Source organism: Eucalyptus grandis, chromosome 1, assembly GCF_016545825.1.
Source record: "Eucalyptus grandis isolate ANBG69807.140 chromosome 1, ASM1654582v1, whole genome shotgun sequence".
Classification (NCBI taxonomy): domain Eukaryota; kingdom Viridiplantae; phylum Streptophyta; class Magnoliopsida; order Myrtales; family Myrtaceae; genus Eucalyptus; species Eucalyptus grandis.
Genome location: NC_052612.1, coordinates 10,148,290 through 10,203,535, shown reverse-complemented (window position 1 = coordinate 10,203,535; position 55,246 = coordinate 10,148,290). Strand labels below are relative to the sequence as shown.

The window sequence follows — 55,246 nt, the reverse complement described above, 5'->3', positions numbered from 1 at the left end:
TGGTCGAAATTTCAGGAAGTAGCAGCATGGGAAAACATGCAATAGCAAAACAAATTTAATGATATGCCAACATAAAGGTTCACTTTATTCATCCTACAAACAAAATGCACATACATTTACAAACAACTAAAACTCATGAACAACCCAACCAACATCTTTAGGTTTGCCAAATCTCACAATATGTCTAAAATTACCATAAACAACAGCACAACCAACATTTTCAATCTAGAATTTTCTTTCTTCTATTTTGCCAAATCTTGCTTTAATTTTGCATTGATATTGGATTCATTGTCCAGTGCTTTCACGCGATCAGCAACTCCAGTAAAACAATTCCCATTTGTAGACATCGACTTCTCTGTGAGAGGCGAAAAGTGCGGGCATATTCTGGGTCTATGTAGCCAATGGTCCCCATTATGTATGTAGATGTATGGGACTTCATTGTGCACAAGCTCTTTGCAATCCCAAAATCATGAGATGCGCCTCAAATTCCTTATCGAGTAGAATGCTTGACGATTTCACGTCCCTGTGGATGATACGCAGACTACAATCATGGTGAAGACACGAAAGCCCCTCAGCGGCACCAAGTGCTATCTTGAGACGAGTATCCCAGTCAAGCTTCTTTTTCTTCGCAAGGCCTATAGAAATCATTAATTTGTAAAGATCTTTGGTCGGAAGAATCCTGACATAATTAAAAACTAGGACCATTTTATTTTAGATGATTTCAATATACATGAACATAAGAAAATTTAGCAGGAGTGAAATGAGTACTAATAAAAGCCACTCCAGATTTTCACTCGCTCGCTCAATCTAGTTCTCATGTATGATGGGAAAAAGTTTTGACAAGCATATTCACCTAAGAGGCTCTTGAGCAGGACATTCAAGTCATTAAAAAGAAACTTCACTCACCATGGAGAAGATCCCAGAGGCTGCCATTTTCCAAAGAAAATATAGTACCATTATAATCTATGTAGCATTGGGGACAACAATGGGACAACAATAAACTTACAGAATAGTCAGGCTAGGGGTGAGAAGATGTTCTAAGTGGCCTGAAACATGCAGAACGTATTTTAAGAAGAGTATTTTAATGAGATACTTCGAACACTCGAAAGGGTATGTGTTCATAGATGAGCAGGAAAGTGGGAGTATAACTGAATTTGAATTACGGGATGTCACATTCTTAGAGGATGAATTTCCTAAGAATGGTGAAATAATGGAAGATTACTCCCTATTTGAAACCTTGGATCAAGATAATGATATTAGTGGAATTCGTCCAAGTGGGAGTAATATGAGAAGTGATGAATTGAATTCAACTCATTCTCAATTACAACCACATGATAAGACGACATCATCATTATTTAATCCAAGTGGGAGCATAATGGGGAATGATGTGCAAAGTGTACAATCTCCCATACGGCGAACAAGTCGCCAAAGTATTCCCCGTTGACGTTTTGACATTGAAAGGGAAGCTTTTATGGTTGCTCCACAAGATGAGGATAAGCCAAGAAATATTAATGAGGCTTTGAATTGTCCTAGTAAGGAAAAATTGATTCATGTAATGGAAGAAGAAATGGAGTCAATGAAATCAAACCAAGTTTAGGAACTGGTTGATCTTCAAGAAGGACGCAAAACTATTGGGAACAAGTGGGTTCTCAAAATAAAGCGAAAAGCTTATGGCTCGATAGAAAGGCATAAGGCTCGCCTTGTGGCGAAGGAGTATAATCAACAGGAAGGAATTGATTATGTAGAAACATTTTCTCCTGTAGTGAGATTTACCTCGATTCGCATTATTCTGGCAATAGTGACTAGTATGGATATTGAGTTTCATTAAATGAATATAAAGACTGCTTTCCTCAATGGAGAATTAGAGGAAGAAATATATATGGAACAACATGCTGGTTTCATAATAAAAGGCCAAGAAGAAAAGGTGTGTCGACTTTTAAAATCGATATATGGCCTTAAGCAGTCATCGAGACAATGGTATATACGTTTTCATAATGCCATAATGACATATGATTTTACAATGATTGATGAGGATCATTATGTATATATCAAAAGATCCAAGGATCAATTTGTGATCATATCATTATATGTTGATGATATACTAATTGCCGGAAGCAATATGGAGTTTGTTAATATTGTCAAGAGTTAGTTGTCTTCCAACTTTGAGATGAAAGATATGGGTGGGGCTGCATACATTCTTGGAGTTAAGATTTCAAGAGATCGTTCGAAGAGATCGTTATCTCTTTCGCAAGAAACATATATAAATAAGGTTCTTGAACGATTTCGTATGCAAGATTGTAAACCTATAGACACTCCTATTGTAAAAGGTGAAGGATTGAGCCATAGACTGTGTCCAAGGACTTCACAAGAGAATGAACAAATGAAACATGTTCCTTAAGCTAGTGCTGTTGGAAGCTTTATGTACGCCATGATGTGTATAAGACCTGACATATGTTTTGCAGTTGGAATGGTGAGTAGATACCAATCCAATCCAGGTCAAGCACGTTGGAAAGCCGTTAAAAGAATACTAAGGTATCTAAAGGGAACTGTTGATTATACGTTAAGTTATCAAGGAAATGATCTACGACTCTAAGGCTATTCTGATTCTGATTGGAGAGGAGATTTAGATAAAAGAAAATATATATCTGGATTTGTTTTTTTACCGAATAATGGTATCATATGTTGGAGCAATAAGAAACAAAAGTGTATAGCCTTGTCCACGATGGAAACTGAGTTCGTGGCATTATCAGCAGCAATATAAGAAAATGTTTGGCTTAAGAGATTATTGGATCATTTAGGTGTTATTGGAAGTGCTGCAGATTCATTGTTGATTAACTGTGATAGCCAAGCAGCAAAAGTGTACACCAAAGATCCAACATATCATGGCAAGACCAAACATATAGATACCAAGTATAATTTTGTCAAAGATATGATTGCACGAAAAGATGTGAACTTACAGTACATATTACGCATAGAATGGTAGCAAATCCTATGACAAAACCAATACCTAGAGATGTGTTTTGTGGCCATATGAAATCTCTAGGATTGCGTAGAGTCTGATGTACTGGATTGTAATTTCCCTTAAGTGTTCACATTTGATGAATTTGTGTTTTTCATCATTAATGCCTATGAATCTTTGTTTTGATCTTTATGCATCTTAATGCTCAGTGCATTACTTTAAGTTGAGAAAGTATGTCGGACAGATAAAAGATTAGCATACTCGCACGGGTAATCGCCTCTATTTACTGTGTGATAATCGAGGGCTCAAGCTTAAAATACGTATGTCGCCTTAACTAGGTGTTAAGATGATGATATAATATTTACTGTGTCCAAAAGTAAAATAACCCACATATTTTACTTTATTTGTCTATGATGCCAGATGTGAGTTCTGATGAATTTTGTGAGTGAGTAGATACGTGAACTCAAGTTAGAGATTGGGTATGTCTGAACTATCATTTGTACGGTATTGAAAGGTGTAGACATACGCTCCATAGGAAAGGAGTTAATACCATAATACGTATTTCATACTACGTATGCATGAGACGACCATTAAGAGTGGCAAAAGTTTGATCTCAACTTTTATGTCGTGTGAGACTCTTGAGGAAAAGAGTTCCTCAATTTTTAGTCCTCTCATGACTCTTACTTATTTTCAAGATTTCTATTTAGTGTTTGCTATCTTAGGATGTTGCCAATGGTCATGAGTTGATTCGATCTAATGGGATATTTCTAGAAAAGCAAGCTAAACTGAAATTGAGATTTTGAAGGAAAGAGGAAGATCGAATTTGGAAAATCACATTATAGTTTTGTATTCACTAGTTAACCAATTATGACTGTCTTTGGGATAATCATAATTGTGAATACAATATATATATATATATATATATATATATATATATATATATCATTGTTTAAAAGAGATCAAGATAGATATAAATGTGATCGATTGATCTAGGGTACTGCATACTAAATCTACTCAGAGTGTGATGCCTATTATGAGCTGCTATATATTCCTAACAGATGTATGGCAACGAGCTCTCAAAGTATGCTGGTCGCACGGATTATTCACCGGTATGAATGTTGAAGAGAGGTCAAGAGAATCCTGTTCGGCCCACCATGTGCGAGTGAGAGATGATGGTTTTATGTGATGGGCTTAAGTTGGCCCGTCCGCCCATGTTGGGCCTAAAAGCCCGGCCCACAAAATTAGGGCCCATGGATGAAGGGGTACGTTTCTTTGTTTTTTGGAGGGACGTATATAAGGGAGGAAAGAGAGGGAGAACGTACCTTTTGGTATATTACGTACGTTCCTCCTCACTCTCTCCCTTGAAACGCTCCAAAAGAAACCGGTAAGTAAAAGGCGAATACATCTTCCCTTCAAGGCCAATCAACGTCATTGGATCGAACGAGATCGGTTTTCTCTTCCTCTTATCGACGTTGGTGTTTAATTTGTGGCTAACAAGGTACGCTCAATTCCGTGGTGTGCTTTAGGATCGGTGATACATGTTTTCCCGGGCTTGTCTTCCGCATTCGTTTTAGGGGTCGATTTAGTGTTGAATCTGTTTTTGGGAATCCGACATACCCAACAGGCTCATTGAATTTTCTCCCTGTAATGTCGATTACTTTGTGGTGTGGTATTGTTTTTTTATTTTTATGACCGAGGATCTGTCGGAGCATGCCTTTGTTGGCTTACGCCGTTTCGGGGTCTCATAGGCCTCCACAATCATTTAAAAAAATATTTTTTAAATAATTTATTTTTCGTAAAATAAAGAGAGCTGATAAAATGTTCATCTACGGTCAACCAATCACACTTGGGGTCTATATAGGAAGCTCAACACAACTGAAAGAGCAGTAGATGCATTGCTAATTTGGGGCATTACTTCATCTACAACAATGCCCATGTGTGTTTGAGCTCTTTTGGGGCACGCATGATAAAATTTCTACTTCTCTATTTATCTATTTCCTAGAATAGGGTTGGAACATAAATTTGTTTGGTAATGCAATTTGATTTTTTTATTTTTGGAACAGATTTTTGTTCTAGAAATAGATTTGAAGAAGAAATTAGAAATTAAAATTTTTAACTTTTCAATTTCTAAAATAGAAATTAAGAAATCAATTTTTGAACAAATCAGTTTCTGTTCCAGAAATTTTATCATGCACACCATTAGTTTTAACATTAGTGGCCGACATCAAATGAAGCACACACACAAGCGAAATTTCGGAGAAACTTCCTGTGACCCACAACCACTATTCATATGTTGACCTATTGTCCTCCACTATTGTGAATCTCCTGGACAGCAACATGGCAATTCACATTCAAATTTATTCGATGTTTAATTTCACTTCAAGTGAGTTTCACCATTTTTATGGTTTTGGTCAAATTTGCGTCGCACCGTTATTGAAAGGAAAAGTCCTACGTCATGTCATGGCACGTATTTTGAGAACGAATGAAAATAAAATTATTTTGAGCAATGCCATTTCATAAAATAGGATTTGGATGGATTTTCAAATTGGTTGTTATTTTGATTAGGGATTGAAAATGATCACATGGGTGAATTATTTCAAGTAATTTATTAGTATGTTTGATGATGCTCATGGTCAACCAATGTATTGGCATATGATATATACTCACACACCGAATATGTTCTAAATTTAAGACTCCATTCGTTTCGCGGAAAAAATAGTGTTTTCAATTTGAGAAGCCATTTTTCAAAAAAATAACCATATTTTTTGGAATTTGACTAAAATATATAAATGAATTAGAAAATATTTTCCTGCATGTACTCATTTTCAATAATTTTTAATTATTTTATTTTTAAAAATCTAATTTTAATTTTTAATTTTTTTCCTTACCTTTTTTTCTTCCTTGGATAGGCTGGTGAGGCTTGAGCCTAATAGCCTTACCCAAGGTCACTAGAGCCTCACCAACCTTTGGCGACCTCGGGCCAGCCCAAGCTATGCCCAACTTGCTTGATTAGGCAAGGCTCGAGCTTGGCATCATCGCTTGTACCGTTTGAAAGTGACATGTGACATTATTATTGATGGATCATTTCAATAAAGTTTAATCAGAATAATTTATGAAATGATGATGAGATCAACACTTGGGGATTATAATGAATGAAGTCATGTATCAGGCAGCCAAATGTCATATTTTCAGTATTTGCTTTTAATTTGCACGAGAAATTAATTTCACTTGGCCATGGAGTCAATGCAAAAACATGACCAAAGTTTAACACTTAATTGAATTATCAAACCGGCCCTACCTTTGAAAAATCTCTACGAGTTCAATCATCAGCCGGGATACGTCATCTAAGAATTCGTAGTCAACTTGATCCAATCGAAAAGGCCAATAAACCATTGCCATTTCTCAGTTTGATCAGACCGATGTCTAAGTAAAACTGACCGAACGTGCTGGTTTTTTTCTTGTTGCACGTGTAATGAGGTGTGAAATCATATGAAAGCCGAAAATTCCAAAAATTGGAAGCATGAAAAATTTTCTAAGAAAATTAACAGGGCTTGATTTTCGTGGAAAATTAGCTATGTCAGTCACACCATTGTACGTTATGTACCTTCCTATGATTCACAACGTCGATTCTCATATATTGACTAAATGTCTTCCACTATTTACTTCAAGTAAATCTCCTATACAATATTGTCACAATTCACATTGAAATATGTTATTATATTTTCTCGGAGAAAGGTTTGGTTAAATTATTTTTTTGGGTAAAATCACTATTTTTAATTAAAGACTTCATGGTTTATTTTTGTAAAGGATTACCAACCGTTCGCTAGGTTCTGGATATGAATTTGGGATGTGACAGTGCTGGCAGGTATCAAATGGACAAACGAACCTCGAAAAGTCAACCCAAGAAAAAAAGAAAAGAGGACTTACAAAAAAATTAAAGAAATAATGATCCGTAATAGCCTCAACCTTAGATTTTATTTAGCTTTAATTGTGGCTTTATTTGGTTACGTGGGTGGAGAGTATAGCAACAAACTTATGATTATTGAAAAGGGAAACTTTCCGTAATGTTCTCCTCTAGAAGTAACAAAAGAAAAAGAAAAAGTTATTACAGTACCGTGAAAGATTATATAAGGTATTCCTCCGGACGAAAATGGGAACAATGCCTTCATATTTGGGTAAAAATCCATTTTTGGGTGAAACAAGAGAACAACTGGGTGTTCTTCTGGGAGACTCAGTTTTTTAATGGTAGATGAAGGCAAAATATAGACACATGCAACCGAGCAAAGTGGAGGGGCTAACTTTTAAAGGAGATGCACATGAAAATAAAGTCACTTTTCTCGGGTATGGGCCGTCGATGCAAAATAGAACACGCTCCAATGATTACAGGCTCATTACGCTGAGTTCGAGCTCGTTTGATAAACTTTTGTTGTCTCTGTAAGAATTACATTTAGGATATCATATGATTTATATATTATTCTATATATTCTCATTGATTGATCGTGATTTATAATTTTAGATACCTGTTATGAAAATGCTATAAATAGGCATATGTATTGTTCATTAACAGCGAATAGAATATAATTTCTCTGTATTTATTATTCTCAACTCTTTCTCTACTACATTTTCTGTCAGCGTCGTAATTTATGAGGACGGCCTTACAATAATTTAAATTCATGTTCTTATTTATTGTAGGAGTAATTTCAGTAATTCCTCTCTCTCCCCCCATTTCTCTCTCATATGGCAAACCTTCAACGGGTCCGCATCGTCCCCCACGTTATTGCCGCCTTATCAAATACTATTCTAGTCTTGATTGTAGTCAACTTATGCGGGCGATAAAAAATTTCCTTCGCCAACTTCCAGTGTAATCCTTGCTCAAAAAAAAAAAAAAAACTTCCAGTGTAATCATTACTATTATCAAAAGAAGACGAGATAAGTTGCCAATCTTGCAAGGTGGCGTATTTACCGAAATACCCACCCACGTTTGAGCCTCTCAGGCCCTAGTGGACCAGTGGTCAACCTAATTCCTCCGACTACAATGAAGCGATGAAGCACGCAAGCGACATTTCCCGGAACCTTCCTATGATCCACCACCACCACCACCACTTCACATAAACTATTCAACTCAAGCAAATCAACTAGGACAACATCGTCGCAGTTCACATCCAAATTCGTTCGAGGAGAAATTGCAGTATTCCCTCTATCTTTCTCTAATGAGAACTCATATGTCAATTATATTTCATATGTTGATGATTACCATTGGAGCAGAACAAAGTAGAAAAAGCATGATTCGAATTTAAAGATAAAATGAAACTTTAAATTGGGAATTAATATATAGAAACTCAATTGCGACAAATCCTGCAATTATAAGTGACAGCAAACATTTAACATATGCTTGATTGAATTATCAAATCATCAATCGCCTAATCCCTTTTATCCCTATGACCTGGTTGGCCACCTGATCACTTTTGCTTAAAACTTGATGAAAATAATAGAAGGACAAAAAGAAAAAGGAAAGAATCATGGAGGGAGAGAGGGAGGGGGGGGGGGAGAGAGAGAGAGAGAGAGAGAAAGATTTTGCAATGCTTTAATGCTTTCAGTATTTGCTTTAATTGACTTAAATTTAATTGATTAATTGCTGATCTCTTTGTTCTTTATATCGGTGTATTCCTATCATATTTGGTACTGTGGATTTTATAGGAACCATTTTTGTGAACAATAATCCATAATTATCTGTTGCAGTAATTGTAAGATTATCTAAGGTTGAGAGTTCTTATGAAAATGATACATTAAGAATCACTTAATCATTCCTTTACAAAGAAACCTTGTGCAAAGCAAGGGTAAGAAAACTAGAGTTTTCATAATGCAAATACTTTTAACAGTGTGTAACAAATATGACATTAAAGGCAGCAAATTTATAAAAATGAAAAAGAAATGTCTAGGCAACCGAGTTCCAATAAATGATAGAGTTAATGTCACGAAAAATCTCAAACTAATATATATATATATATATATATATAACAAATTTACTCCAAATTAGTTTTTAACCACAAAAAAACCTCCAAATTGATATATTTGTGATAAATTTATTTAAGAATAATTTTTGACCACCAAAAACCCAAAATGTATATACTTGTTATAAATTTACCTTTAATTAGTTTCTCTTAAATTAGATTAATACAAACACTTGTGACAAACAAATAGTAAAATCATTAACTGATACATTCCACATGTTATCCAATTTAACAATTTAATGATAAATTTAATGGAAACTAATGACGGTAAATTTGTCACAATTGTATTGGTTTGGGATTTTGGTGGTTAAGAAAGTTAGTTCGAAGTAAATTTATCATGTGTATTAATTTAAATTTTTTTGTGATATTAATCCTAAATAATATGATGTGTGCCAATATGTTGGTCCATCTTTCATCTGTAAATCCATTCAACTAAAAGCATGGCACCCCACCCTATTTAGCTTCTCTTCCATGGTTGGTCATAGCATTTTCTTTTTCGTTTGACTTTTTTTTTTCCTTTTCTTATTAATGAGAATACACCATTGCTTAATAAATATTCCTTGATCAACGGCCACGTAACATGATGTTAGACGATCAACAAAATCGTCAAACAGAAGAACTGATTCTTTTAAATGAACGGTGGAGATTTAATCAACAACTCGAAGTGTGGCATTACTAATTTGGACAAATTATATTATGTGAGACATTTAAGAGGGCGGGTTTTAAGCTAGGTGATGTGGACATGCAAGATAGATTGGTTGCTTCAACATTTTATGGATTCACGACGCCTAAAAATTAGAGCGTAGTCAACTTCCTCATGCGATAAAAAATTTATTTTACAACTTCCATTCAATTTACTAATTGCGAATGTTTCGTCCCACCATCGGGGCCACAGCTCCTTGATCGAGGTCTGCAACATCCTCCTTGTCGATCCATTATTGGGGCCATTATTGGGGCCACGGAGATCCTCCTCGTTGTTCCACTATTGGGGTCACGCTCCTCGATCGAGGTCCGCAAAATAATAATAAAAAAATTTGGATCATTTCCATGCAATGCACGCGCACTGCAATTTTAATCATTAGTAGCATGAAAGGTTTTGGGAGGTAGCTTATTTTTAAACAAGATCCACGCGCTTTTCAGCTTGGTCAACATAAGTCCTCAAACAACAATGAAGCATGCATGCAAGTGACATTTCAGAGAAACTTCCTTGATCCACAACCACCACTTCCCATACATTGACCAAGTGTCCTCCATTATTAGAGTGACATGAAAGATTATTGATGGAATTCCTCCGAAGTTACTATCCCACGACTGACTTCTAGTGAAACGTTGGAAGTAAAGAAAAAAAAACATGACCAAAGTTTAGAGACAAAATGAAACGTTAAATTGGACATGAAGATATTGACACTTGTTTATGACAAAATCCCGCAATTATCAGTGGTAACAAACACGTAACATATGCTTGATTTAATTTTTAATTCTCAATCACCTAATCCCTTTTACTTAAACTTGATGAAAAAGACTTTAATAGAAGTACAAAAAGAAAGAAGAGGCGGGGGGGGGGAGAGAGAGAGAGAGAGAGAGAGAGAGCAGCGATCACATGAATTACTAATTTCTTCGTCAAGTAGAATGTGAAAGAGCCAATGGAAGAATCAACATACAGTGCGCCGAAGGCAATTTTCCATCACCACTTGTACCGTTTGAAAGTGACATTATTGATGATGGATCATTTTAATAGAGTTTAGTCAGAATAATTTATGAAATGATGATGAGATCAACACTTGGGGATTATAATGAATAAAGTCATGTATCAGGCAGCCAAATGTCATATTTTCAGTATTTTCTTTCAATTTGCACGAGAAATTAATTTCACTTGGCCATGGAATGAATGCAAAAATTATAATAATAACAATAAAATTTATAGTTTGCATTAAAGATTTTTGTTCAAGTAGTCTAAAAATATTATATAAGATTGAGAGTTCCTATGAAAATGATACATCAAGAATCACTCATCTCTTTGCAAAGAAACGTTGTGCAAAACACAGGTAAGAAAACTAGCGAGTTCTCATAATCAATATGATTTTAACCGCATAAGATACATGTGGCATTCTAAACCTTGGGAAAACAACAACCTTATGACGAAATCAAGAAACAATAAATCATTTTGACATCATCAATTTGATGAAGAGGCATACTAATTAGCCTCTAACGTTCCTTGAACCAATTTGTAGTACATACATTTTCTTAACAAATAACCACAAAACACATTCTTTCATCGTTATAATTTATGAGTTATAGCTACGCTGGATTAGAAGTGATTATTCGAAATATTATGTCGCTCGGCACCTAGATGATAATCGATATTTGAGCATGTGACCGTTGAAGATTTACCGTGAACATTGAAGGGAAAAGTAGCTCAATTGTTTAATAGGCAAATGTAGGAAAAAAAGAAAAAAGAAAAAGTACACGTAGCTTCATAATTGATAAGGAACCTCGCATGGCCAACAGCCAGAGGTAAACCACTTGAGGCGACACGTGCTAGCCACCACATACGTGTCATCGGGTAAGTCGCTAAGAGTCTCAAAGCGTTGCGGGAGCTTCGAACACTAGACCTCATCGATGGAAGTCTAGCGCCTACTTAGCTGAGCCACCGCGGTGGGTGGTGGCAAATTAGTAAAGTTAGAGAGAAGAAAAAACAAAAATTCAACTGACATAAATCTTATTTTGGGAGGAAACTTATTTCCAAGCGCTTTTGAGCTTTTAAACATAGTGGCCGACATAAATCCTCCAACAACAATGAAGCATGCATGCAGGTAACGTTTCCCAGAACCTTCCTATGATCCTCAACCACCATTTCTCATATATTGACCAAATGTCCTCCACTATTGGAGTAACTTGAAAGATTATGGACGGAATTCCTCCGAACGAAAATGAGACCTCATATGGCAATTACATTTCTAATTTTTTCCAATACGGCTTACTTATAGTGAAACAATAGAAGTAGGAAAAAAAAAGACCAAAGTTATGGCGATTATTTTAGGAAAAACTGTAAAACAAATGAAGCATCAATTTCTTCATCAAATGGAATGGGAACGAGCCAAGAGAAGAATTATATATGGTGTGGTATCCGTAAAAAGTCAACTGAAGGCATTTTTCCAGGCCCGTTTGCGCCGTTTAGAAGCTGCGCGATTAACTGGAATTTTATGGTGCTTGCACAAAAGCTACACCTAGATGATAATCGATATTCGAGCATGTGACCCATTGATTAAAGATTAGGTTGAGAAGATTTACCTTGGTATGTTGTTTGCAAAAATAGCTCAGTTATTTAATAGGCAAAAGCAGAGACAATAAAAAAGAAAAAGAAGTACATACAGCTTCATAGCTCATAAGGTTAAGGGGACAATCTAGCAAAATTAAAGACAAGAAAAAGGAAAAATTCTCAAGCCGGCAATCAAACCCAATGTTCATCAATAAATCATTTTGGCATCATCAATCGGAAGAAGAGCCATATTAATTTGCCTCCATCATTCCTCGAATGCATACTATAACACACATTCGATAGTTGTTACCATTTATGCATAATAGTCACGTGTAATTAGCAATAATCAATTAAAGGGACAATGTATTGGAAGTGATAAAATTTGTCACAAAAAGTGCAATTGAATTCTCAAATTTTCAAAAAATTTAATCAAATCCTAAAAATTGTTAATATTTTTGGTTTATTAAGTTGAATGGAGTTAATGAAAGAATTTGATAGCATAAATTTGACAAATTTTAAGATTTGATCAATTATTTTTTAAGTTTTAAGACTTAATTATACTTTTATGATAATTTTAAAAATTTTCAGTATATTTATCCTTTAATTGATTTTTGTTTTCACTTGCTCAAGATATTGGAGCATATACCGATTGAATCAAAGATCGGGTCAAAAAGGAATTGCATGGGCAGCTTCATAAGGTTGAGGGGGCAAATTGCCGGAATCTTAGGAAAAAAGAGGGTAATTAAAAAACCCGCACCCTTTCCCGGAAATGTACTGCACTTTTCTCGGAAAAGATGTGCCTACTCCCGGAGAGGACATTATAAAGCACACCCCGATGACTACAAACTCATTACTTTGAATTTGAGCTTGAGTTCTTACATAAACTGTTCATCGTCTCCTTCATTTCTGTGCTACATTTATTCCCGTTTGTTCAGCAGCCAAATCCTTCCAAGTTCTTGATAAGCTCCACAAAAGTAAAGAAAATCATGTCGACGCAAAAGAGAGCTTTGGCTTCCACCCTTTCAGGTCAAGCAAGTCTACTCAAGAGGCCACGCAGCGCTCGAATGAAGTAAGTTCACTCTTCCTCTCAACATTTCGATGCTTGATCGATTATTTTACGATCGTGTTCGTTTTAGCTTTATTTGAGGGATTTTTTTTAATAATATTTTTGAATTATTTTATTAATTTTTATCCTTTTATACTTTTTTTTTCTTCTCACTCTTTTCTCCCTCTCCCTCCTTCCTCCTTCTTCCTTTGGCTCCGGCGACGGGCCAGAGGAGGCTTGACCGGTCGCCGGACTGAGGCGGCCGGGCGAGCCCCGCCGGATCCGGCAAGGGGGCTCGCCGTCGCGTCTGGCAAGGCCCTCCTCGCCGGATCTGGTGAGGGCTCGCCTCGCGGTCGCCGGGCGAGGCGAGCTCGCCCGGCCGCCTCAGTCCGGCGACCGGCCAGCTTGGCCAGTCGCTGGAGTCAAAGGAAGAAGGAGGGAGGAGGGAAGAAGGAGGAGAGGGAGAAAAAAAGAAAAATTAATAAGATATTTCAAAAAATAAAATATTCTTAAAAAAGGTCGCCGAGACACCGGCCGAAGGTCGCACCGTGACCGCCGATAAGCCAATTTTGACCGGATGAACTCATGTAAAATATTGAGGACTTAATTGATAAAATAAATAAATTTATGACTAAATTAGTATAATATATTTTATGACTTTTTTTGGTGATTTTCCCGAACGAGGATATATGGCAAAGGAAGCATAACATTGATTAGCTTTTGCCTCGTGACGGTGCTAAATCGCTTTCATTCTGCTTTTTGTTCGTGGGATTGTGCTGTGGATTAGATACGAAGCATAAAGACCCCCAATGTTGCCATCTCGACTCTGTTTTGCGATTTCGGCCTGGGCCAATCGCGTTATTTCCTCCTGATTCGAATTAAACTTTCTTGGAAACTTTTACATAGCCAGTGAGCTGTTATTGTTACTGGGTTACTTTGCTGTCCCGTTTGCCAAATCGTACCATCTTGATTGTACTTTTGTGCTGACCTGATCTTCACGCAGTCAAACATGGCGTTGGTCTGGGAGAAATCTTGTGGCGAGGAGCTCGTTGACAGTGGACGATGTCCGGAGAGTGGTAAGATGAGTAAAGTAGCCAACTTGGACATACTAAAGTACAGTCTTTATTGTGCTTCGATTGCTGATCTCTTCAATTAGGAGCGGTTGGATTCATTTCTGACCTTCCAGTCAGTTTCGGATAGAAATCCACATGAGAAATTGCTGCAAGATGCATAGAGAATTATTGTTTGAGTGGTTAAAATGACCAGCTGACTGTTCTCCGGTTTTCCTGTGAAGCAATTCCACTAAGAACATGACTTAGGCTTTAGGTGTTTTTTTCGGACAGTATGGATCACAAAATGACCCAGATTTTCAATGTAGTGGCTTGGACATAATTTTTTCCTTGAATCTTGGAAAATGTGGTCAATGACAACTTGCATGTCGAAGGACAACAATGAAGATACCTGTGATGTAAAACTTGTATGAGATGAAGACGTGGCAGATTGCAATGTAATTCTTTGACATTGCTCCTTGCTGAACAGATCAGGGAAGAGCTGGAGCATGCTAACTCTGACTTGGCCGAATACCGTCGAAGGTGAATAAATTTTATTTGGTTTGTTAGCTGTAGCTCATCTGCATCAACTGATTCTTCTAGGAGAATTTCCATGTGTATTGTCTTGACAAGTAGAAATATCATGGAGTATCATAAGCCATCGGTCTATGATTCTGTTGAGCAAAGTGTAATACCAGCACATACATTATTTTTTCAATCACTGAAAGGACGTTGCATTTGGAGATGGCTGCTAATTAACTTTAATTGCTTCTGTTATCAATGTACTGGATAAATATGTATTCCAGATTTGTGTTGACTTTTCTATGTTGCGTTACATTAAAGGAATGCATTTGATGAGTCTGGTAGACTGGTATCCATCTTTTTATACTGTAATCAGGTCTGACATTCGTATGAAGTGATAACTAAAATGTTTCATATGGATATTTGTCTATTTGTTACAAATAAGTCCACAAGACAGCCGTTGTTCAAGGTGTCAGTTTTTTATGGTGTAGTTGCATTGGGGATGCTCTCAAAGATGTAGTACGACAGGTATGCTCAACAGAGAATGCTGTTCAAAAACCGGTAAGATAAACAAAGTTCATTGAATTTACACTTTTCTCAGACATATCCCTTCTGATTCACTTTCTTTTGAAAGGTCTCCAACTTTGGCAATTCTGCTGTTGGCGTTATTTGCCACACAGAAGCAGTGGGGCTTGCAAACATTCACTCTCCCCACCTTGCAAGGTACAAATGCACATACCTTGTTGGTAGTTTGTCTCTCTTTGTAGCTACTTTTCCAATTTCCTGCTTCTGTACCCGTTCCTAGTTCTAATGGTTGGTTTCTCGAGAGAATGCAGGGCTATTGGTAAATCTACCGCGAACAATGATGTAAGAAACTTACAGCTTCAACTTCGAAACAAACTGTCACGTCCTCTATTTACCGGAAAGAAACTAGAAGGAGAGGGCGGTGCTCGCATTTCCGTTGGCTTGATCGATGCGGATACAGGGGATGTCATTACATCAGGGCCAGAAGCCTCCATCAAGTTGGACGTCGTTGTGCTTGAAGGTGACTTCAACAGAGACGATGAGGAAAATTGGGCTCCAGAAGAGTTTGATAGCTACGTGGTTAAAGAACGAGAAGGAAAGAGGCCGCTTTTGACAGGAAATCTCCAAGTAAAGCTCAAGGCAGGTGTTGGGGAGCTGGGAGATATGATATTTACGGACAATTCCAGCTGGAATAGGAGCAAAAGTTTTAGGATAGGGCTTAAAGTGGCATCGAGTTATGGTGGGAATACACAAATCCGAGAAGCCAAAACAGATGCCTTCTCCGTCAAGGAGCATAGGGGACAAGGTATGATTTTTACAGTATTGAATAAAATAGTTTGGACTTGCAAGATATAATTTTTACAGTATTGCATAAAATGGTTTTGACTCTCGCACTTTTAAAAAGTGTAATCAAATCATAAAACTTGTTAAATTGGTGTAGTCGAGTCCTTATATTAGCTCCGTTCAATTTGTCTAATTAAAAATCTGAAATAGTTTTATTTATTTATTTATTACAATCTTAATAACAAGCGTCACATCAGAACTAAATTTCAGGTTTAAAATGAGAAAAGAAAAAAATTAAAAATTAAAAATTAAAAAAAAGAGAAAAAAAAAGGATAAGAATAAAACAGTGTTAAAAATATAAAACTACTGGTTCAACTGCATCGCCGCTGCCGCTTCCGCAATGGGGCCACCACCCCCGCCGATTCGTAGGGCTCGTGGACATGGCCACTCGAGCTTCCTTTCATGGAATTGTAATAGTCGAGATGCTCGACATCGGTGAAAGATTTTTCTATTACTAGCGATTCTGTATTTGTTAGAATTTAAATGTGTGCGGAAGCATGGTTTTGGTATTGATGATAGTTTTTTATTAGTGATGTTGTGCAAGTGTATGGTATATTTTGTAGAGGATGGACAAGGGATAAGATAGGATAATTGAAGGATAAATAACATGTGATATGGGAAATAGTTTCATTAATTGGATAAAATAATTTTACAATAGTTGAAGGAAGTGTTGGTGGAGGAGTATATTCTCATGCTCCTCTCACTTTTTTACATTTGTTGTTCTAGTATGCTCTCCCCTCTTTCCTATTTATAGAGTGCTCTACCAACATTCTAGATTTGTGTAGAATGTTGTCCACTTTGGCTTAATCTAGAGAGTTCTAGATTGTAGTTTATCCTCTCTTCTTCTAGAGAGATCTACACATGTGTTTCTACATTTTTCTCTTTCTTCCAAAAACTTCATCTAGGGAATTCTAGAAGTTTAGCAACTCTAGGAAATTCTAGAAAATGGATCACCATTTCCAATAGTATTCAACCCAAAAAAAAAAAAAAAAAAAAGAGGATCGGCTTTTTTCTAACAGACCAAAAACAAGATAAAGGGTCTGCTCTGTAATAGTGGTAAAGTGTCCTGCTTTGGAAGAGCTTATCTATTACTAGAGAATGTTGACACTTATGGATCCTTTCCAGAAGGGGTTTGAATGCCTATCAGATGTTTGCTGCTACTCATTAATCTAATAGCGACTGAGACCTTACTGACTTTGTTATCTTCACCTTGCAGGATTAATGTGAATGCTTTTGTGGATTTTTGGCTCGTCATAGCCATGAACTCGAAACTGTTTTCCCCGGAGCCCCCCTGGGTTTGAACGTGTTCTAGTTAGGAGAGCATTTTTAGTTGCACTATCTTAGCGTTACTGCAATTTTCATCTTCTATTCGCTTTTCAGCAAACAAGAAACACTATCCACCAGCATCTGATGATGAGGTCTGGAGATTGAAAAATATCGCAAAGGAGGGACCATTTTACAAGCGGCTGACTGCAGAAGGAATACGTAACGTGGAACAGTTTTTACAACAACTCTACTTGGACTCTGAGAAACTGAGAAATGTGAGATTTTGCACATGGTTCTCAATTTGGATTGAACTCCCTGAACCAAGAAGATTATTATTATGTTTGTTGCAGATTCTTGGAAAGGGCATGAGAGAGGAGAAGTGGAAAGCCCTCGTAGATCATGCAAAAACTTGCACTTCGAATGGGAAACTCTTACACGATAATGAAAATGATCGTGGTGTTATATTCAACAGCATTGGTCAAGTCAGTGGCCTAACTGCCGGCAGGGCGCATTATGCTGCTGACATAATTTCTCCCCATCAGAAGGTAACTGGGAAATTCTACCTTTTCTGGTATTTGCCATGCAATCTGCAAGGGACAACCCCTGACCTCAGATTAGCAGTTAAAATTTTATCTACATTGTCAATATAGCATGGGCATGATAGTTAATCAGATAGCTGTTTATCTACATTGTCAATATAGCGTAGGCATGATAGTTAATCAGATAGCTGTTTCTAAGAATTCGGTGCATTCAATTATGTTGAATTAGTGATTATTTTCTATTGATGATTGCAATTTCGAGTTCCTAAGGGGGTGTCTCTGATGCTAAGCTGTTTTAATCAGCTTTGCAAATGCCAGGGGAAAAGCAAAAACAAACACAAAATAGAGTGATGATAATTTTCTACTTTTTTTTTAGGTCAAAGAAAATGGGCACAAAATGGGGGCAAAGCCATGTAGAGAAAAGCTTAGCACCAAAAGAGCTCATTTACAATACAAATCATCTACAATGTCGTTTAAAGCATTTACATGCACATATAACTTTCCATTATACCGAAGTCTCAGAATAGAGTTTTCCTGGCAACATCCAGCTGACAATCTTCCATTTTAGTCTCCTGATGACACTATGTCCCGTCTCCACTAAAAAAATTTATCACCATTCTCTTGTCTCCATCATTCAGCCCCCTGACAATCCAAGACCAAATATTGACCTTCATATAAACGATGAAGAGTCCTTTCCACTGCTACCACTCACAACCTCCTTTTTCCGTCGGGAGTTTTATCATTATTGGTGGAACACTGAAGGCATTTCAATTCGTTGATTTTTTTCAAGGACTTAAAATGCTCAGGGCCATCATTTCCTTTCTCAAGCTCCTCGAAAAGACTCATGGCTGTATCTTGGAATGCTCGCAAGGAGACTCCAAGGACCTGGCCAACAGCCTTGATATTGTTGAGTACCCAAAAGGAGACATCCTCCTCACTGTTTACCTCAAAACGATTCAACAATGGAACTGATAAAAAGAGAATCTTGCCTCATCAACCCCCATCAACACCAAGACCAATGAATCTCCATCCACATCCTATTCAAACTCCTCCAAAGGTTGCCCCCTTCTTTCGCTCTCACCCCTTGAGAAGACATCGCCAGAAGCGCCCTCTGGGACCACAACCACCACCCGCAACATGAGGAGTGCAGTTAGCATCTTAGGAGCACTGTATGCTCATACAGCGTTCTAAGTTTTTGACTCATTCACCATGTTATGGTACTTTCAAGTCGAGATGCTATTTGTTGCTTTCATCAAATTCTGTGAACTTGATGTCCATGCTTTCCTTATTTGTATTTTGACCACCAACTTTGCATCTTCCTACCTTGTTTGGTCTGTCTGAGAAAAAAGGGAACATATAGACACATCTTCTTAGTGCCTTTGGTATCCATACGAGTCCAGCCTTATTTGAGTCACCTAGGGTGTAAGATAACCCTGATAAAGCGACTGGTTGAGGAAGTAGTAATTTTCAAGTCTTCCAGGTCTGTGCAGATAAATTGGAGAAAAAGGCCTATGAGAATTGGAATGATGTCACACCATACGAAGCTGAGGCTTCTTCAAGTTCCATGTCAGAGAAGAACTCGTGTCCTTTTCTGTGTGAAGTTCTAGGAGATCAACAATGCCGCCATCCAGCTCACAACAATACGCCTCCAGCGAGATTGGGCAGTGATGTTGGTTTGAAAGTACCTCCGAGAACTCCAGCATCCACAGTGGAAGGTATGTGCTCTAATTGACTACGAGGAAAAGAAAAAGTTGCCTATAATTAAACACTAGCTGAGATGTAGCTTTTTTTTTTTTTTTTGTGATTTTAGATCATCAAAGTGATATGTTGCAACTAAAACGTTTCACAGTAGCGTACATCTTTGGGAGGGAAATATATTGGCTTCCTATGATATGGGTTTGGAGGTGGTTAAAATCAACTGTTCCATAAGTAGCATACAGTTAGTCAAGAATATGATGAAATATTTACGGGGGAGGAGCATTGTTGTCTATTCTAGTTTCTCATGAAGTATGTGATTGCAATGCCCTAATTATTGGTTCTTCAGATGGGTTTTGGGACCAAAATCTATTTAGATGAACTGTCTGTATAAATCACAACATTAGGAACTTATGGACTCCATGTTGATCCCACACCTAGGAGACTTGCCTTTCCTGGCTTGCCACATATCTATTATGGGCTTCATCAATGGGATACTAATTTATTTTTAATCTCTTTCTCTCTCCAGGAAATCGGGGCATTACTGCTGCTCAATTGCTAATACAATCCCAAAGTCTCAATCCCCAAAATGCCACGTTGAACCAAATGGAGCCTTCAGCAGATACAAATGTGCAGCCATCAGGACAACCGTACGGGTCAACATCAGGCTTCCCAGCTTTAAGTACGTTGAAATTTCTCCATCCAATGTCAGTTTCTTCGCGGCATAATATATTTTATCCTGTCTTGTGGAAAAATTGAGAACAAAGATTGGGACTTCCACACTAAAAATATGCAGAATGAATTTTCTCTGTGATGATATATGTGGTGTGAATATAACTTGCTGGAACAAAAGTAGATTGTTATCACCTCTTCGGCTTTGGTCTAGGGTTATCATCCTATTTCATCGACAGATTCATGCTTGTGTAAGGAAGAGTAGGAATTGCCTCAGCTCAATTCTTCTCCTTAAGGAAAGCAGTTTTGTCATTTTTCTTTCTTTCTTCTGCCAAGAAATGCACAAAGAGCAACCATAGAGAGAGTGCCAAAAAAACACTCAACATCTGACCACATTAGGAACCCATTTAATGAGTTTAAAAACACTCAACACTCAACTCGAACGAGGGTACACCCTTAGTGAGTATTACAAGAATGCCGATGATGATGATAATGATGATGATGATATAGCTTCGGAGGTGATTGAAATCAACGGTTCCATTAGTGGCATGGAGTCAAACAAGAATATGCCGAAATATTTTACAAGGGAGGAACATCAGTGACTATTATCATTACTCATGAAGCACATAATCGCAATATCCTGATTATTTGGCTTTCTTGAGGTGTATTTCAGAGCCTCAATCAATTTAATCGAAATTGACGGATGATGCATCTTAGAGAAGGGAATTTAGTTGTAATGTCATAATTATTGGTTCTTCATACGTATTTCAGGACCTATTTTTGAATTCTTTGATAGCTCAGATCGTCTATATGCATAAAAATGCTGACCGTTTAAATCTCTCTCTCCCTCCCTTCTTTCTCTCCACAGGAAACAGTGGTAGTACTGCTGCTCGATTGCCAATGCAACCACAAAGTCTCCATTCCCAACATGCCACGTGGAACCCGATTATTGGTGGTTTGAACCAAATGGAGCCTTCACCATATACTTACGTACAGCCATCCGGAAGTTTCCCAGGTTTCAATAAGTTGAATTTTCACCCTGTAATGTTGATTGCTTTGCGGCATCGTATTGTTTTATCCAGTCTTGTGGAAAATTGGGACTTCTATAAGAAAATATGCAGAACTAGTATTCGCCATGATGATAAATGGGGTGAGAGTATGACTTGCTGGCACGAAAGCAGAAAACACTATCGCCTCTAAGGCTTTGTTACCACGTCATAGAAGTAGAAAATACCAAGAAAATTTTTTATTACTTAAATAGCTCATATCCATGTCTATATGCGACAAAATTCTGATAGTTCAAACTCTCTCTCTCTCCAGGAAACGGTGGTATTACTTCTGCTGGATTGCCAATACACGTACAGAGTCTCAATTCCCAAAATGCCCCGCAGAACCAAATTTACGGGCCATCATCAAGCTTCCTAGCTCCCAGTAAGTTGAATTTTCTCCCTGTATTGTAGTCGATTGTGTTGTGTTATGGTATTGTCTATACTGTCTTGTGAAAAAATTGAGAAGAAAGTTTGGGACTTCTATACTGGAAATAGGCAGAATTACTATTGGCTGCGATAATGAATGTGGTGAGAGCATAATTTGCTGGAGTGAAAGGAGAACGTTATCAACTCTACGGCTTTGGTTTCTGTCGCAATCCTTTTTCAGCGGACAGATTCGTGCCTGTGTATGGAAGAGTAGGAATTGCATTAGCTCATTTCTTCTCCTTATGGAAAGCAGTTTTGTCCTTTTTCTTTCTTTTTTCTGCCAAGAAATGCACAAAGAGCAACCATAGAGAGAGTGCCAAAAAAAAAAAACTCAACACCTGACCACATTAGGAAAACCATTTAATGAGTTTAAAAGAGGGATATCTTTGTGATATCTGCTATTATCAATCCCATTTGGGAACTAAACAAGTAAATGTGAAGCTGGCTCATTTGAAGGCTAAATCATTTGGCATCTCAAGTATGATACTTGACTCAATTTTGTCACACTGGTAAGCTCTTTTTAGGGGTTTGATTGGGTCTAGTCAACTTAGCAAATGTTGTAACTACATACAAAGAGAGTTATACAGGTGTTTTCTAAGATATTACTTCTGATTATTTCTCTGCAGCAATTAAATTATCTCACTTATCTGATGGTAAGGACTGATCAAAGTGTAATTTCCATGGCCAATGCATACTCATCTCGCAAAAGCAGTAGTGGACGTAGTGATGGCCTCATTAGTAGTGTAACATTCATTGAATATTCATACATGGTTCATGAGAAATTAGCAATCATGGTGTGTGAAGTTTGGTCTCATTCTAATATTATTTGTATTGCTCTTCAGATAATGAAGACGACGAGTATGGTTGTGAACAGTTCTTTGAGGACCCGAATCTTGTGGATGCTGATCAAGCACTACTTGCTCCCGGACAACCTTTTGGGATTTGACGTTCAGCGCATTGGCCATGGAGACTACCTATTTACCTCAATTGTTTAAATTGAGTCATATTTATTATGAGTTTTTAAATCAAAGTATGAACACTATGTTTGTTGGTGTAATGCACACATCCATGTACAACTGGTTCTATATCTGTTTGTCATTTTAGTTCTACCATGCCAAGGGCTAAGAAAGGGATTGAATTTGCGGACCAAATTACTGGCGATCACTGGTTTTTACTAGATAACTGTCCTCATAGATGGGTCGGGTTCCATGCATCTGTTGAAAGGGAGGGATCCCACGTTTGTGGCTTGGGTTGAAAGTAACGAGATTTTAAACCCTTGATACGGTTTTCTCGAAAGACTCTTTAAAGACATTAGGCTAGACAAAAGTTAGTGAAGGGAGCTGCTAAATTACGGTTAACTTCTTTCAGGAAAAAAGTAAGAAACAATGCCCGTTATAGCGTATTGTATTTAGTCTGGAAATACCGTAGAGTTGCCTCTAGAAAATTTTGCAGACTAGGCAAATTGAATACTATTATGAGAATTTAGAATAAGATAGTTGGTAATGCCCCACTAGCACAACAAAATTACGGTTCATGGAAGTGAATTCATGATTCTTCGTTTGTTTCGTCAGCCAAATTTTCCGCTGTTTGGCTCAACGAGAATGAATGGATCAAGAAAAATAATTTCCGTCAACCGGGAAAAATCCTTCAAAAAATATGAGAAAATGGATGGAAATCATTTTCTTTTTCCCCGCGTTCTGAGACGAAGCCTCCTCCCTCTTCTCTGCCTTCTCGCTCATCTCTCTCCGCCTCGAGCGCTCCTCCTCCTTGTCGCCCCGGACTTCTCTTCAGCGATCTCCTCAGCTCGAGAGGAGTACACGTGGACAAGGCGTAGCCCCGGCTTGGCAGCGAGGGCGGAGTGCGCGGTCGGCAGAGGACGAGCTGGTAGGGGCGGAGGCGGCGCGGGGGAGGAAGGCAAGGGAGTGGAGGAGGATGGCGGAGGCGGAGTCCATGGTGTTGTGGCTGGGGGGATGTGCTCGACCGATGCTGTTGAGGGTGACGACGAGTTTTGCGTTCGGGCGCAGAGAGGGTTGGGTGTGGAGCTGCTTTTGACGTGAAAGCTTTCGCGGAAATATAATAATAGTAAAAATAACATTTAATCTTTCAATTATTATGTACACTTCAATACATGGGATGACCTCTCAACCGGACAATACAATCTGTTTTTTTTGCAAAGAATAAAAATAAAAATAAAAATAAAAATCTTTTTCCAAATTGGTACAATCACATTTACTCTCGTGTCACAAAAAAGTCCAAATTTTATTGTCATTACATTTATCTAAAATGAATTTTCATATCACAAAAAATTTCAAATTGGTACGTCCATACCAAATTTATCCTAAATTACCAATCTTTGAAATTTTTTGTTATATAAAAGTCAATTTGGGATAAATATGATATGAATATATGATAAAAATTTTTGTAACACTAAAATTAATTTAGCGTAAATCCGGCACAAATGTATTGTTTTGGGATTTTTTGTGACACGAAATAATTTTTAGATAAATATAGCATTGGTGTATTAGTTTGAGTTTTTTTTATATTAATATTTAGATGAAAGCAAAAGTGCTTAGAAATTATTTTTATGGATGACAAGAGAAGGTTATTACATGCCGCTACCAAAAGCAGTAATCTATTAAGGAATGGTGGAGGACATTTGGTTAATATACGACAATGGTGGTCGTACATCACAGGAAGGTTCTATGAAATGCCACTAGCATGCATGCTTCACTGCAAAAAATTTAGACTAGTGGTGACCGTTGTTGGCCCTTCCGCCGGCGGTGCGGAGCTATGTTTTCCCCCCATTTTTTTGGTATTTTTTAAAGTTAGCTTATTTTAATATAATTTAAATAAAATTTGTATTAAAAATCAAATTTGGACCACATTAATCCTCGACTGTGTTTTCCTTCTTCTTCTTTTTTTCCCTTTTCTGTATTTATTTGAAGTTACCTTATTTTCTAATACAATATAAATAAAATGTATTAAAAATTTAGATTTGGACCAAAATGATATTATTTTAGCCTTATGTTTCGTGCAAGTGTCACATCATTGCTATTTAGCAGAGAGAAATAACAATAAAAAGTCACCTCTTTGTTTTTTAAACAAATTGACTTGATTGGATCAATTCGACAAATTTAGAATTTAATTACATTTTTTTATGATTCAATTATATTTTCATGATGAATTTTAGTATTTTAAGCACACCTATTTAAAAAAAATATTGCAAATGCTACTTCAAAAGGTTGAGGGGGCCAATTTCCTAAATCGGATAAAAGAAACTACAAAGAAATCTCTAGAACGGTAAGGTTTCCTGGAAAATGTTCCATAAAAGTCACTTTTCTTGAAAAATCATGCGCCGTGAGCCCACTCCTGAGAACATTACAAAAGGCGGCACACTCCAAAAAGTTATATACTTTAATTTTGGTGGATGAACAGATTGTCGTCTCGTTCCCTAAATTCTAGGATAATTATAAAAAAAGATTAAAAAAATCTGTTGTGATGATATCAATTAAATTTTTAATTTTTTAATTTGACCAATTTGATTATGAATTTTTAATTTTTTTTTTTTTTTTTTTATGATTTGTCAATGTAGTTCTTCTGGCCAATTTTCGGTTGGAAATCATTAATATAACGGTTCGATTAGTGTTAACTATCTTATGCGGCATGACCAACGATGACATAGACTATCTCTACACTTTGTTCTTATATATAAATAAATTTTCTCTATTTTTGTTTTCCTTTTTCCCTTTCTTCCTCCATCAACCACAAGAGAGGGTTATTAGCACCTGGATCTTGACTAACCTATCATATTCATAGTCTCGACCCTAATCCTCGTGAAAAGGGCCCAAAGCATATTTATAAAATAGAAAAAGCAGGTCTTAATGGAATAAACATTTGGAACCGAAAGCCCTCTATTAGCAGCCACTCTTGAAGTTGCAAACCCATTGCGGGCTAGCGAGCTGAACCTAATTCAATTGTCTAATGTTTATCACAAACAAATGGCTTTCAGTAAAGATTTTGTTGTTAGTATTTCATTAGTACTTCAATTTAACTGATTGATTTATTGATTTTGGTTCATTATATCCGTAGAATTCGTATTCAAATTCCTAGACAATTGCATCTTTATCTACGTTTTCCAGGAATTTGAGAATCACTCCTTGGGCTTCCTCATGTTCTCTTTCCCTAATTACAATTATCTACATTGTTCACGATAAATGATTTGGAATCAATCTCGGTAACATTTTTGAGGTCTAAGCTATACCACGGTGCAATTCAATACTCAATTTAGTCTTATCTACAATCTGTATCTTCTTTCTTGCTCACTCGATGACTGTGGCAGGCATGAGTTGAGTGAAGGTTAATAATTTTTTTTTTTTTGGGTCTAATAGTGAAGGTTAATAATTGAAAGCCCACGATGGCGGTGGGGCAAGCCGTCCCTCCTGCTCGAATTTATATGTGAGTATGCTCGTCTGCGTGTGATAATGGAACGATGTTGTTCCTTGTGGGATGAGGAGGGAGAAATGAGATTGTTAAGTATAAAAAGGTTGTACACATAAATCTATGATGTTGCGACAATTAGTTCGTTATCAAATTTAAATTATCCAATTATATGGTCGGGGAAAGAGCCAGAAAGCTAGCTTATAGGGAGCGAGATTGACAGCACATTTGAATTTTAACTATAATTCCCGAGTTTTTGGTAACGGTGGTATTAAGTAATAGCAACTTAATTTATTAATTGATAATACAAAAAAAGCCCAAGACATTCATGAAAGTGTAATGTTCAATCGCAACGTAATAAAATAGCAAGATTGCATATCTATGAAAAATGAAAAATTTCAACTCGGGATTTAATAAAAGGAAGCATAGATTTCTAAAAAAAGGGGTTAATTCTACGAAAAACAAAAAATCGATATATCTATAACAAATTTATCTAAAATTAATTTTGAACACCAAAAATTCATAAGTGGTACACTTGTGATGAATTTATTTCAAGCTTATTTTTTCACCATAAAAAATCACAAACTAATATGTATGTGATAAATTTACTTTTCTTTAATTTTCGTTAAATTAGATCAATACAACAAAAAAAAAAAACTGATAAATTTGTGACAAATGGAAGGTAAAAAGCTAAATTGATATACTTGTCAATTATCGCGTGTTATCCAATTTGGAATTTTGATGGTAAAATTGAATAGAAATTAATAGATGATAAATCTATTATAAATTTATTAATTTGGAGTTTTTTCTAGTATTAATAGAAAAAAAAATGTAGAAGAATGACTTAAGAGTTAAGCATGGGACCACTCACATAAATTGTCGGCGACTGGATTGACCTGACTTTCTAAAAATATTCAATGTCGGTACACCATCGTACCTCAGATATTTGGAATGACCTACCATTTTCACGTGTGCACGGTAAGGATCAGGTAAGCATTTGGCACTCTCTCTCTCTCTCTCTCTCTCTCATTTTCAATTGATTGGAAATTGACTTCACATCACCCATTAATTTTGAAGTAACTCCTCTCTTAATTCGATTGAAGTTGATTCTGTTTAAAGTGTCTAAAGTTGTGACAATCCTAATCTCGTTAAGTATTGAACTTATAAATTTTCAGCAGTCAATTGGGTTATCAAATTGGTCCTATGCATGACTTTCGCTTTTGAAAATTCTTACGAGTCCAATTATTCGCCAATCCGCAATCGATCCTCTCCGATCCAGAAGGCCTACAATTGAACATTGCAATTTCCTGGTTCCATCAAAGCATTTTTCGAGTGTTAGTCATAGATCTGAAAACTACCAAACAGGACGAGGCCGTCAAATCATAATGAACCAAAAAAATTTTAAAACAGGGAACATAAAGCATTTTCCAGAAAAATTGACGGGAACTGATTTTCACGGAAAATCACCCAGGTGGGTCATGCCGCTGCATATATGTTGTCCTCTTCTTCTCACTTGCACGCGCAACGACCAACCAGTTCAAACTGGCGTGGAAACTCGAGCAAGCGAGAGGCCGAAGTTGGACCGCCATGGCGAGACGAAAGAGCTCACTTAAATCCGTTTTTTTTTTTAATAGAAATTTTTGTTAATATTCGTCCTCCAGGATGAAGCACGGGCATCCACACCCTTTAATACTTTTGACCAATCAGGCAAATAATATGCGGCTCAGAACATAATATTATATTAAACAGATGTATAATTGCTTGGAAGCATGTCAAAAAGCGATAATATCATAATCGTAAAATAATAATATAATGATTTGTCATCAATTGTATTATAAATCAAAAAATAAAAACTTGCATAACAAATCAATCAACAATAATTTTTTTTTTTTGAAATCATCAATTTTATCAAGATCCATATAAATTTGAATACAAAATTTCTTGAATGCAAATATATATTATGACCGAGAGACCATCGGACATATTTATTTATTTATTATTATTTTTATGATTGAGGGATCAGGAGATCATCCTTTGGAGATCACACGATCCTCCGATACTCGTAACACCGGTGGAGCTTGCGGCACAAGCCGCTATTTAAACGTAAATCATCGGGGGCTAGCCCAGTAAACCACCGCTAGGACCCCATTAAGGTTGCGAGCATCCGGATATTTGAACTTGTTCCCTCGACGATGGAGTAGTGAAGTCCAACTATCACGACTACCTATGGATGGGTCTCGAATGCACATATTTATTCTAAATAAATAACTAATAACGCACATCTATAGTCGTCATCATTTATTAGTAGTAGCCACGTGTGATTAAAAGCGGCGTGTAGGATTTCTTTTTCTTGTCAATTGCTAGAGTCTAGGAAAAATTATTTCTTAATCCGGCAGCATTTCCGGGAAATGTTCTTCGCTTTTCTTGGAGAATGACAGGCCTAATTCCTTCAGAGAAATAAAACTACAATGATTACCGAATCATTGCTTTGAGTTTGAGTTCGTGCATAAATACTTCATCGTTTCTGCTATATTCTGTTCCCGTTTGTTCAGCGATCAAATCCTTCCAAGTTCTTGAAAAGCTCCACCAAAGGAGGAAATCATGTTGATGCAGAAGAGAGCTTTGGCTTCCACTTCTTCAGGTCGACCAAGTCAACTCAAGCGGCCACGCACCGCTGGAACGAAGTAAGCTCGCTCTTCCCTCTCCAGATTTCGATGCTTGATCGATTATTTGATGATGGTGCTCGTTTTAGCTTTACTCGAGGGATACTCATTGAAGAGTTCTTGAGTTGAAGATTATTGGAATGTGAAACTATGGCAAAGCCTGCATTGAAGCGTAACATTGATTAGCTTTTGCCTCGTGACAGTTCTAAATCGCTTTCGTCCTGTTTTTTGTTCGTGGGATTAAGCTGTGGATTAGCTACGAAGCATAAAGACCTCCAATGTTGCCGTCTCGACTCTGTTTTGCGATTTCGGCCTGGACCAATCGCATTATTTCCTCCTGATTCGAATTAAACTTTCTTGGAAACTTTTACATAGCCAGTGAGCTGTTATTGTTACTGGGTTACTTTGCTGTCCTGTTTGCCAAATCGTACCATCTTGATTGTACTTTTGTGCTGACCTGATCTTCAAGCAGTCAAACATGGCGTTGGTCTGCGAGAAATCTTGTGCCGAGGAGCTGGTTGACAGAGGACCGTGTCCGGAGAGTGGTAAGATGAGTAAAGTAGCCAACTTGGACATACAAAATACAGTCTTTATTGTGCTTCAATTGCTGATCTCTTCAATTAGGAGCGGTTGTATGCATTTCTGACCTTCCAGTCAGTTTCTGGATAGAAATCCGCATGAGAAATTGCTGCGAGATGAGTAGAAAATTATCGTTTTGAGTGGTAAAAATGACCCGCTGACTGTTCTAGGCTTTTCCTGTGAAGCAATTTCACTAAGAACATGATTTAGGCTTTTCATGTTGTTTCGGACAGTACGGATCACAAAAAGATCCAGATTTTCAATGAAGTGGCTGGACATAATTTTTTCCTTGAATCTTGGAAAATGTGGTCAATGACAACTTGCGTGTCGAAGGAGGACAATGAAGATACCTGTGATGTGAAACTTGAATGAGATTTATACGTGACAGATTGCAACGTAATTCTTCGCTATTGCTCTTTGCTGGACAGGTCAGGGAAGAGTTCAGGGAAGAGTGGGAGCGTGTTAAATCTGACTTGGTCGAATGCTGTCAAAGGTGAATATATTTTGTTTAGTTTCTTGCTAAATCTGCATCAACTGATTCCTCTAGGGGAATTTCCATGTGTATCGTCTTGCCAACTAGAAATGTCATTGAGTATCATTAGTAATTGATCCATGATTCTGTTCAGCAAAGTGTAAAACCTGCATATACATCTTTTTGTCGATCACTGAAAGGACGGTGCATTTGTAGATAGCTGCTGATTAACTTTACTTGCTTCTGTTATCTTTGTACTGCATAAATATGTCTTCCTGCTTTATGTTGGCTTTTCTTTGTCACAGTAGGTTAAGGGAATGCATCTGATGAGTCTGGTAATTGGGTCTGACCTTCATATGTACTAGTAACTAAAGTGTTACCTCTAGATATTTGTCTATTTGTTACGAATAAGTCCACAAGACTGCAGTTGTTCCCAATGTCAATTTCCATGGTGTAGTTCCATGGAGAATGCTCTCAAAGAGATGATGCAACAGATGAGCTCAATGAAGAATGCTGTTCCGAAACTGGTAAGATAAACAGGGTTCATAAAATTTCCGCATGTCTATTGTTTGAACAGCATTCATTGAGCATGAACTTTGCACATTTGTTTTTATAAGTAAATTTTCATTTTATTGGACAACCTGCGGAAGAAAATACAAGGGAGGTCACATCCCATATGAGTTAATTGCAGCATAATGTCCCACATATGCAGCTGAGTCGAGGTGCCAAACTTTCTCGTCGATGTGAACTCTTGCGGAAGATCAGTCTGCTATCCCTAAAGTAACATTTATCTGCTGAGCGATGGCCCTTTTACTCAGCACCGGCGGATCAATGGGACATCCTTTTGAGGAACCTATTATAATGGGAAAGCCTGATAATTCATGAAGTTGACTTTCAATCTGAGTACACTGCACATCAAATGACAACATGAAATCATAGTCTTCCCCATATACACTACCAATTGCAAAAGCAAAATACAACCCATAGAAACAAGATGCAAAACCATGCTACCAGATTACAGCAAAGTTAGCCAACAAGAACTCACCAATTTCTCCACAAACACTTAACATCAGCAGTAACTCTCATTTCCATCCAGAACCATAGCTTCTAGAGAGACTTTTACAGGGAAAGAAAAACAACTGCATCAAGATCACGGCAAGCTTGAGGTAATACATTTTCATGCTTCGCGAAGTTCCTCTCTCTCCAAAGATAATAATTTGTTGCATTCCAAATAAATCCATCCTTCCAATCACTTGCATATCTAGGAATTGGGAGTAGCTGTCAAACTTGTTCCCAAAATCTGCTTTGAGAATACACACTTAAAAAAGCAAGGGCATTCGAGATTTTTCATGTTGTCCGCATAGCATACAAGTGCTGTCAATGTCGGATCCAATATGTGCAACATATTGTGAATGACTAGCCAAGTTATAAAGCCACATTATGGCACATTAGGCTTAAACCATACAGGCTTAAGCCAAGTAAGTTTGTATACATTTCCTCAAGAGCTTCCAAGCCTCCTTTACAGAGAAAGAGCCCCTTGATTATCCAGTAAATACCACTTTGTCTACAGAGCCAGAATTTGGAGCAATCAACCCATACAAAGCCATCTGAGTTCCAAGCAGATTATCAGAACTTGCAGGAGGCCATCTCCATTCATTTGTCTCAATGACATCCACAACTGTGGCTTTATCACCTAAAGCTGATCATAACCATTCCAAAGCACATGTAACATTTTACATGGAAATGGAATGAAAGGGGATAAAGGAAATGCTTAGGATAGTTCGTCTAAGCTATATATACTTCTGCTTCATTTATTTGATGTCTCCAACTTTGACAACTCTTCTCTTGGTGGTTTTGGACAGAGGGAAACAGTGGAGCTCATGAATGATCAATCTCCCCACCTTGAATGGTATGAATGCTCTTTCCCTGTGATGCTGGCTTTCAGTGTAGTATTGACTGGTTATGCATTGTTGATTTTTTGGGGAATAATAGTCCGACTTTACCCCTAACCCCAAAGCAGGCAGCCAGAGCTCAGTTTACAACTAAGCCAGAATGATTAGGCCATACGCCAAATTGTCAATGCTCCGATTTAGAACATAATCATATGTATCTTGAGAGCAGTGCGGCATTATATTTGGTTTTATTTTACTTTTTAAAAAATTTGCATTGTTAAACTCTCTGAGACAATGCATCTATTTAAACTAGTAGTTTCTCTGGCAGTAAGACTTGTCCAAGTGAGATGTTTGGTAGTTTGTCTCTATGTGTTATTACTTTTCCAATTTTCTGCTTCTATACCTGTTCCTGTTTCTAATGGTTGTTTTCCCTGGAGAATGCAGTACTAATGCTAAAACTACGGGAAAGAATGATGTGAGAAACTTCCGGCTTCACATTCCAACCAAACTGTCCGAACATGTATTTACCGGACAGAAACTAGAAGGAGAAGGGAGTACTCGCATTTCTGTTGCCTTGATTGATGCAGATGCAGGGGAAGTTGTTAAATCAGGCCCGGAATCCTCCATTAAGTTGGACATCGTTGTGCTTAAAAGTGACTTCAACAAAGATGATGAGGACAACTGGGATCAAGAAGAGTTTGAGAACTTCATGGTTAAAGAACGTGAAGGAAAGGGGCCGCTTTTGACAGGAGTTTGCCAGGTGATGCTCAAGGGAGGTGTTGGGGAGCTGGGAGAACTGATATTTATGGACAATTCCAGTTGGGACAGGAATAAAAGATTTAGGATAGGGCTTAAGGTGGCATCAGGTTATTGTGGGAATACACGAATCCGGGAAGCAAAAACAGATGCCTTTCGTGTCAAGGAACATAGAGGAGAATGTACGGCTTTCATAGTCTTACATTACATAAACCTTGTCCTAAGTTTATGACTGACAATAAACATAGTTTCAGACATAGCGTCTCCTATATTTTAATTGAGAGCTTCATTTCATACGAACCATTACATCTCAAATGAAAATTCTGATAAATAAAATATGATCTATTTCTATGTTATTAGAAAATGTTGACACTTTGAATCAGTTTCGGGAGAGGGTCTGCACACCTATCAGAAGGTACTCATCAATCTAACAGGGACAAGGACCTTACTGTATATGTCCTCTTCATTTTACAGCAAACAAGAAACATCATCCACCTGCACTTCATGATGAGATCTGGAGGCTGGAGAAGATTGCCAAAGATGGGAAATCTCACCAAAAATTGAATAAAGCCGGAATATATACAGTGGGGGACTTTCTACAGCACCGGTCTACAGACTTCAAGAAGCCGAGAGAGGTAAGCACTTAGTTAATGATTCCCACTTATGGTTTGATTGACTACCGAGATTGTAAGTCTTGCGTGTTCACTCATCATAGGTACTTGGAAAGAGCATGACACCGAAGAACTGGGAACACCTCATAGCTCATGCAATGGAGTGCCAAGACTTGAAAACTCATTCGGAGAATCCTAATGTCAAGAGGGAGGATGCTGCTGAATTCAGAACTGATCATCAACCAACCAACCTAATCAATGATGTGGTATATTCTGCTACTGATCGACTTTCTGCCCAAGTAACTAAGGAGTTCCTCCTGAGTTTTGTCAAGCCAGTCCATGCAGCGCACACCATCATGCTGAGTTCATATACTATGTCTCATATTATATGTGTCATCAGTAATTTGAGTTTACTTGTAGCGGTGTGGCTTTATAGGTATTAGATTTGATCAGAGATGGAAATTTGAAAAGGGGAGTTGGTTGGACATTTGAATGCTTTATTTTTTTATTTGTCAGTAAAAGTAATATGAAGTGCCCGTGGAGAGAACAAAATGAAAATCTAGATGCTAGTGATTTTTGAGCTTTCGCTCTTTGCAGTGCAAAGTTGAGGATGGTGACCTTGTAAATCTAAGTGGCCTTCTGTAGAGAGCACTTTCAGCCATTGATTTGCAACCATGACTCTAGAACTATGAAGATCTTAATTACTTGCACGATACAAGTTGATGAGTGTTTTAATTATTCACTGGTCCTTTCTCAATCAACTTTGCATCTTTACCCTGAGGATCCTTACCTTGATTGTACTCTCCATTGCATCTTTGGAGCACCTGAACTTTGTGTGGTGGAGAAATGGGTGGCGATAGGCCTAAAGTGAATTGAGGTTCTTTCAATGTTATTCTTTATTCTTCTTTCTCTGTGCTGCGCATGCGTGCTTACTCTGAGTGCAAGTTCTTCCAAGGAATGCAACATTACTTGCGGAAAAAAGAAATTGTAGCTTGAAGTCAGAGCGTGTACCTTTTATAGTGGAGATAAATACTTCCATTATACGAAGTGGTATACTGTGTTTTTCTTCCAGAACCATGAAGATACAGTTGGGAAAGCCTCAAGCTCTTTTCCATCTCAAGTCTCTGAACGACAAACTGAAATTCCCGCCTCTGTTCAACATAATATGGCTCCAAGTACCTGTGCTCCTCCAGTTGGTCCGGAAGCTCCTCCAGCGAATGCAGGCTCCACTGCTGAAGGTACGTGCTCCGAAACACAAAACTCTCTCTCCCTATAAGCCCATACAAAGACGGGGCCTGTGAAATAATGATGATAATAGGACTTTCCATTTGATCGTAGAACTTTAATACATAAAAACAACGTGTTTCAGATCCTTATCATTTGGGTTCCGCGTTATGTGAAGACGTTTATTTGTCCAGCTACCCCACAATTGAATTTGCATCTGAAAATGCTGAAAAATAGTTTTTACTGATGATGAACAAACAAGAAGAGTATGTCGTTGCAGGTCACTACCAAAAGCAGTAATCTAATAGATTCAGTACAAAGGCAAGAGGGCTATTATCAAGTACTTCCATTTTGTCGAGGTTTGGTTTAGAAGATGCAACTTCAATTTAGACATGAAAGATTTAAGAGTTGAAGTAACAAAGTGACCGATAAGAACATCCAATGTGGAGAACATTTAAAATCCAAATCCAAATTGAACACGAAATGACATATTCTGTAAGATGTGATTGTTGCAAAATGAGCCTCATTCAATACATTCTATCCATTTGGCCATATGTATGTACGTACATACGTACGTATGTGTGTATGTTTTCAGTGCAAGCAATTAGAATGCAATTAGAAAATTAGTTAGATATGAATAGATGTAATAGGCACACAGCATCGTGTTTGTGTGGGCATTTTTATTAAATAATGGCTGAAAGATCATATTAGAAAAGAAGTTATGTTGATTAAACTAATATGTCTGAAATTAAGACGTAAAATGTTCAATCTGTGAAGGGAAAGGCCATTGTCAATTGAAGCTAATGATATCAGAGTAGTAAAAGCTCATAACCATTCATTCGAAATTTTTTTAGAAGATTCTACACCCATGCCCATGTCGGCCCATATTTACTAACCTCAGTAAGTTCTAATTCTTCCTCTGGGACATATAATGATGTATCCGCTTTGCCATGGCTAGTCCAATCCCAAAATGCCTATTTTGGAAATCCCATGGAGCTTTCAACAAATGAACTTGCTCGTCCCGCTTCACATCAGCCTACATATGCAAACAACTGGAATAATCTAATTCCTTCAGGAGATAATGGTATTACTACTGGCGAATTGCCAATACAGTCCCATGATGTCAATTCCCAATCAGTCATGCCTAGCCATGTGATCGATTCTTCGAGGCAAATGGACTGTGCAGTAAATGACCACGTTCTCCCCTCTGGACAAACCTATGCCTCAATGTCAGATGGTAAAAGCTCATAAGCATTCCTTCGAATTTTTTTCATAATATCATACACTCCTGCTCATGTCGGCTCATATTTGCTAACCACATTAATGTTCTAATTCTCCTGCGCTTGTCGGCTCATATTTAACAACCACGTTAATGTTCTAATTCTTTCTCCAGGACATAATGGTGTGATTGCTTTACCATTGCCAATACAGTCCCAGAATACCTATTTTGGAAATCCCATGAAATTTTCAGCTAATGAACTTGCTCGTCCTGCTTCACATCAGCCCACATATGCAAACAACTGGAGTGGTCTGATTCCTCCGGGAGATAATGGTATTACTATCGGTGGATTGCCAACACAGTCCCATGATGCCAATTCCCAATCTGTCATGCCTAGCCATGTGATTGATTCTTCGAGGGAAATGGACTCTACCGTAAATGAACATGTTCTCCCCTCTAGACCAACCTGTGCCTCAATATCAGATGGTAAAAGCTCATAAGCATTCCTTCGAATTTTTTCATAATATCATACACTCCTGCTCATGTCGGCCCATATTTGCTAACCACATTAATGTTCTAGTTCTTTCTCCAGGACATAATGATGTAACTGCTTTGCCATTGCCAGTACAGTCCCAAAATACCTATTTTGGAAATGCCATGGAGTTTTCAGCTGATGAACTTGCTCGTCCCGCTTCACATCAGCCCACATCTGCAAACAACTGGAATGGTCTAATTTCTCCGGGAGATAATGGTACTACTACTGGCAGATTGCCAACACAGTCCCATGATATCAATTTACAATATGCCATGCCTAGCCTTGTGATCGATTCTTCGAGGCAAATGGACTGTACAGTAAATGACCATGTTCTCCCCTCTGGACTAACCTGTGCCTCAATATCATGTGGTAAAAGCTCATTATCATTCTTTCGATTTTTTCTTTATAAGATCGTGTACCTATGTCCATGTCGGCTCATGTTTACTGACCATATTAATGTTCTAATTCTTTCTCCAGGACATAATGGTGTAGCTGCTTTACCATTGCCAGTACAATCTCAAAATACCTATTTTGGAAATCCCATGAAGTTTTCAGCTAATGAACTTGCTCGTCCCTCTTCACATCAGCTCACATATGCAAACAATTGGAATGGTCTTACTTCTCCAGGAGATAATGGTATTACTACCGGCGGATTGCCAACACAGTCTCATGATGTCAATTCCCAATCTGCCACGCCTAGCCATGTGATCAGTTCTTCGAGGCGAATGGACTCTACAGTAAATGAGCATGTTCTCTTCTCTAGACCATCCCATGCCTCAATATCATATGGTAAAAGCTCATAATCATTCATTCGAAATATCTTTTATAAGATCCTAGAGCCATGCCCACATCGGCTCATATTTACTAACCACATTAATGCTCTAATTCTTTCTCTAGGACATAACCATGTAACTGCCTTGCCATTGAAAGTACAGTCCCAAAATACCTCTTTTGGAAATCCCATGAACTTTTTAGCCAATGAACTTGCTTGTACTGCTTCACATCAGCCCATACCTGCAAACAACTGGAATGGTCTAATTTCTCCGGGAGATAATGGTATTATTATTGGTGGATCGTCAACACAGTCCCATGATATAAGTTCACAGGATGCGTTGCGTAACCAAATGTTCAGTCCATGAGGAAAATGGACGCTGCAGTGAATGAGCTTATTCTGCCCTCTGAACTACCCTGTGATCCTCAACCTGAAGGTGATCACGAAAGTGATCACGAGATGGAAAATTTGCAATTCAATGTTGCAGATAATATGACGAAATACTCGGGCCTACCAGATGTTGACATGTCCTTTCAGACCCCGCCATGGAAAGATGGCTCTGTTTAGGCACCAGCAAAGGTGTTAATGGCCGACTCAAGATAAAGGCAGTGATGCAGTGGGGTTTCTTCATCAGGAAGAACGCATGGCATTATTAAATTACTAGATTATGTCCATCGACTGCTATGTACTAGGTCTTGTCTGTTTGCTGCTATCCCCAGGCAATGAAGCTGTTTTTCAGAACGCACGGCATTGTTAAATTATGATGCTAAGTTCCCTCGATATTCTCTATATATCGAGACTGTTAGTTTTATAATGAAGTTAGAGTTACAATTTAGTAACTACTGAAGAAGTAGCAGAAGCAAATTTTACAAGAAGACCGATCAAAATCGTAGGTATGTGGGGCTAAATGCTCTCGAGGGGGCGGCAATCTTGACTAGCCCCTCCTCAAGTCTGTTCATGTTCGGGGCAGCATTGGGACATAGAAATTTTCTCTTGTCCATAGACAAATAACCACAATTCATCCATACCCAAAATGCTCAGAACAACATAAACAGGCTGGTGGCATGGAAAAAGCCGACCTTAAGCTTTAAGCTCCTCCTAGCATTTGCACAGCTCCCAGGAGCGCCGGTCATGGTAGTTCAACCTTCGTCAAGCGATAAGACCGTGAGCAAGCAAAGATTAAGCTCAATCTACCTTTACTTATGTGATCCTCGAATTTTTAATTATCAAGATTGAGTGCTTGAGTTCTCTCGTCGTTGGTCCCACATAATCAAATGTATGTGTCCATCGATGCTAACCAAAAGCTCAATAATTTTTTTGGTCAAAAACAAATTTCCATTCATTACCAAATTGATACATGAAAGGAAATCTCAAAAGTCATAGTAATAAAACAAATCTATAGATCTCAAAAAAAAAAAAAAAAAAAACCAGAAATCAATGTGTTTCATTAGAGCATGATTGGCGAGAGATCATCGTGAGCTTATCCTTCAATAACATATGTGTAACCGGATCCAAACAAAAGGATCAACGGTCAATCACAAAATCACACAACACCATATGTGATAAGCACACACTGAGATCTCCATCTATAATTATGGCTTTGCCTTTCAGCAGTATGCTCCTAGGTTTGGTGCCCCCAACACTATCAACATACAGAGACAATATAAATATATTGAAAAATATCAGATCTGACACCTATGAAAGCGAGCCATATAACCAATGTGAAGTGCCCAAACTTTGAGTGAGAAAACGTTGAATGAGTATAGATTTGACTTTGAAGTTGCTGTGCACACCATTGAAACTGGATGCGGTGTACTTATTTATTAAAACTCCAAAATCTAGAATTAGATAGAGAGAAAAGCTCCCAAATATAAGATTGGGAGAGCAAAGCTCCCAAACTAGATCGGGAGAATTAGGAAAGAAACAAAAGGAAATAAAAGGAAAAAAAAAGAAGAAACCCAATATTGATTGTCCACTATTTTCTATGATTCACTTAATTGTATCTTCCATTATTGTTCCCACAACTTGTTTCACTCAAAAATGAATATACACTGTTGCGCCGATTTTTTTCCTAACATCATGGATTGTTGCTATTATTGATGGACACGCAACCATTGATTTCCGGGATTAGGGACTACAGCTCGTTTAGTACAACTGAAAAATAAATGTTCAAAATTTAATTATTATAAATTAATTTTTTTAAAACCTTAATCCTGAAAATTTGAAATATGAAGTTGCTTGATGATAATTACAAAGTGATAGCTGAATATAATCGAATTCTCACAAAAATATATAACAGAAATATTTATTGTAGTAAAATATATGCGGCAAGATTCTAATCACCATCTATTATTTTTCTATTAAATGAATTAAGTAAGCCATTCCACATTGGAGCTCACCCAACCCTCGGCATAGTTTACAGTTCAATGCAGTCATGGGATTACTCAACACGAGCGTTAGGTGTTTGCAGCCCTAGTATCCGTTAGTAGTTTATGTGGTAAAAAAAAAAAATCACTTACTTGTCACGTTAGGTGGAATTTTTATTTAATCGATTCTTTTAAGTCAATCCACGTTAAGCTTAATAAACAAGCTTAGCTTTATTAATTGTTGAGAATTCAACTTTCAGCGCTCAATCGGGTCATCAAAAGGCCTAAAGATAGACCATCAGAAAATTTTTACGAGTGTAATGATTTGATTGCACAAATCAAGAGTACGAGGGCCATATGAAAATGCAACGATTGGATATCATGAGCACCTGCGGTAAAATCGAAAAGTTAAGGGACGGTGATTAGTTGGACAAAAAAAGGGACGGTGATTAGGATCAAGGACGTGTCCTCGAAAAAAGGAAGCAGATAGAAGGATTTAACGGCACAGTGAAGCTCTTTATTTCCTTATTGTATTGTTCACCCCGTACAAACTCTCAACACATTACATCGAGAAGAACAGGAAAAAAAACAAAAAGCTGTATTAAACAAAGCTTCTGTAACTAATTTTAGCATTACATTAACATGCAGCTACGAAACCTAATAATTTGGTTAAGCTGTAGAATTAAAATACTTTAGATCGCAATACAATACAAAGACAATTAATAATTTACCTTAAACTAATTTTTTCACTATCAAAAACTTTAAACTGGTACATTTATTTTAAATTTACTCTACGTTAGTTTATATTAAATTTAATTAATCTTACGAAGAAGACTACATATTGGTATATACATGACAAACGGAAAGTAAAACCCTAAATAGTGGTACCATTGAATGGACCTAAGCTTAGAACTAGGGAAGACTAAGTTTTTGTAGGTATATCGTCGAACCTCTAGTTCAAGCCTTTCAAGGACAGCCTTTTAGTAGCAAACTACTCAGAAATTTAGTTCAGAGGCTAGAGATACTCAGAGATGCTAGGATGGTAACATTTCTAACTATCCAAACTACATTTCTCGAGAGGATCCTACCAAGCTGGACAAGAAAAGTGTTTAGAAGAAAGACATTGAGAGTTTTCGCAAACACTCACTTTACTTTAGGAGACTTTGCCTAACACATTACATCTTTTTTGCCTTTTATAGGCATTAAGAGGTCACAAACAAACAAGGATCAAGCTCACGAGTCCTAAAACAAACAGAGGCTCTGGAAAATTCGGTCAGGAATTATTTTAGATGATATGAACAATGACAGTGAACAGTGATTTCTCTAACCTATTACTATAGTAATTTGCTATAATGACTTAGTACAGTCAACAATCTCTCCCGTCATAGGCATTGTACTCATAATCTAAGTTATCAGAACTATGCATTTTTGCAAGAAGATATTCTTCGTATTTCTGTTCAAGTTCTGCAAGTCGTATATTAGAGGGGCTTCGAGTATTTCACATGTTTGCATGAAGGTGCTTCTTCATAAGTCCTAGAGGATCTTGGAGTGTCGGCAGACAAATTTGGTTGAGGCCAATTGGATGGTTGAGCATAGTAAGATGTGTCAATCCCTCGGAATAAGGACAAAGGTCCTTGATCATAAGGATCTTGAGAGATAGGACTCCCATTGGGCATAAAGGTCTTGAGATAATTATGCAGGGTTCATGCTCATGTTATGGAAGTGTCCTTACTTGCTCGAATTCTTTGAGTGCTTCCTAGCTTCTGGTGCAATGTCATAATGATTCCATGCAGTGGGTACAATGTAATTCTACATGTCCTCAGGGATGGTCTTGTTTTCTTGGCATAAGACTCTCTAAAGCTTTTGATATTGGTGTTCATAGCAATCAACAGGGCATGGAAAGGATTTGTGCGGCTAAGATTTATAGGATGTAGTTCCTATACTCTATGGCTCATTAGCAATGGGGCAATTGTTTCGTACAAAAGCCCATGGTCGTCTAAAAAACACAACAAGTGTGGATCTCGGGTCTAGTAAGACAATTTTTAGCTCTTGTTGTAGAAGGTGCTTCCAATGAGTAGGAAGATAGAACCAATTAAGGAAAGCCAAAAGGTTTTTGTCATTTTCCTTTTCAATAATTTGGTCAAGCCTCATATTGGCAATGAACATTCTGATTGGAATCTCAATAATTATTAAGTACTTATTGGTTAAGTACTATTGGGAATAACGGATCCCTGAAAACCGGATTCGACACTAAATCGAACCCCTAAAGCAATGCGGAAGACGAAGCCTAGGAAAAACACGTATCACCAATCCTAAAGCACATCACGGATTCGAGCGTACCTTGTTAGCCACAGATTAGACACCAATGCCGAAGATCGAGGAAGAAATTCTGATCCAATGATGTCAATTCGCCTTGAAAGGGAAACGACGTTGCCTTAAGCGTTTGGAGGGAAAGAGAGAGTGAGGAACGTACGTTAAAGTGGCCAAAGGGTGCGTTCTCTCTCTCTCTCTCATCCCTTTTATACGTTCCCTTATCAACGGGCCCTAATTCCGTGGGCCGGGCTTTTAGGCGCAACATGGGCGGACGGGCCTTAAGCTCATCTCATATAAAACCATCATCTCCCACTCGCACATGATGGGCTGAACAGAATTCTCTTTACCTCTCTTCAACATTCATACTGGTGAATAATCCGTGCGACCAGCATACTTTGAGAGCTCGTTGCCATACATCTGTTAAGAATATATAGCAGCTCATAATGGGCATCACATCCTGAGTAGATTTAGTACGCAGTACCCTAGATCGATCGATCACATTCATATCTCTTTTGATCTCTTTCAAACAATGATATATATTATGATTATCACAAAGACAGTCATAATTGGTTAACCGATGAATACAAAACTACAATGTGATTCTCCAAAATCGATCTTCCTCTTTCCTTCATACTCTCAATTTTAGTTTAGCTTGCTTTTCTAGAAATGTCCCATTAGATCGAATCAAAACCATGACCATTGGCAACATCCTAAGATAGCAAACACTAAATAGAAATTTTGAGAATAAGTAAGAGTCATGAGGGGACTAAAAAATTGAGGAACTATTTTCCTCAAGAGTCTCACACGTCATAAAAGTTGAGATCAAACTTTTTGCCACTCTTATTGGTTGGCTCATGCATACGTAGTATGAAATACGTATTACGGTATTAACTCATTTCCCATGGAGCGTATGTCTATACCTTTCAATACCGTACAAATGATAGTTCAGACATACCCAATGTCTAACTTGAGTTCACGTATCTACTCATTCACAAAATTCATCAGAACTCACATCTGGCATCATAGACAGATAAAGTAAAATATGTGGGGTATTTTACTTTCAGACATAATAAGTATTATGTCTTCATTTTAACACCCAGTTAAGGCGATACGTATTTTAAGCTTGAGCTCTCGATTATCACCTAGATAATAAGCTTAAAAACAGTCTCATCTCTATTTATCACACAGTAAATAGAGGCAATTACCCGTGTGAGTGGGCTAATCTTATATCTGTCCGACATATTTTCTCAACTTAAAATAATACACTAAGCATTAAGATGCATAAAGATCAAACAAAGATACATCGGCATTAATGATGAAAAACACAAATTCATCAAATGTGAACACTTCAGGGAAATTACAATCCAGTACATCAGACTCTACACAATCCTAGAGATTTTACATGGCCACAAAGCACATCTCTAGTTTTTGGCTTTATCATAGGATCTGCTACCATTCTATACGTAGTATGTACTATAAGTTCACATCTTTTCGTGCAATCATATCCTTGACAAAAGTATACTTAGTATCTATATGTTTGGTCTTGCCATGATATTTTGGATCTTTGGTGTATATTTTTGCTGCTTGGCTATCACAGTTAACCAACAATAAATTTGCAGCACTTCCAATAACACCTAAATGATCCAATAATCTCTTAAGCCAAACATATTCTTATACTGCTGTTGATAATACCACGAACTCAGTTTCTATCGTGGACAAAGCTATACACTTTTGTTTCTTACTGCTCCAACATATGGTGCCATTATTCGGTAAAAAAACAAACCCAGAGGTAGATTTTCTTTCATCTAAATCTCCTCTCCAATCAGCATCATAATAGCCTTTGAGTTGCAGATCCTTTCCATAATAACTCAACGTATAATCAGCAGTTCCCTTTTAGATACCTTAGTATTCTCTTAACAGTTTTCCAACATGCTTGACCTATGTTGGATTGGTATCTACTCACCATTCCAACTGCATAACATATGTCAAGTCTTGTACACATCATAGCGTACATCAAGCTTCCAATAGCACTAGCATAAGGAACATATTTCGTTTGTTCCTTTTTTTGTGGAGTCCTTGGACACAGTCTATGGCTTAATCCTTCACCTTTTGCAATAGGAGTGTCTATGGGTTTACAATCTTGCATATGAAATCGTTCAAGAACCTTGTTTATATATGTTTCTTGCGAAAGAGATAACGATCTCTTCGAACAATCTCTTGAAATCTTAACTCCAAGAATGTATGCAGCCTCACCCATATCTTTCATCTCAAAGTTGGAAGACAACCAACTCTTGACAGTATGAACAAACTCCATATTACTTCCGGCAATTAGTATATCATCAACATATAATGATATGATCACAAATTGATCCTTGGATCTTTTGATATATATATACAATGATCCTCATCTATCATTGTAAAATCATATGCCACTATGGCATTATGAAATCGTATATACCATTGTCTTGACGACTGCTTAAAGCCATATATCGACCTCAAAAGTCGACATACATTTTATTCTTGGCATTTCACTATGAAACCAACGGTTTATTCCATATATATATTTTTTCCTCTAATTCTCCATTGAGGAAAGCAATCTTTACATCCATCTGATGTAACTCAAGATCCATACTAGCCACTATTGCCAGAATAATGCGAATCGAGGTAAATCTCACTACAGGATTCATTCCTGTTGATTATACCCCCTTCGCCACAAGGCGAGCCTTATGCCTTTTTATCGAGCCATCAGCCTTTCGCTTTATTTTGAGAACCCACTTGTTCCCAATAGCTCTGCGTCCTTTTGGAAAATCAACCAGTTCCCAGACTTGGTTTGATTTCATTGACTCAATTTCCTCTTCTATTGCATGAATCCATTTTTCCTTACTAGGGCAATTTAGAGCCTCATTAATATTTCTTGGCTCATCCTCATCTTACGGAGCAACCATAAAAGTTTCCCCTTCAATGTCAAAACTTCGACGGGGAATACTCTGGCGACTTGTTCGTTGTATGAGAGATTGTACACTTAGCACATCATTCCCCATAATGCTCCCACTAGGATTAGATAATGATAACGTTGTCTCATCACGTGGTTGTAATTGAGAATGAGTTGAATTCAATTCATCACTTGTCATATTTCTCCCACTTGGACGAACTCCACTAATATCATTATCTTGATCCAAGGTTTCAAATAGGAAGTAATCTTCCCCTATTTCGCCCCTCTTAGGAAATTCATCCACTAAGGATGTGACATCCCGTGATTCAAATTCAGTTATACTCTCACTTTCCTGCTCACCTATGAACACATACCCTTTCGAGTGTTCGGAGTATCTCATTAAAATACTCTACTTTCCTTTGGGACCCAATTTCCCAAACTTGTGAGAGGACTTATGAGTATAGGCAGCATAACCCTATGGCTTAAGAAAACTTAAGTCCGGTTTTCTACCTGTCCATAACTCATATGGAGTGGAACTAACTTATTTGGAAGGCACCTGATTAAGTATATAGGCAGCAGTTAACAACGCATCACTCCACAAAGTAATAGGTAAGTTAGCATGCGCCATCATGGACTTAACCATTTCCAATGGGTTCTGTTTCTTCTCTCTACAACACCATTTTGTTGATGAGTATATGGAATAGACAACTGTCTTTCTATTCCTTTTTCATCACATAATTTTCTGAACTCATCAGATAAATATTCTCGATTTCGATCGGATGTCAATGCTTTTATTTTCTTGTCTAATTGATTTTCTACCAGGTTCATAAACCTTTTGAAACAACTTAATGCCTCGAATTTATGAGAAATCAAATAGACATATCCGAATCGAGTATAATCATCTATGAAAGTAATGAAATAAACAGCCACATGCCTTCCTCTTACATTCATTGAACCACAGACGTCAGAATGGATTAAATGCAGAGGAAATTCAGCTATTTTATCTTTTCCAAATGGTTTCCTTGTCGTTTTCCCTACTAGGCAATGCTCACATATGGGTAAATAGACTTTTTCAATGTTTCCTAACAAGCCCTCTTTGGCTAGTCTATTCATACAATGTTGGCCAATATGACCAAGTCTAGCATGCCACATAATCACATCATTATCATATTAAGTAGAAGACGTGAAACAAGGGAATAACAAATATTGACATTACTACAGTCAACATTTAGTACAATAAAACCATCCAGAAAATTACCACAACTATAGTAGTTTGTATCCAAATACAAATCTACATCGCTATTATGGAAGTTCACACATAAACCAAGCTTAACCAACACCAAAAACAGACACAAAATTTCGACGAATCTCCGGAGCATATAGAACATCATGTAGGAACAAGTTGCGTCCACCATGCATGTTCAATTGGCAGGTGCCAATCCCTTTAACTTCAGCTCTGGAGTTGTTTTCCACATAGATCCACTTAGTTCCAATTGGTATTCGTCGGAATTCCACGAAGGATCATCTATCCTTCACTACATCGTCTGTTGCTCTTGAATCTATAGTCCACAAAGGATTGGATTCAGCTAATAATGCAGAACTTGACACATAAGCAAAGTTCTCAAATGTACAAGAGGTGTTTACCTTCTTTGGCTTACGACAGTCGTGAGCATAGTGACCCTTCTTGTCACAATTGTAACACCTCACCCTTGACATTTTCTTCACTTGATGACGTTTTCCTCTCTTGTGTTGGTTAACTTTTGATCTCTTGCAACAAGGATTTGATCCTTTGCATTCCCACATATTGAACGAATCAATACGTTTGCGCTTAGAGCTCAAAGACCTTTCTAAGCTAGAACCAGCATTGCAAATATCTATTTTCGACTCACATGCCGTCAAGCGGTCCTCTACTAGCTCAAGGTGGCGCACAACATCCTCAAGATCTTCCATAACATGGTCAAGAGCTTCTAGTGCTTATTGCTTTTCCAGCACATATTGAATCTTCATATTCAATATTTCACAATTGTTGCCGTTCACATCAGCAATTACGTTCTTAGTTGCTGAATCCATCAATCTGAACACATCAAACATATATGCACGAATAATTAATGCCCATCATTTATGCATCCACTTTGCATAGACTCATCATATCAATGAATAATTTCAAGTAAGGTTTCAGAATCAAAAGGTCACTACGTTTCCAATCATCCTCCAAAAATCCTAACTTAAAACTATTATTAATGTAATTGTCTTATGCAAAATAAATTCTATGAAGTTACAAAAACTTCTATGAACTACCCACAGCTAACTACCTACAACAATCAACAATAATAGAAAGTAACAGATAATTGACATCCAATAAAATAATAATGCTTTCAACTAATACAACAATCCATTACACTAAGTAATATATCCAAAAAGAAATATCAACATAGAAAGAGATATTCAACACTCAAAAACATCTCAAACTAATCTAAGAAATAAATAGGGAAAGTCCATTCTAATCTATCAGTCAAAGTATCTGAGAAAACTGAAGACACATTTGCCAACTATGGAAAAACTTTTGGAGAGCTTTCATGTCACCACCAAGGCGCATTTACTCTACGCCATGTGGCGCTCAATCTAAGGGTTGAATTTTTGGCCAACTCAATCCTATAGTACTCTCTTACAAAAGCTTCCACTAGCCTCATATAATCCGGGACCACGTTGACCTCCCATAGCCGATCTAACGCTGCTTGCCATTCAGGTGGAAGAGTGTTCATCAAAATCCGACATAAGATAACCATTCCAGATGATTTCCTGTATCATCTGATTGACCCTGACCACGTGTGATACTAAATCACCGTCATGCCACCGATAATCAGCTAACTCTTTCATCACCCTTTTCAGTCTAGCTCTTCCTTCGTCCGTTCTCGGAATTGCAAGTATCCGTGCTTAACGCATCATAGTTCCTGCAACAAATGCAAAACCAATAAATGGATCACTTATAATCCACAATAAACAAAATGGAAAATACATAATTTCTCATGATTCATGCAACAAATGTAAAATAAAAAATGGATTACCTCTAACCCACACAGACATAATTGAAAAAGAAACAAATTCTTTTTTTTTTTCGGGTCAAAGGTCAACGGTCGTCGGTCAACGGGTCAATGGTCAACGGTTAGGTCGTCGGTCGTCGGACCGGTCGGACCGGACGGACCAATCGGGCCGGTCGGGCCGGGTCGGACGAACCGACCGCACATGCCACACGCGTGCGTGGGGTGACGTCATGCAGACGTCAGCTGGCACGTGCTGGGCGCGTCCCAGGCGTCCGCAGTCGGGTCGGGTCGGGTCGCCGGTCGGTGACCGCCCGGCCAACCGTCATCGGCGCTGACGTCATCCTAGCGGTTACCGACCGTTGGGTGACGTCATGCTAACGTCAGCACGCGTCGGTCCGCCGACCGGCGTGTGCCGGCTCGCCCGGCGCGTCGCTCACGTGCCGGTTCGCCGAATGGCGCGTGTGGCGCACGCACTGGCCGATGCCAGCGCTTCGGGTGCGTCGCGCCCACGCTCAACGGCTTCTGGCCACGCGTGCAGTGTCGCCCGGCAGCGCATGACATGTCGCCGGACTCGCCTCGACGAGCCCTTTCACCCTATGTCTTCAGAAATCGATTTCGAGTCACAAAAACTCGAAAAAATCGATGAATAGTGCTCGGGTGTCGGGATTTCTCGCCCCGATCCGTGCCGGCCGATTTTCTTCGCGAAAATTCAATAAAAAAAACATCAAACAGGTCAGGAAAAACGTGAACTAGGGCTCTTATACCAATGTTGGGAATAATGGATCCCCGAAAACCGGATTTGACACTAAACCGAACCCCTAAAGCAATGCGGAAGACGAAGCCCGGGAAAAACACGTATCACCGATCCTAAAGCACATCACAGATTCGAGCGTACCTTGTTAGCCACAAATTAGACACCAATGCCGAAGATCGAGGAAGAAATTCTGATCCGATGATGTCAATTCGCCTTGAAAGGGAAACAGCGTCGCCTTAAGCGTTTGGAGGGAAAGAGAGAGTGAGGAACGTACGTTAAAGTGGCCAAAGGGTGCGTTCTCTCTCTCTCTCATCCCTTTTATAAGTTCCCTTATCAATGGGCCCTAATTCCGTGGGCCGGGCTTTTAGGCCTAACATGGGCGGACGGGCCTTAAGCCCATCTCATATAAAACCATCAAGTGCCATAACAACCATCGAAGTTGATCAAGGAAGTCATCTTCCTTCCAGATTAGAGGGTGTATGAACGGGTAACTAGAATTTAGTCTAGTGGGGTAAAGGATCGAAACTCCATGGATTTAAAATAGCTCTATGTGACATTGCCACAAAAGGTTTTCTAGATTTTCAGTGAGGCTATCATTTTGGATCTACTCAATAATCTCCTAGGAGTATTGCCAGCTTGGCCAATCTCATATCTTTTCGATCTTATACTTTTCGTTGTGGTGAAAAGTATGGAAGGCGTGCCTCATGATGTACATGTTGATTTCTGCTGATGCCTTTGGTTTTGATAGGAAATTAGAAAGCACATTTTTTTCTAGCAATATATTTGGTTTCAAATGAGTGCTTCAAAAAACATTTAGCCCATTGAAGTAGTTGGAAATGTGGAATCTACTTTTGCTTGAACTTGATTATCTGAGGAAAAGATGCCATATCCAATTTCACCAGGAAGTGATGGCCGATGAGATGGGACTTGAATTTTTTTTTTCCATTTTTTACCGCCAAAATTTCTTTGAAAGTGAAATGATAATGCATTTGAACATGGGAAAATTTTCCACTTTTATAAGCACACAGGTGTCGCTTACCCTCAACTTCTTCGAACAGGATGGCTGCCCAGTATTCATCATTGCCATTTGTCTGGAGAATTTTCTTTTCCATTGATGGGATTTGTAACGGAGAAAGAGTTTGCATGATCTCCAAAGTTCAGCGACTGCTTTAATATGGGATTTTTCCCAAGGTGAAGGATTATTCTTTAGCATTAATTGTAGTGGAATCGACAATTTTGCAATGTTGGGAATAAGGTATTTGAGATAATTAATTATCCCAACAAATTGTTGAACTTGTTTTGTCAGAAAGTTTTCTTCTAGAAACTTTAGTAATTCCTGAGCAATGTGTGGCCCTGGATAATATGTTCCTTTATTAAGGTGTAAAACAAGAAATTCGATATATGTTTGGGCAATATTCATCTTTCTTTGAGAAAACATAATCCCGTACTCCTTTAAAATGTTTGCAAATTTTGATAAATAAAATATGATCTGTTTCTATGTTATTAGAAAATGTTGACACTTCGAATCAGTTTCGGGAGAGGGTATGCACTCCTATCAGAAGGTACTCATCAATCTAACAAGGACAAGGACCTTACTGTATATGTCCTCTTCATTTTACAGCAAATAAGAAACATCATCCACCTGCATTTAATGATGAGATCTGGAGGCTGGAGAAGATTGCCAAAGATGGGAAATATCACCAAAAATTGAATAAAGCCGGAATATATACAGTGGGGGACTTTCTACAGCACCGGTCTACAGACTTCAAGAAGCCGAGAGAGGTAAGCACTTAGTTAATGATTCCCAATTATGGTTTGATTGACTACCGATATTGTAAGTCTTGCGTGTTCACTCATCATAGATACTTGGAAAGAGCATAACACCGAAGAACTGGGAACAACTCATAGCTCATGCAATGAAGTGCAAAGACTTGAAAACTCATTCGGAGAATCCTAAAGTCATGAGGGAGGATGCTGCTGTATTCAGCACTGATCATCAACCAACCGGCCTAATCAATGACGTGGTATATTCTGCTACTGGTCCACTTTCTGCCCGAGAGAAGGTAAGTAACTAAGGAGCTCCTCTGAGTTTTGTCAAGCTAGTCCCTGCAGTGCACACCATCATGCTGAGTTCATATACTGTCTCATATTATATGTGTCATCAGTAATTTGAGTTTACTTGTAGCGGTGTGGCTTAATAGCTATTAGATTTGATCAGAGATATGGAAATTTGAAAAGGGGAGTTGGTTGGACATTTAAATGCTTTGTTTTTTTTTATTTGTCGGTAAAAGTCATATGAAGTGCCTGTGGAGAGAACAAAATGAAAATCTAGATGCTAGTGATTTTGAGCTGTCTCTTTGCGATGCAGAGTTGAGGATGGTGACCCTGTAAATCTAAGTGGCCTTCTGTAGAGAGCACTTTCAACCATTGATTTGCTGTCATCCATGACAATTTGCAACCATGACTCTAGAACTATGAAGATCTTAATTATTTGCATGATACAAGTTTGATGTGTGTTTTAATTATTCACTGGTCCTTTCTCAATCAACTTTGCATCTTTACCCTGAGGACCCTTGCCCTGATTGTACTCTCCATTGCATCTTTGGAGCACCTGAACTTCGTGTGGTGGAGAAATGGGTGGCAATAGGCCTAAAGTGAATTGAGGTTCTTTCAATGTTATTCTTTATTCTTCTTTCTCTGTCATGCCCATACGTGTTTACTCTGAGTGCAAGTTCGTCCAATGGAATGCAACATTACTCCAGATTAAGCGGTGTACTGTGTTTTTCCTCCAGAACCATGAAAGCTCTTTACCATCTCAAGTCTCTGAACAACAAACTCAAAAACCCGCGCCTGTTCAACATAGAATGTCTCCAAGTACTTGTGCTCCTCCAGTTGGTCTGGAAGCTCCTCCGGCAAGTGCGGACCCCACTGCTGACGGTACGCCAAACACAAAATTATCTCGACCTATAAGCACATACAAAGATGTGGCCTGTGAAATAATGATAGAAAGTAGGACTTTCCACTTGATTGTTGAGCTTTAATACATAAAAGCAACATATGTTTCAGATCCTAATGATTTGGGTTCCGCGTTATCTGAAGACATTAATTTGTCCAGCTACCCCATCAATTGAACTTGCATTTGAAAATGCCGAGAAATAATTTTTACTGATGATGAACAAACAAGAAGTAGATTGTTGCAGGTCACTACTGAAAGCAGTAATATAATAGATTAAGTACAAAGGCAAAGGGCAATAGTTAAGTACTTACATTTTGTCAAGGTTCAGTTTCGAAGATGCAACTTCAATTTGGACATGAAAGATTTAGGAGTCAAAGTAACAAAATGACCAATAAGGACATGCAATGTTGAGAATATTAAATATCTTAATGCTAACTGATCAAGAAAAGATATATTCTGTAAGATGTGATTGTTGCAAAATAAGCCTCATTCAATACTCTATCCATATGGCCATATATATGTGTATGAATGAATGTATGTGTTCAGTCCAATCAATTAAAATGCAATTAAAAAGTTAGTTAGATATGAATAGATATAATAAGCACACGGTGACATGTTTGTATGGGCATTTTTATCAAATGGTGACTGAAAAATCATATTAGAAAACAAGTTAGGTTGGTTAAACTTATATATCTGAAATTGAGATGTAAAATGTTCAATCCGTGAAGGGAAAGGGTCAATTGAAGCACTTAAAAGATTACAAAGATCAGTGACAAGAAAAATTAAAGAGATGTGCAGGGTGAGGAATAGTAAAGGCCCGTAACCATTCATGGGAATTTTATTTTTTTTATAAGATCACACATCTGCTCATTCCGGCCCATATTTACTAACCACATTAATGTTCTACTTCTTTCTCCAGGACATAATGATGTAATTGCTTCGCCATCACCAGTACAATCCCAAATACCTATTTTGGAAATCCCATGATGTCTCCAGCTAATGGAAGTGTTCCTCTCGCTCCGCGTCCGCCCATACCTACGTGCTGCTTGGGTGCTCCATTTTCTACCGGAGATAATACTATTACTACTTTCGGCCAGTCCCAGAATTTCACTTCCCAATCTACCATGCCTAGCCACGTGATCGGTTCACCAAGCCAAAGGGACTATACATTGAATGGAAATGTTCCTCCCTCTGGACTACCCCATGACTCATTATTAAGCTTCCCAAATGGTGAATGCTCCTATCCATTCATTTGAACAAATTTTATAAGATTGTACACCCGTGCCCATGTCAGCCCATAGTTACTAAGTACATTAATGTTCTACTTCTTTCTCCAGGACATAATGGTCTAACTGCTTCGCCATCGCCAGTACAGCCCCAGAATACCTATCTTGGAAATCCAATGAAGTCTCCAGCTAATGTAAGTGTTCTCGCTTGGCATCTGCCCATACCTACATACTGCTCGAGTGCTCCATTTTCTATAGGAAATAATACTATTACTACTGTCGGCCAATCCGAGGATTTCGCTTCCCAACCAACCGTGCCTAGCCGTGTGATCAGTTCACCGAGCCAAATGGACTATACATGGAATGGAAATGTTCCTACCTTTGAACCACACTGTGACTCATTATTAAGCTTCCGAAAAGGTAAAAGCTCATAGCCATTCATGGGAAAATAATTTATGAGACCACACACCTGTGCTCATGTCAACCCATGTTTACTAATCACTTTTAATGTTCTACTTCTTTCTCCAGGACATAATGGTGCAGCTGATTTGCCATTGCCAGGACAATTACAAAATACCAATTGTGAGGATACAATGGCGTTTCCAGTTGATGAAAATGCTCCTCCCACTGAACGTCAGCCCATATCTGCAGAACCTTTGAGTGGTCTATTTTCTCAGGGAGATAAAAGAATTGCTTCTTTCGGGCCGCCAATACGGTCCCCTGACATCCATAGCCAAATGTTCAATCACTCCCCGATTGCCCCTTGTCCTGAAGGCGCTTACGCGATGGAAGAATTACACGTCGACTTTGATGCGACGGATTCCTTGTGGTCAGACCCACCATAGATGATGACACGTCCTTTCAGACCCCACAGTGGGATGACGGTCATGTTAGGCACCATCAAAGTTGTTAATGCTGGCTCAAGGTAAAAGCAGTGATGTAGAGTCCATTTAGTTGGACTTTTGGAGAAAGCTTTTGAAAAATATAAATGACTTTAAATTGAAGGAACTTTTCAGAATGTAAATTGTGTTTGTTAAATTATACTTTAAAAGTCCATTGTCAAATACCTTTGAGCAAAATAGCGTTTAGAAAAATTATATTTACAAAGGATTTTTGTAATAAAAAAATTATAAAAAAAATAAATTGACAAGTAAGGGCAAGTGGTCGCCAGCGATCTAAATTTGTCGCCGGCAGCTGCATCTCGACTCAAGCAACCTCGAAGACAACTAGGGAGGGCTACCTAGGGTTGAGTGACCCCTGAAGACCACCGGCAAGGGCTGCCCAAGGTCGGGCGACCACCGGCGAGGGCTACCCGGGTTAGGCGACCCCGGCGAGGGCCATCGGACGTCGGGTGACCTCGCCACGACCTAGATCTAGGCGGCAAGGTCGCGAGAGGACCTCGCCACCCCAAATGCGGGTCACGACGGGGTCGGCGACCCAAACCTCGGCGCGACCCAAACAGGGCGGCGGTCGCACCACTCCCCGACGACAGTCGCCTGGGCCACTGCAACCATGCTGAGCCGTCGGCGGCTGCTCATAGCTTCAAGCTGTCGGCCAACTTGGAGAAGAAGATGAATAGTACAATGACAAGGGTGAAATCGGAAAAATCGAGAGTAAGTGAGGATAATTTGGGGAGAAAATTTAAAAAAAAAAAAATGAACAGTGACACTTGTATGCCGAGAAAGCTGAAAGCCTAAGGCACCCTCACACCTGCCTTAAGCTTTCAGCTTGAGAGTGCCAACTTGAATTTCAAAGTTGTTCTCAAACACCCCAACTTTAGCCTAAGTATCCTTAGAAGCCCAAAGATCCTTTGCAAAGCCAATTCCAAACGCACCCATAGTAGGGTTTCTGGAGGAGAGGCGTCAGAATTGTACAATTAGATGGACCTCCAATTGAAATCAGGCTTTTAGAAAACACCCCCCACCCACCACCCTTACAAAAAATTGATAAAAGAAAAAAAATAATAAAATTGAAGCCCAGGCTTGGTTTGGTCGTTGTTACTGTCGCCATTGGGTAAGAGGATCCTTGGATTACTACCGTCCGGTAGAAGCGATGGCAATTTTTTCATAGATGAGGCCATATTAGTTACTTATCTATCGGACCATGTCATCATTGCTAATTGTACTCATCTGTGTATTGTTCGGCTTCATTTAACGCCTTGTTAAGTGACTGATTCTTTCATCGGAAATTGTCTCTCTACTTCAGTTCTCTTAACATCTTTCTTCAAGAAGTTCTCTGGTTTTTTCACATGTAAGGAATGCATAGGCAATGAAACTATTTTCAGAACACCAAGGCATTGTTAAAGTAAGATGCTCAAGTTCCCTCAATATTCTCTAATCATCGAGACTGTTAGTTTTATAATGAAGCTAGAGTTACAAATTAGTAACGACTAGCAAAAGTAGCAGAAGTAAATTTTACAAGAACACCAATCAAAATCGTGTGCAGGGGTAAATGCTCTCGAGGGGACGACAACCCTGACTAGCCCCTCCTCAAGTCTATGTACATGTACGGTGCAACACTGGACCATGGAAATTTTCTCGTGTCTATAGACAAATAACCACAATTCATCCATACCCACAATGCTCAGAACAAACATAAACAGGCTTGTGGCATGGAAAAAGCCGACCTTAGGCTTTGA

General features: G+C 38.2%; 3 protein-coding genes across 3 annotated transcripts; all 3 read left to right on the top strand.

Annotated features, from left to right (window-relative positions):
* Positions 1 to 14,283: 14,283 nt before the first annotated feature.
* Positions 14,284 to 16,225, top strand: LOC104431789 (calmodulin-binding protein 60 D-like). Its single transcript, XM_039316428.1, has 5 exons — positions 14,284 to 14,364; positions 14,814 to 14,866; positions 15,337 to 15,406; positions 15,480 to 15,568; positions 15,682 to 16,225. Exons 1-5 carry the CDS (start codon positions 14,284 to 14,286, stop codon positions 16,223 to 16,225), a joined length of 837 nt encoding a protein of 278 aa, XP_039172362.1.
* Positions 16,226 to 19,428: 3,203 nt separating this feature from the next.
* LOC104414750 lies at positions 19,429 to 22,021 on the top strand. Its single transcript, XM_039313606.1, has 4 exons — positions 19,429 to 19,733; positions 20,243 to 20,395; positions 21,254 to 21,400; positions 21,706 to 22,021. Exons 1-4 carry the CDS (start codon positions 19,583 to 19,585, stop codon positions 21,843 to 21,845), a joined length of 591 nt encoding a protein of 196 aa, XP_039169540.1. The 5' UTR covers positions 19,429 to 19,582; the 3' UTR covers positions 21,846 to 22,021.
* Positions 22,022 to 28,773: 6,752 nt separating this feature from the next.
* Positions 28,774 to 33,915, top strand: LOC104452758 (calmodulin-binding protein 60 D-like). The gene is made up of 9 exons (XM_039316424.1): positions 28,774 to 28,981; positions 29,433 to 29,505; positions 29,968 to 30,032; positions 30,469 to 30,538; positions 31,874 to 31,920; positions 32,348 to 32,841; positions 33,134 to 33,294; positions 33,375 to 33,569; positions 33,868 to 33,915. The coding sequence occupies exons 1-9, from the start codon at positions 28,899 to 28,901 to the stop codon at positions 33,913 to 33,915; spliced, it is 1,236 nt and encodes a 411-aa protein (XP_039172358.1). The 5' UTR covers positions 28,774 to 28,898.
* Positions 33,916 to 55,246: the final 21,331 nt, after the last annotated feature.

Bases quoted from the DNA above. Each gene is read 5' to 3' on its own strand.
- LOC104452758 (XM_039316424.1), top strand. From the start codon at position 28,899: ATGTTGATGCAGAAGAGAGCTTTGGCTTCCACTTCTTCAGGTCGACCA. The intron at 31,921-32,347 runs GTATGAATGCTC...TGGAGAATGCAG, and splicing joins CAATCTCCCCACCTTGAATG to TACTAATGCTAAAACTACGG. The intron at 33,570-33,867 runs GTAACTAAGGAG...CGCTCTTTGCAG, and splicing joins CTGATCGACTTTCTGCCCAA to TGCAAAGTTGAGGATGGTGA.
- LOC104414750 (XM_039313606.1), top strand. From the start codon at position 19,583: ATGTCAGAGAAGAACTCGTGTCCTTTTCTGTGTGAAGTTCTAGGAGAT. The intron at 19,734-20,242 runs GTATGTGCTCTA...TTCTCTCTCCAG, and splicing joins TCCAGCATCCACAGTGGAAG to GAAATCGGGGCATTACTGCT. The intron at 20,396-21,253 runs GTACGTTGAAAT...TTCTCTCCACAG, and splicing joins ATCAGGCTTCCCAGCTTTAA to GAAACAGTGGTAGTACTGCT.
- LOC104431789 (XM_039316428.1), top strand. From the start codon at position 14,284: ATGGCGTTGGTCTGGGAGAAATCTTGTGGCGAGGAGCTCGTTGACAGT. The intron at 14,365-14,813 runs GTAGCCAACTTG...CTTGCTGAACAG, and splicing joins AGAGTGGTAAGATGAGTAAA to ATCAGGGAAGAGCTGGAGCA. The intron at 14,867-15,336 runs GTGAATAAATTT...TTTATGGTGTAG, and splicing joins TTGGCCGAATACCGTCGAAG to TTGCATTGGGGATGCTCTCA.